We start from the raw sequence: 64,953 nt of genomic DNA, 5'->3' as shown, positions 1-64,953 counted from the left end.
ACAGCGATCCCGGGCGCTGCCATTGGACGGCCCACCGTCCCCCCCCCCTCCTCCCTCCACTCCCCCGAAAGCCCGGCCCACTTTGAACCCGAGGCCCCTGTACAAAAAGGCGTGAGAAGGCGCAGTACGTGGACCCACTCCGAGGTGCGTTCGCACGGGGACGTGTTCCGTGCCGGTCGTCCCACTTCTCCGGTCACCTCTGCAGAGGTCGGGGAGGTCTCGGCGAGGCAAGACAGAGCAGGAGGGTTGAAACCGAGTGCGAGGAGCTCCATCCCCTCGAGGCTGATGGGAAACTAGTTGGGGGCACGGAGGGGCTGAGCACTGGGGCAGACTGCCATAAGTGATTGCAGCTGCTGCTGAGGCCTTGAAGTTGGCTACAATAACATCCAGCCAAGTCAGGCAGATGACGAGGTGCTGGGGGAGCCTGTTGGTTTTAATCCTGCTGTAGGTGCCGATTCTTGCCGGAGACTCGGTGGGTAAACAACAACAACAGAGGTGCAAAACGACGGTTCAAACAACTGGCAGAGCGACAGATACAAGAGCGTTTTTGTTTTATCATATCCCGTAGTGTAATAACGCACGAGTTCAGTTCATAGTGAGATTAGAGAACTAATTTGAAGTCATGACCTTTTTATGGAGAAATGTGTGCAAAAATTTGATTTTTTTTTTTTTTAAATTTTTTATTTATTTTTTATTTTTTTAATTTTTTAGGTTTGTTCTGTCACACGTGCGTTAACTTAAGTTCATGTAATTATAAATCCTAGCTTCGTCTCTCATGGTATAAACTGCGTAGATGATGCATCTCACAACTGTGCAGAGCTCCTGGTTCTTCTTCTCCAGCTGAATATTCTGCGGTTCCAAACTGAACGGAGGCGTTTCCGTCGCCGTAGCTGCGGCGCCAGCGGAGAGGTTGGTGGTGAACGACGCTTCATTTTTCTCCCCAGGACTAACTTCTCCATGCAGTGTGGGACAGGACTAATGACAGTCATGTTAATGATGTTGACACTCCCACCAGCGCCAGCCAGCGTACAGTAATGAGGGGAAGTAAATAGCAGGTAGCTGACAACGCGGCTGCTTCCGCTGCCACACAACTAATGATCCCTTTCACAGCCTCTGATCATACTTTGTAAAGATGACAGCGCACAGTTTAGGAGGGTAAATCCCGCCTTTCTCATACCTTCACTCTACCTGTCAGTGGAGAGCACCTCTGTTAAAACATGACACGCCATCATGCTGTCTTCATATGTTTCCTGATCCCAAGCAGCTATGCAGCGAGAGGCCTGATCTTTGATTGGGGATTAGCCCGACTTATCCTGTAAAGCTCGGTGTCGAAATCCTGACATTAACATTACAGGGTTACAGATAGTGTTACTACTGCACCACCCATGGCTAAAGATACAGCTCTGTGGTCTTTTGGAAAACACACAGATGTAATCACGAACGGCTTAAAATCTTATTATTATTTTTTTTATCTATCCCAAATTTCACACCAGCTGACAATTTGTATGCATATTATGTTAAAACATGTAACATCTGCTGCCCAGCTTGTCATTGAATTCAATAGCCTCATACATCTGGATCTGGATCAGAAACAACCATCCAGATCATGTACCGTAATGCATCAGTGTGCTGAGCGGAATAATTAAACAAAGTCCCTCAAAGTAATCTGATTCTGTGGCACCAAATAAAAAATAAAAAAAAGAGGAGAGAGAACAAAAGAAAAATGAGTGCTCTAAATCCTTCGGTTTACCTGCTGCGCGGTTTCTCATATGTGGGCGTACGAGTCTGCGTGACCCCGCTCTGAACTCCAAAGTGAAAAATTCATTCACCTCAGGAGCGTCTGTACGGCGCACGAAGATTGATGTGTGTGGCAGAACGCATGAGTAATGATGTCAACAGTCATCTCGGCAGTGGCGGCCATTATTATCATCACGAGCATGAAATGACACGAGGCCTAATCTGATCCCTAAACAAACTATCACGGGCAAACCTGGAGCTCTCCGCCATGCTCCGGGCCCGCGTGAAAAATAATTTACATACTGAAACCAGTGGGAGTGTGCCATCTTCAGTATTAATGGCTTCCCCAAACGAAAAGGATCTCCACGTTACGGCAGCATATCTTGCAAACGGGACATGGTAGATGTTCTGCCTAGCAGCATGTGATATCTCATGTGATGAGCATTCAACCCCATTTGCCATTGGTCGTGCCTGAAGCCACGCAGCATAGAAAAATGCATGAATCTCCCCCTGCAGCCGAAGCCCTGCGAGCCTCCCTGTGACACTCACTAAAAACACACATCATTGATCACTGTGCAAAAACACAATAGGCCTTTTTTTTTTTTCTAAGTCTGTACGTACGATTTTAGTAATCTGACAACATGTAATGTAAATCATTTAATCAGATAAATTTTTTTTGGATTTATATAAGATGTTTAAAACCTGAGGTTTTTTTTTTAATTTTTATGTACGATCCGGTATTCAATCACTGTCAGACCTGAAATATTTTGTGACCCTCACGCTCACATCATGACCAGGTTTTGTTTGTTTGGTTTTGAGTGTGTGTTTGTGTCTGACTGAGACAGACAGACTTTCAGTGTGTGTGTGTGTGTGTGTGTGTGTGTGTGTGTGTGTGTGTGTGTGTGTGTGTGTGTGTGTGTGTGTGTGTGTGTGTGTGTGTGTGTGTGTGTGTGTGTGTGTGTGTGTGTGTGTGTGTGAGATGGAGGGGTGGAGGGGTGGAGTCTCCATCAACACCGTGTCTGTGGAGGCACAAGGACTCTCTGACCCTCCCGTGAACCTTTAGGGGGGTTTGCAGAGGCCACCGGGAGAGGTCAGAGGTCACCATTCATGCTCATCACAAACAATGTGCTGCTTTGCCAACAGCACAGAGAGAAGACAGTCGCCACAGGCTGCTCACATGAGCCTCAATGCAATTACGCAAAACATGAGGACTCATGCAACTGCTGCATTTTTTTTTCTTTTGCCTTAAAAAGGAACTAATTGACAGTATGTTGAGGATGCGTCATACAAGAGAAGAGATTATATTTACATTATAATATATATATTATTTACATGCTATTTGGTCAAATCAATGTGCACATTAAATTAATTTGAACTTTATTGCACATATTAAGGACCACTACAATGAAATGCAGTTTAGTTCCTAACCACATAGCAAAAACAAATGCACAGAATGAGCAATAAACATGTTACAGTGAGAAATCATGTACAAACTAAACAAAGCACGATATAAATAAATTCCTCCGTAATATTTAGAGTATGAGTTCGGGTTTTGTAAACGGTGCATGTAGTTTCTAAATGCCATTTTCTTGATTTCTGATTTTATCTTACTATATTCATATCATTCTCAAAACAGGTCTTTAGAGTGTTTCCTGCACTGCTGGGATGTGGGATTATTCCCGATGGGGATCTATAATATCTTATCTTAAAAGTGACAGCTGCATGGAGCGGACAATCAGATTTGTTTAATGCTTGGTGAAATGCTTCTGAACATGTTTAGCATCCAAGAAAGCCTCTTCCCTTTTTTTTTTTTTTTTTATCCTGAATATATCAGCTTGTCTATAAATGTTTCCGTGAAACAGACTGCGTATCTTGTATGTGGTCAGGAATCTCAAATGTCAGCACACAGTAGGTGTTCTTCATCTCTTATATGCTGGAGCATAGCTTGCATCCTTGAACAAAGAATTATCAAAGCACCTATAAATCACTGCATGGTCGTGTAAATGTTAAAGAGTGATCCAAACATAGGACGTGCTGCTGGGTGGTAAATTGTTATGTCAGCACAGAGCTTTGCTGAGAGAGGAGTGCAGAAATGTCCATTTTGCCCTTGTGGCAACACCTGCTCTGCAGTCTCCGGCTTGGAGATGTTAAAGACGTGAAGCGGCTAACGAACACGGAGAAGGAGCGTCGGGCTCGTTGCCGTGGTGACGAACGAAGAGACAGAAGGACACCGAAGGGACGCGTCTGTAGCAGAACGATAGCGGTGACTCGCTCAGCTTTGCGTGGCCCAGTTGTATGTCCCCCCCGTGTCCCCCCATGTCCCCCCCCTCCGCCCCCCAGGCCCCAAGAAATGCTGCGCAGCAGGAAAGCAACGCACCGAACAGACAGGCCCAGCGGTGCACCCCGCTCCCCAGCAACACAACACACCATCACAGCACTACAGCAACGCAACACAACACACCCCACCATCACAACAACAACACAACATCACACCCCAACATAACAACAATACAACAGCACAACATCACACCCCAACATAACAACAACACAACAACAACAACCCCTCCCCCCCACCATCACAACACTACAAGATACTCTGCCCTCACAGCACCACATCCCATCATCACAGCACCACAAAAACACAACAACACATCCTACCATCACCACAACAACATACACTACCATCACAACAACATACACTACCATTACAACAACAACATACACTACCATTACAACAACATACACTACCATTACAACAACATACACTACCATTACAACAACAACATACACTACCATCACAACAACATACACTACCATTGCAACAACAACAACATACACTACCATTACAACAACATACACTACCATTACAACAACATACCATTACAACAACATACACTACCATTACAACAACATACACTACCATTACAACAACATACACTACCATTACAACAACATACACTACCATTACAACAACAACATACACTACCATTACAACAACATACACTACCATTACAAAACAACATACACTACCATTACAGCACCACAACAACACCTGCACCATCGCAGCCGTATTGACACCTGCACATATAAACATGTGCACATGCATAGGAAAACTTCCCAGCTGTCTGCTGCAGTACAGACCCTCAAATTCATATTGTTTTTTGTTTGAACTCGGCTGCATTCCTCCCAAAAAAACGTGAACATATGTTCGATGCTTCAACTTATTTGAAGGTGTTTTCACTCAGCATTTAAACAGATCTCCCATCATGTTTATTAAAAGCAGCTCAGGCTTGTATTCCTCCCCTAAACCACTAGGGGGGTAAAGCTCCCCACACTAGATGGCTGCTGATATATGCAGCAGGTCTAACTGCAAGTAACCCTGATTCCCCGGACCAGACCTCCCTCTGCTCTGTTATCCACTGGTCTAAATGAACCAGTCCACCTCCGCTTGATTATCATGATGTGAGGCTCTCCTAATTGGATTCTCCGCAGAGTAAGTACTTGTTATTGTAATGCGTTATCTATTTTCTAGATTTCTTCGGCAGCATCTGGGAGATGTTGTCATTCCAATGATAAACACCATTTTCACTTGAGCCTTTATTACCAGACACAATGTGCAAGAAATGGAGATAAATGAGCACGAATCCCCGAGCTCTGATATGCGACTATAAGCTTTCACCTCCTGTACACCCCAACACTCTGCCAGCGGCCTCGCCTCCACATGGGAGATGCACCGGCTAACAAATGACCAGCAGGATTACACATTTTGAGCAAGAGGGCGGGGGGGTGGGAGGAGGCGGAAGGAGGCGGAAGGAGGGGGGGGGGGTTGTTTTGTAACCACACGATGAGGAAATGCTCTTCAAGAAAAATACATTTGCCGTTTGACTGCTTGGCCTACCTAATCCTTATCTAAAGCGTGGAGAGATTGCTCAGTGAAACTACCTCTGTCCATGAGCAGCATATTTCTTTCCTCGTATATTATAATATGGTTGTACACTCACTGTTTTGGCTCCCTGACATGTGTATGAGAGGGGATATTCATCTTGAAGTCCAGTAATATGATAAACTGATGCTCTCCCAGCTTTTTGGGAGCTACATTTTTTGAGCGGACATTGATGCAGTACAGGAGATACGAGGAAACAGTGAAGCCCATAAAAGGGACCCCGTGAGACCTTCAGCGTGAATGACGGTATTTGAATAAGCTTCACGTCTGTTTTTGTAGGCTTGAATGTCAGAATAACATTCGCTAATGTCCTGGTGCGACTCCTGACCCAGTGGCCTCCTGACTGAAAGACTGAAAAACTCCCATGTAGACGGCACGCTGTAAGGAACCACCCTCCCGCATGCAAAAGGACTGCCCACTGCCACAATGAAAATGATCTTTTTACATCGCTAGTCATATCGGAATCTAATAAGAGCAGCAATTTTTGGCCCACCTTAACCTGGTGGTGAACTCTATAGTTAATACGCAGCGGTTATTATTTTATCATCAATCAACAGCGAGGCAGGCACGGTGCTCTCTCACCTTACAGTGCTGCCTTGCAATCTAATTGTGCCCGAGCTTCATCAGTTTCCAGAACAATCAATTCCTCTTCTCGCTGGATGCAGGCAGCCGTGCCCTGGACCACTACGCAACCTTTAATACCAGCTCCATCGTCCAGGCCTCCTAACCAGAGAGCCAGGAGGCAGCTTTGCTGGCCTGGCCCGGCCCTGGCTCCAAACCTGTGTTCCATCATCTTTTTTTTTGCGGTATCCGTCCTGACAGCTCGAGTCTCTTCATGAAATCTTTGAAAATCAAGCTGTGGCAAGAATGTGATGAGACCCTTGAGGAAGTGGCTGAACTTTTGAACTGGCGTGCGGGGACAGTCGGGGGCAACGTAGACAATATTAAGTGGCTCGCTGCCTCGGAGCTGTCACTAATGGGGTAAACATTGACATACGAGCGCAGTCTCAAGCAACCATTCATCCTAGCAACTTTGCTAACCTTGAGAGGATGCAACATCCTCCTGTCTGTGACGATTCAAAACAAATAGAGAATAGATTATTTTCCATAAACACACTTCCAAGAGGAATCAGGCTTGACTAAGATGCATGAGCCCCGAAGCTACATATTGTGCTCCTCTTACAAAGCTGTACTGTAAATGTGTAATGTAAAAGTGTATTATGATACTATATTTATTACAGTACAATAAGTGCCCACCTGTCTAATAAGAAACTCATTTGTATTTCAATAACAAACCCTTCCCTCCTGTTTTTTATGGATGTGCTTGTCAAGAAAAAGGTTTATATTCATTTATTTTGCTAATTCATGCAAGAATCTCGCTATAATGACACAACATGTAATGAAGTAATCCTGTGATGTGCAACAGAACCCTACGACGGTGCCTTTGGGTTTTCAGCTCACACAGCGCAGTAAACTTATTTGCTATACATGTGTCATTTCTGAAGATGAAGACATATGGCTCTTTTAAATCTCCTAACAATACCAATCAATAATCATGAATGTCTCAGTATTGTCATATTTCATAGATCAGCTCCATTGTTTCGAGATGACAGTAATCATTCTCTGCAGAGTCGCAGCATGAATGCAAAGCAAGTAATCCTAATCTTGATCACAGTCGTGTGAATTTAGCACACTGACATCCATTATTTTGTGCGGTCTAATCGTCCTGTAATCCTGTATCAAAGGGAGGGACTGTCAAGGCTGGTTGTGAATGTCGACCATAAATTAAACCTTTACTACATGTGACGGGAGACTCACACTGAGATCAAGACATCTCAGATTTACACGCACGATGGAAACATTTTAGAGCTGCTCTGCTAAACTGTTTAATACCGTATGTTTAGCCGAAAACCAATCCACCATCCAATAAGTGGGGTTTTTTCTATTCAGGGACTAACTTGTCTGCATGTCTAGGAGTTACTATTTAGCAGTAGATTTATGTTTAAGAGCACAGCAGGATAACCTGCTTGGCAAACTGTGCTGGTTCCACGCCAGAGCTATCTGTAACACACACTTTTTAATCAGAGGACTTGGCTGAGTAGGAAAACACGTCGGTGATATTGTCACAAACCTTGTGGGGTTTTTTTTTTGTACTAAATGAAGGAATTGCTCATTTGGACGCAACCCGTCCGCCTGTTCTGCGCGAGAGCCACGGCTTCCTCTCAAATACAGTCAGTGATGATGGACAATAATGAAGTGAATAGGACTCGTCTCAGACACACGGCACCTCACGGACACATTCACGCACCAACAATAACAGAGAAGCTCTTCCTCGTGCTGTTACACAAAGCACAATTGAGAGTGATGTGTGCTGCAGTCAGGCAAAGGTTGAAGTACGTGGGAAAAAAGCACGGGCGTATTACCGCCGAGAGGCATGCAGCAGGAAGACTATCTGTCACTGGACTTTTCGCAGGGCTAAAAGAGGAGCTAAAAATGACAATGTAATAGCCGGGATGACATTTTGTTTAAAAACGTGATGACAGAATGATCCCATGTCTCTGTAACTGTAGCTGCTGCCGGGCCAGGAGTCGGCCATTATTCTCTACTTAGCCACTGTCTGTCTCGGTGGTCACTGCGAAGCGCTGCTTGTAATGGGGCTATGATGGGTTTGTATGACTTATGATACGATCTCAAATGTCGGCCGATGTCATGCAAATATTTATGTCAAGTAGGAGCACTTGAGTCCACGAGCACATGCTCTGATAGATGTGAATTCCCTGCCGGCGCTGGAATGACAGAAGGTTTGTGAGGCAGCGGCCTGCTTCCTCTTCCCCTCCTCCAGGCCCGGCCACCAGCACCAGTGCCAGGGCTCTGCCCTCTCTTCCTCTGAGAGATCCTGTGATTGAGAGAGCCCAACATGGTGTTTACTTTGGCCAACCCTCAGAGAGAAGCAGGCAGAGGGAGAGGAGCATCAGGACACAGAAAAAGACAGATAAAACGTTTACTCAAGTACAGTTTGGAGTACTTTTAGTATTTTCTATTTCATGCTACTTTCTATGTCCTCCCCACCACATCGTAGAGGGAAATACTTTCTCCTCCACTATAATTATATGACAGCTTTTGGTACTTTTAAGATTAAGATTTGACACAATGGATAATATAAGAAGCTTTTAAAATATAGAAGGATGTTTGAGATTAAACCAGTGGTTTCCAGCCTTTTTGGCTTCTAACATTTTATAAAAAATAAAAAAAAATCAACCTGTTGTCAGGGTCACAGTTTTGATGTCTATGAGTTGTTAACAGCTCCAAACAAATAGTGATTATCACTATTCTCACATGGTGTCATTTCAATAAATGTTCAAGATCTGATATCTCACCAAAAGTCAAAGATTAGAGAAAAAGTCCATAACCTGAAAACACATTTATGGATCAGAACTTCTTTCCTCTCCCAGTAATCGTTGGATATTTTTGCGGTCCGTGGATATAAAGCGTCCCCTGCAGCAGCTAAAACACTAACATGCTGCTGACACACTGATGCTTCACTATTAAGTATCTAATAATGTAATTTCTAATAATCTATCAGTCAGTTGGACCAAAACAGTACTTTTACTTTAACTACATTTGCTGCTACTTCGGTACTTTTATTTGAGGACGTTTACTTTTACCTGAGTATTGTTACATAGCTGTATTAATACTTAGTAAAGGATCTAAATACATCTTCTACCACTGTTACAGACAGAAGAACAGGCGGACAGCTCCAATGTCGACATGTCATTTCTCAACAGGCAGGAGAAAAAAAACAAATCGCCGTCTCCGCTCTGCTTATTTATGGCTTGATGTTGCATTCAAACAGCAGTCAAGTGACCAAAAACACTTCCAGTCCTAATATGATGCAATAAAACACATTGTTGGTTTGAGGAATGGTACGAGTAAGCTTTATTTATTCACCGTCGTAAGCGGCGTTTAAAGGGAGTAATTTGAAGCGTAAGAGCTGATAAATACTCGTTGCGTCCCCCCATTGTGAGGGAGCGGTCCGAGCGGTGAACTCTCTCTTTCATCCTCTTGCATTGCCTGTGGCTTCCTCCAGCGTCAACATTCTTCCACTTATCTTTATAGCCATTAGCGCTGTCAGCCTCCCTGCGTCTCTGCTCAGGCTCACTGCGAAGCCCCCTCGCTGAAATACCGTGAATATCAGTTGACAAGCGCGATGCCTTAAAACGCGAGTCGCCAACAAATTGAGTCGGTTGCGTTTGTTGGAGGAGTAAACGGTAAAAAACATGATCTGGAGAGAGGCGTGTGAAGGCTTCGGGTTACACACACACACACACACACACACACACACACACACACACACACACACACACACACACACACACACACACACACACACACACACAAACAAACAACACACTATGAGCTGGAGTGTAAAGTAAAGTGGCCTCTCAGTGTCTCTTGGTGATGGTGGTGATAACTGCCTCTGTGTGCTCTGCAGGGTGATATTACAGCTCTAACATACCAGAGTTCAGGTGCACATATAATAAAGCCAGTACAGTTTGATATCATCTTCAAGCATATCCACCATGAATACTTTAATATGCTGATTTTACTGTATGTATTGGTGCTTTTTTTTAATTATTATTATTTTTAATCTCTTGTTTGCTTGTAGTAAATATTGGCATATTACAAGGATCTTTTTTTAGTTGCATCCTTTTGTGGATTTATTTTCACAGACTTAACAAAACTCAGCAGGAGCGCTGAGTTGGCAAGTTTTTAGGTACACCGAGTTCAAGCTAAAAAAAAAAATACCAGACTTGCAATAAAGCCTAGTTCTCTGAAAATTACAATGTTCACTTATTGTTAAGTGTTTTAGAATTAACTTTGTGGTAATGCCGAAAGCTAATTTGTCGTATTGTTGATTGCATTATAGGTGTTTCTAAAATATTGTCCACCCCATTTACATTAATGAAGGCAGACTAAATATTAAAGTTCTTGTGTCTACATTCATCAATGTGTATATTGTGGTCAAAATGATAATAAAGTTGAACCTATATTAGACTGAATTAGATGTACTTAATAAATTGGCAGCTGAGAGTGTAAATACGAAGTATGGTGGAACACATATTCTGAAGAAAAGCGCTGCCACAAAAAGACATAATTTAGACAGACTACATTTAACAATTTGCAGTAAACAATACCACAACAAAACATTAAATTATTATTAGATGCCAAACATTCTTCCAACTGAATAGAACAGAACAGAAAGCGCTGATAAATGTTTAAAAATAATCTTAGTATTGTAATTCATTGCAGCTATGCTTGATCAATAAGGAGGGCAGTTTGCAGCCCTCAGTGGAGTATTGAAGTACCACTTGGTTCCTATAGGGGGAGTCTGACATCATCACTGTGTGTCAGGAGGACACACACACACACACACACACACACACACACACACACACACACACACACACACACACACACACACACACACACACACTCACAGGACCACACACTGACAGTGTGCAATCCTGTCACCAGCTTGTAATTACAGACTTTAACCAGTTAAATTCAGCCTTCAGAGTTATAAAAAGGAAAGTTAAACCTGCTCCTCAGTTTCTGCCGGCGTGACGTCTTTCACACCTTCCACTAATCTGGGTGGAAAGTGGCCCCTGCATTTTACACCCAGTTGTGAAGCTTAACAGTCATTTATTTCCAATTAGTAACGATGGGGGAAACGTGTCTTAAACACAACTCTCCCTGAACCAAACCGCCCTCAGCTATTGTTGATGGTCTAATCCCTCCGTGAAACAGAGTTTAGGACGCAGAACATGAGGATTTAGCTAATCCCCTATCACAGACCTCCGTAATCCTCTTGAAAATCTTTGTATACACACCAGGTCAAATACTGTAGTTACAGAAGAGGTCAACTGGATTAACCTCAGAGAAACTGATCTGATCGGCTCTCCAAAAAGAAAAATATGTGGAGCACGTTCGAAGATTACTCTTGAATGCACTGCAGTCAAAAGTGATACAGATTTCGCAATTGAATATTACACACATATTCTGTCTCTCATAATATTACACTTGTTTTATGTACAGATTAATTCTACACAGATGAAATGGCTTTGCTCCCAAGTTTGATTTTCCTTTTAATACAAACAAAAAATGTGATTCTGCATTTAAAAGAAACAGTGCAAACAGTGATGCAGTTTATGAAGGAATAATCTGCATAATTACATTTTAATGTTTCTTCTTTTTTGGTTTGGTTAATACACAATCGGCTATCATCGAGTAATCATATTATTTTACTATCAGTTTTTGTAATTCATATCTTACACGAGGGTAAAGTCCCTGTGAATTCCTCTGCGGGTGGAAAATGTATACGCTCCATATGCTCTCTGGCTACTGATGTCAAAGCAGAGTGATTAGGTGGAAGTGGAGTTTATGTAAGCAATGGTGAGCGCAAATCGGCCCCAGATCTCCCCGCAAGATGCTCGCGCTCACTGAGCTCGCAGCGCTTTACACAGAGCATTGAGATATGTGATATTAAGTAGGAGGCCATAAAACCATGTCTGGACCCATGTGGTCGACTACAAGTAATAGGGAACAGCCAAATATATATTCAAGTTTTCAATGAAAGCTTGTTGAAAGTGTAATGATGTTAAAGTGCTGTCAAGGGAGTCCCAGCCTGATGTTTTATTGGCTGTTTATTTTATTGGAAGACTAGCCATGAATCTAGGTAGCCTTCAGTGATATTGCCACAGTGTGGTTGAGCCCCTCAGTCTGCATGAGAGATTTTATTAGCCAAACATTTGTTTCTCCATAATAAAAGCACCCAGGACTTTGTCTTTCCAGTCCAGTGGTGAAAATAGCAAACAGATGTGTGTTACGTCTTTACCCTCCTCTACACATCACTGGCACTGTCTTTTTATGATGTTCTGCCTAAAATGCTACGTTTTATAATAAGAAACACTGGCCACTGTATGTGGCTGCATTTGTGGCGAAGCCGTTCATGATGAAAGAGAGTTTTAGGCAACAAACACTCACTGTATTACTGGGTGTAATTAATTTGTATGGAATAACTGCAGTGAAGCCCACACAACCTGAGTAAATATCATAGCCAACATGAATTTCTGCTTGCATGGAAAGCTGTGTGATTGTTTACGAGCGTTTCAAAACCCCGGGGATAAAATAATAATTTGTCCCACAATGCTCAGTTCCATAAATGTGGATGGGATGCTGGGCAATTTCTGTTTCATTTTCTCAGCTCACTAACTGTTGGCTACACTGCAATATGTGATAACTACACCAGTAATATTTGGTCCATGAGACTAAATCCATTACAATAAGCATTTGCATAATACAGCGGTGTCATTGAACAAATGAGGAATATGTAATGACCCAATCTGTGTGGGACAGAATGAACACTGCAAGTAAATATGTAATGATTTCCACATGGCTGCACATCTGACGAGATGAACAAAAGCTCTCACTGTGCCTCATGAATGACCCTGATCGTACAGTTGCCGGCCTGGTCAGCACTAAACGTATCAATGACCTCATTAGAGCTGCAGGAAGCGCCGTAAGCATCAGGTGTACATCTTAAGAGACTGTTCCTTGGCAAGTCAATGCAGGACACATAATCAGCACAATAAATACTTGCAGGCTGTTTGAGCAAACTGACAGGCCGGTGAGTGATGTGGTTGCAAGAGAGTGGGCTGAATGGATGGCACAGATCAGCCCGATGAGGTCAGAAAGCAAGGCTCTCGCTGCATTTGGCCCAACTGATCTCCAATTAAACAGGGCTTTGACATCACACAACAGAGCAGAGCATGTGAGCCACCCCTGCATCTTCAGCCAAGACATGTCACACACACCCTCTTAGCTTTCACCACAAGCTCATGAAGGGAAGAAAAAAAAAAAGGAACACATACACAGGGCTGTTTCAGCAGAAATTGTTGCACCTAATTTTGTCTTTGTATACAGACTAAGTCTGTGGAAGCAGTGTGGGGGTTCATCTCAGGAGTGAGCTGCTCTGATGTTGGGTGCATGGTATAGTTTCTGCAGGTCCCTGCTTCTCGACAGCCCCCGTGGGGGGGCGGGGAGGACCGGCGAAAACCTTTAAAGGTTTACTTGGCTATCACATTACTTGCTTCAAAATACAGAGCCCCCCCCAGTCAATACATCTATGACTATTATCTATCAATTAATACATCTGTCTCCATTGTCGGGGTCCGCTGCCCTGCTAGCGGCCTGACCAGGCAGTGAACTCTTGCATTCCTAAAAAACACGGTCATCCAGTCTCTGCAATTTGTCATGTTAGAAGTTGACAGTAAAAGGTCATCCACTCCCATCGCTGGAGGCAAGAAAAAGCACCAGGATGAAAGTACACGTTCAGACGATGGGCTGGGCTCTCCCTATTTGTATAAGACTGGGAAGACACACACACAGCTTTATCTAATCTAGGTCACCTATCTGTCTTATAGTTCTCAGACTATCAGAAAGCATAAGCACTCGCTGGCCCATTAAAAGGCACTCCAGCACCTAATGCTCCACCTATTACGAGCCATAATGTTTGCGTAGCATCATGGTTGTAGCAGCACTGATGTGTAGTGGATAAATCTCCTTGACACTACAGGTCCCACAAGCATGTTTACCCCTGTATGTTTTCATATTTACATTTAGGATCTGCAGATGATCAACAAGACTCCCTCCAAGACATAAAATACATCCGTTCTGGGTGTAGTTTACATTGAAGAAGGTACCATGTCATGCACGCTAATGTAGACGTCATAACATAACGGTAAGCTAACGGCACTTTGCACCGGCTGTATATTTTAATGTTGCAGTAGTTGCACCTTCAGTTTCAAAGCCGACAAGCTATCCATTAAATCGGGCCACCTCTGACTCTACTCCAAAGAGAGGGCAGGTCTGCCAACAGCTCATCCATCATGCACAATATCAATTGATTTCCAAACATAAACAGAGCATCTATGATATAAAGGACAGCTGGATCAGAAGGGGCACAGAGGAGGAAATGCACTTATAGACATCGTGGCTGAATGGACCAGCTCCTGTCTGCTGCCCTCTCTCCCAAAGACTGGCATGATTTAGTCGGACCCCTCGCTTCCTGCAATTATTTTACTTCCGAAGGACAACACTGCAAGAGCCAAAGCACCGTGACACTGTGAGGTTTACTCTAATGACTCCTCCAGGTCATCTGTAGCTGAGTCTGGACAACTATTAAATCTGGTGGTGGAAAAAAAACAACTCGGTACATTTCCTCAAAAAGGAATATCTTTACCTGAGTATTTTTCATTTCATGTTACTTTCATACTTCTACTCCACTACCTTTTAATGGCACTACATTTGTATTGAAAGCTGTAGTTGCTCATTAGTTTTCATATTAGGATTTTAATTAGAAAAGAAAAATGCAATCAAGCCTATAAAATAAAGATCCTTGTCAAAGACACACGGGGGGCGTGACGAATAAAAAAGTCTAAAAATGTTAAATTCTTGCCAGTTAATAATTAGCATCAAAACTATTCATATTGGCAGTAATGCAAATTTGTGACAGTTGCTAAATAAAAGTTGAAATAGATTCACGTCAGCTTCCTTCAATGCAATGAGCAGATAGTGGCTGGAGAAACAAACGATCAACAGGTCTGCTTGTTGTCATTCGGAGTTGTGACATGACGTCTCTTCTGCTTCCACCCGACATGATGGGTTGATGCATTTATTTACGGTGCAAAAGCTTTTTCGAAGTGTAATATTTGCTTTCGGTGTGAAAGTACTCGTGAAAAAAACAACAGTTTGAAAAAATATGCTGACATGTGAATTGATTGCCCAAAAAACATCTTAAAACATCTTTGCATGAGACAGAGACTGAGACCACAGATTGTTAATTTAATTGTAATATCATTAATATAATAATATAACTCCCTGAAAGGGGTCCATCTGCTTAATGAGAACTTGAACTTTATATGCTTTAAGTATATTTTACTGTTAATACTAGAACTTTACTTGTAATGAAGTATTTTTAGCGTGTTATAACTACTATTACTTAAATAAAAGATCACCACTGATTTACCCTGTTGCATTAATTATAATGCACTTATAAAACAGCATACCAGTGCAAAACAAAGTACGCTGCTAACAGCATGGAGGTTAAAAAGGGCATTTCAGACACGACGAAAGACATATAGCAGAACATTATGTATGTATGAGAGGCCCGGTTTGTGCCGCTGGTAGCATTCAGGAAATGTGGCTGAACATGCTGATTAGATGAGAGTCTTCGAATCACACTGTGGGAAAAATAAAAGGAAGATGAGGAGAAATAAACGGGTTTTAAACATAGTGTTTGGGCAGCTTTGGATATCACATTTTATTCCTAATACTCATATATTTAAGTCACAACAACACCAAATAAAACAAACCGAATTTATACCTCCTGGTGAACAACCTGTGTATACAGCCTGCATTTTAACTGATCACAATCTGAGTATTACTTTAACAGCCTGCATTTGTTTCATCGTGTATTTTGGGCATCGCTTCCTCACGCTGCAGCTCGACATCCCCTGCTCACACCTGCTCCATGTCAATTATGAAATATGTTCATGTTTTATTAATTATTCATTTATAACCTTCCTGAACATGATATGGAGCAATTCTGTTAAGCTACATTGAAATATTATCAATTATCGCGTTTTAATTTTTACCCAAGTGGCTCCCCTATCTCCACTTACATTACCCTCCTCTGCTCTTCCACGCAGCATTAGAGAGGCGTCATTAGCGAGGACCAGTGGGAAGGCTGCCGCAATGGAGCAAATGGAAGTCATAAAGCAGCACTACTCATCGCATGGACATTACACGTTGACCCTCCCAATCCCTCAGCCACTGCAATTGGCCGACAGTCTGCACCAATGACACGGTAAACCACAGGCTTTTCAAACTCAATTTAGTGCAGCATTAATTATTCCTCTAAGTATTCTATGGCCCCGTTAATATTGAAATTCATAAATGTATAAGGTTAGGGGCGAGCATGTTGTGGTACACTTACCAATGTGATGATACAATTCCCATTTGATGGTAGCTACCTAATTAAGACTAGCGAGCTGTGTACTGCAAGACTCATACATCTTTGTTATACCAGACAAATGCCCCCCTTGGTTCACGACCGGAGCAAGTTCAGAGTTTTTTGATGACTGAAACTTCTATTAACTTTCATTTAAAATTCAATCGCTATTGTATGAGGAACTACTATACCTCCATATCCATCTGTATCTCGATATACCGGACAAAAATGAATTACCCGTGGTGCTAAATTGAATTTGTTGCAGCACAGCCTCAAATCCTCAGAATGTTTGGTGCCGTAAATAGATTAAAATCTCCCTGTGATGGAAAAATATTCAATACAACTAGTGGCTTGCTCTCTGCAGGGAGATACTGCACTGCTGATGCACTTTGTTCTGTCATCTCATCAAGGTGAGAAGAGTTCAGATTTTGTGCCTCAGGGCCCCGTTGTCTGTTTGAACCCTTGGCCTTTGGTCCAGGGTTCAGAGGTGCAGACTGTGCTCCATCTCTGACATCGAGAGCACAGCTCTGGATGCAAACAAGCTGGTCGGCATTAACCAAACGCCAGACTTGCACAAAAACTACAATAATAAAGTGGCTACAGGTTTACAGTCACATTACAAATTATATCCAAAATGATAGTATTGTTTAAAGCATTGTTGACATGGTGATGAGCCTGCTTTTTAAGAGACTGCCCAGTCAGCATGTGGTTACAGCTGTCTGTTTTTACACGGCCCGTTGGACTTGAGGACACAGAAGCCAAAACAGCCTGCGATAACTCGGACTTGAGTTCAATCAGCTACAGATCGCGTTTGTTTAGAGCTAAACATCTTAGCTAACATTTATGATCAAGCCTGGCTTTAGGCACAAGGTGAGTTGTTGAGTCTCTACCATTGTTGAAAGCAAACCTACACCCTTGTTAAACTTTCATCAACAAGATAACCACCTGTCCTGACAGCTTTTCTTTTCTTTTTTTTTTAATGGTCTGAGGCTGAAATCTGAACGACTTGACTCAATTTGTTAAATCAGAGTAAAGGTCCTGGGTAGACAGTCGTAACCTTTATTACACTCAGCTTGAGTGTTGTAGGACTTATGTACCTATTTAGGTCAGACACTGGCTGTGGAAACAAGTCGTACAACTAAGAGCAGCTACATGCTTGTAATATGTGATTGTAGGGTAGATGCTTACAGAGTAATACAGTTTTGATATATGTTCAATTTCTATTTTTCGCTGAGTATATTTAGTTTTTGTTGTCTGAATCAGTCAGAATCAAATCTAATGGTATCTAACCACATCCACATACTTGGTCCAGAACTGAAATATCTCATCAACTGTTGCATTGCCATGATATTTAGCTTTTCTTCTAGTGCCACTACAGTGTGATGATCGCCTTTTTGGTTTTGAGTGAAACATTTTGTCAACCACAGGATGAATCACAGATATCAATGGGTCCCCAGAGGATTAACTTCAATTACTCTGGTGGTCCTTTGTCTTTTGGAAGTAGCCTGGCTCCGACCAACTAGCTCACAGCTTCGATCTTCATTCGGATTATAGTCTGGAAACCCTGTTTGCATTAAGGAGGCCTTGATGAAAACATAGTTTTCAGTATGTAGGAACACCTATAAGCATTCAAGTTCTGCTCCTGCACTGAATCTTTTTACTTTCAGTATGTGGAGGAGGAAACATTTTAAATACAGAGCAAAACAAGTGTGCAATCCCTCGTCCTTCCATACAGCATGTGGGGAATCTATCCTGCAATAGTGGTGTGGGGATTGTGACATTCAGTGCTGATAGAGGACATCATTTCACAGGAGACCTCACAGAGCAGCTCGACCAGGAAGAGAGTAGCCAGATGGAACTGGGCTGAATTGTCAACATTTCCCTGTTGACTAGCCAGCTAAGCAAGTTCCACACAGATTTTACATCCAGGAGGCAAGAAACAGCACACGCTCTCACTCTTCCCCCCCAAAAAAGCCACTAAAACCAAAACTAAAGTGAGTACACAGAGCCTCCTGAGTGCCTCGTCTGAGGGGGGAACAAAGGTGACGACTGGCTGTAATAAAGCCGTATGCCCGCTGTTAAGAAATGAAATGTAAAGCCATCACTGCGATCCATCTTCATTAAACAATTTCTCCTCTCCCTTGCGTTTCGAGGGTATCAGTTTCGAGGGGTCAGGTGCTATTTCTCCTCCTCTTGGGTGTCGGCATGTGTTTAAATATACTGTAGAGCGCAGCACCGGTGCAGCCAAGCAGAGGAATGGGAGGCCATTGGTCCCGTGCCGATTGGCTGCCATTCAAGGTTACTGTTGGAGGGTTTCCCATCACCCCCCTCCAAGTGATACATTGCAATCTGACAAATGCAAACTGTGACATTTAGGAAAGCACTGGGAGAATAACTACTGTTGTGTTGTTAATATGGGCCCCTCACTGCCAAACTAGATTGCTGGGCAGGCAGCTTTACAAGCCTGATGTCCTTTTATGCAGCCAGATCATTTTGGTAATTATACTGCATGCACTTTTCCATGGTTCCAGTCCAGCGTCCTCAAATATTTTTGATAGTTTTATGATGGAGAACTACCAGTTAAGGACATGTAAGCCAATGTGTTAAACATGTACTGGGCAGTTGGCTAAGAGAGAGATGAAATAAAGATGTTACACTGTGCAAACAAAGACTGTAAATCCACATCAAAGCGCATCAAAAACTGCATTCAGCATCTGTGAACGCAACAGATTATTTGCTCTGGATGCAGAGTTTATTTTTCTGCTTCCAATTCAGGGATCTTGTGGTGAGTGTGAAAACCAGATTAATTAAGAGCATCTAAGCAGAGCATAAAGATGAAACTACTCTCTTATAGGTAAACAAAAGTGTGCGTGCAAAGATCAGATGTTGTTTTGACAGTTAAATTACATGATTTATGCTCATTTTTTTCTAATCTAAGTGAGGGGTGGCCTTACTATTTTTTGCTGATTCATAGTGAAAACATACCAGGACACATCAAATGAATTGCTTTTTTCTCCAAGTCGTGTTTGTCTAAATAAGAACTCTGCGATCAATCTTCAGTGTTTCAGTGAAGTTTATTGTCATGACGAGCTCCCCGTTGTCTGAGTAATCGCTAGGCATGTTCAGATAGCTCATTACCTCATCACTCCAGGCAAAATCTGTTATAATTTAAGTGAGCAGGTGCACATCTCGCTGCCGTGTGCCACCAAAATAAACATGGGAGATAAGACCTGTAAATTATCTGGAATCTCATATTCTGTATGCAGAGATTTGTCAAAACACAGAAAACACGGCAGCACAGTCAGATCGTATTATGAAGAAGAAATAACAGGAAGCGAGAGGGAACTGGGGGACTGATGGGGGAAATTATTCTCATTTTGTTCCCAAATGCAATGAGCTGTTCCCCATGTACGGTTGCGAGGCATGCATTAATTACGCTGCTCACAGGAACCGCTCCACCGCCGTTGTCACCGAATTACCGCCTTTCGCTACAGATCGGCTTTCTCTTCTTTAATGTGCCATTTAATGCAGTTTCTCCTAATCCACTTCATAGACAGAGGTGAATGGAAATGGTGCTGTGTGTGTTTTATGCAAATTGCGAGACGAGGTGATTAATTTATAATGGGTTCCAGTGCAATTGAAGGCAGCGGGAACTGATCAAGGGCAAGGACATTATAGAATGGTACAGGCTGCATAGGGGTGGCTCTGCTTGTTCTGCACCGTACCACAGCATGACAGTATCTCATTACATCTAGACAAAACACCTCCCCCATTGATAATGAGCATTTTTCATGAGGAGGGACTATTTTCCTCTCCCGTTGTATTTTCTTGTTCTCGGCTGCACATCATTCTTCATCTGGCTAAATCACGTATTGATCCAGCTCTATATCTCATATCCATGCACTATAATGCGTTGCGTACTGTGCATAGTATGATGGTATGTGCCCGAGCCTCTCGGAGGAGATCTACTTGTTTACTGCGGGATGCTACAATCTGAACTGCAATGCATCACCATCGCACAATTTAATACCAATAGTCTTTTACAAGGGGCTAACTAAAATGTGTTTCATACTGACGTTGGCAAGCTTTGGGAAAATAAACCAAACACTCATGCACATAAACTAACATGGTTTTCTCTCGGTCTCCTATTCGCTCACACGCATGCAGGCAGCACTTTAAATGGAATTGCATAGACTGCTGAGTATAATTTCTTCGCCTGGGGAAAAGAGACAGGAAAACTCTGTTTATATGTTTGATGCCATTCATTGCTGATTGTGGACTGCTGAGCAGGCCTGTACGGATCCAACCGTCTCTGTTGTCATTTTTTATGATGGGGTATAATGTGTTTTTTTAGCCCCACTGTCAGAAACATGCTGGCATTATCCATCTAATCTTTCAAATCATAATTCCACAGTTGTTGAAATACACAGAATCTGAAGCTGCGACCAGTTGCACAGAGAGCTGATCATATGATAAAATATATGTTGGTATTAAAAGCCCTACAGAGTCTGTTCATCATTGAATGCACAGGGGATGTCTTATTTATAGTAGCATTAGATTATGTAGCATGAATATCATGCAGAGAGAAACCGAAAAAACTGGAATTGCTGAACTGGGACTTTCACACAGTCTCTTATTCATGTCATTATGTTTATGCTTTATTTGTATGTATATATGCTAAATGAATAAATTACTTATTAATATTTATACTTGAAATGTTCTCTAATAATGTTTTGGGCGACGGTCACTAAAGACTCATAAATTTACAGCTGCCTGTATTACTTTTTTCCTTACATTTGGGGTTTTTGGAGGTTTTTCATTTTTCTATAAATTATGAAAAATTATGTAAAACTGACAAAATGATAAGATATCCTTAAGCCGTGCGTGTGGGGTACAGACGGCTTAAATGGTGCTGAAATATTTAAGAATGATTTTTCTGGGGGGGAAAAAATATTTTTAATAACTTAAAGCACCGTGGAGGAAAAGAAAAATCTGTGTCCTCCTCAGAGCCATAAAATATCACTTGAGGTCCGATCACTTTCTGTCCCTGCTGTTTCTATGAGTTAATGAAATTGAATATTTAAAAAAAAAATAGATGTGGCATTTTGTAAGTGCACCTTCAAAAAGCATAACTGGATAAAGAAAAGACGAAGCATATGTCAGTCAGCTAGCAAGACTTCACCATCGAGGAATGACTATTATTATTTAAATACTGATTTTTGCATTAAAGAATGAATCTGGATGCGATTCATTCCATCCTTCTCTCTTCATGCAGCTTGGAGGATGCGTCATATACTTTTTACTGAGGAGAGCAGGAGCCCTGAACAGCCCGAGAGGCTTAGCAGAGAGACACAAAGCAGCAGTGGCACCGTTCATACCTTCAGGTGACAGAGTGCTGATGATTATAGCAAGGACAATGCCCTGCATGTGTCAAACAATTGGCAAATAATTTATGTCATCTTTTCCACTGTTATTTCCGTGGAGGGCACTAACTGTGTTGCCAATATCAAACCTCCTGCAAAGGAGAGGAGGAGGAAAAAAAAAAAAAAAGGGGTGGGGAGGTGCTACAAAAGACTGATGGAGGGAGAGAGGAAGAGGGAGCGAGAGGAGTGGATTGGGGGAGGGGGAATAAGTGCCAGGCTCAGCTTTTTCCTGACTGAAGATGCACAGCCATCTGTGAGGAGACAAACACACGTATGGCCATCATTTGTCCAACATCTTACGTGATGTGAAGGCTTTTCACTCGCCATGCCAACCTGTGTGGCAGATGATGTATGTGTTTCTTCAGTCCCGTGATTACTAGCGTGGAGCTGCAGAGCAATGCTCTTCACCTCATCAGTTCCACAGGCTGCGCTCCAAGGTGGGTGAGGGATTCTCTGCAAGATGGCTTCTGACACACAGCACAACCAAGGCGTACCAGCATGAATATTATACAGTGCATTTCACCACAGCCACCCACTGTGAACAGATCAATCGAGGTGCATGAGGTGAATCAGAATTTTAATAGAGTGCCTAGCTGCAGTAATTAAAAAGAATGATTATATTTTCCCTAAATATATGAAAAAGTGGATGGTGCATTGGGGTGGTGTTGGCTGCTTTGGTCTTATATGTAGGGTACACTGCTTATTTATTTCTCATATGTGCAGTGATGGTAACTTTTACAGGACAACAGAATTGCAAACAATATAATGACGTATACATGTATTATTTCCTTTCCTGGTTATTGTTTTTTTTGTTTTGTTTTTCCAGGGAGGTTAATGTTCCTTTTTAGATTTAATATTGTACAGAAAAACAGCACATTGTTTATCTACCATACAAAGCAGTTGACCTGTATGTACATAACACTTTTGCCTAGTCGTCTCCCAGCCATTAATCACTGCCAGGATTTAAGCGAGTATTATTAAGTTTCACTTAATTTGGAAAATTAAGCCCATTGCTCCTTTTGGTCTATAATTATCTTTCATGGCCGGTGGGTGATGCATAACGGGTTTGTATATGACTAATACAGCACAGCCAAAAAAAAAAAGGTAAATATAAAGAATGGGGGAGGATGGCGGCGAAGAAGCCGAGACAACAACATGGTGTCATCAGGCAAGCTGAGAGACAAGCGGGTAATAATTGTTGTGGGAGCCGTGGGAGCAATCGGCTCGCTGAGGGAAAGGTAACAAACCAGCTAAACAATAGAGATGAATCACAGTGGAGGAGCTCCTGCTGCAGTCTACCTTCCACTGAGGCCCTATTAGACTTGGCTCACAAGCTTTATGTTTCAGCCACAGACTTAAGGTGACGGCTGTGAAACCTCAACCGAGACAGATATTTCACAACAGATCCCAACAACGACTCTGATAATTGGATGACCTTCGTTGGAGATTTTTTTTTTTTTTAACCCATTAAGACCGAATTAAACATTTGCATCCGTTTACCTTTCAGTGGTTAGCTGAATAGTGAATTTCTGAGTGGTGAAGTCACCATTGGTGAATGCCATGAGTTCCTGTATCGTTTAAAATTAAAAGCCCTTCTTTCAAAATAAAAGCCCTCTGGTGTTTCATTTGACCTAATCTTGTTTTATCAGTACTACAATTCATCTTTGTTTGTTTTTAAAATGATCATTTACATTAGGGCAAATACACTTATCTCCAATTAAAGCTAAAGGTTTAAGCTCTGAAATAGTTTGTATTTCACGTTTGTATCTGCTACAGATGCGGAGAAAGAAATAATATTTCAGAAAATCCTCAGGTTTTAGGTGGTTGTTTTCAAACAATGCCTCTGATTTTACAATGTTTTTTAGAAGTTGCATTAACTCCTAATGGGTTAAATGTTAAATTGTGTAATTAATTTACTCATAAAATCACCCCAATAGATGAAATAAGCTCCTGTGATAAGACAAAGGGCAGCAACTTTATCCTCTAACAGAACAAGACGCTTGCTAAGTTGCACCGCGGGACAGGAAGCATGTCGTTGCTTTAAAGTTCACTACAGAATCCAGTTGGAGCTCCACGGGCTGTCTGTCCACAAAAATATATCCATTGTTTGGTGGCTTCATCCAGAAAGAGAGCAATGTTTTTGTAGGCTGACCTGGGCAACTATGCTATGTCAACTGGTGTCAGGCTACAAGTGCAATATACCAGCCTGCCCGCAGGCTAAACCCCAGACGAGGCCCCTTGTGTCCTAAACAATACGACCAAAGATAAGGTTCCATGTCTCTTCCTTGACAAATATCTCTGGTTAAAAAGGCCAGGCGTCCATGGTGACTAGACCCGGAAACCGGTCAGCCAACTTTTGTTCAGTATGTCAAACAGATCGCAGCTGAAGTGGGAGAGCGTGCATGAACATGGGTGTGCAAAAAAAAAAAAAAAAAAAAGGCCACTCGAAGCCGTGTCATCGTTAGGCAGTTCTACCAGTGGGAGTCCATCATCTAAAAATTATAATCCTCTAATGTGCAACGGCGCTAACAATTTGTTCTTTTGTTCCTTCAGGACGAAAGTCAAGGGCTCTCCTCTAATGGGACCACCGCAGTACAGAGGAAGCTTTGTGTCTTATCAACAAAAAGGAAGTAGTAACTACGCCGGGGCCTTTTAAGCCCACATTAAAGATGATGCAGCAGCTTTCATGTTGCAGTTAAGGAGAACTGGAACAAGTGACGAGCCTTACCTTTAACCCCTCGCTTGATTTTTCAGAGCCTGTGGTGATTTGTCTAAAGTTTTGGAGCCTCAGAAACGATGATCGATCATTCATTGTCCAGAGCAACAGACCATGATGAAATCTTTTACCTGAATTTTGGAATTGGGCAGATTTTCACGGGAAGTCTAATTACTTTCCCAGGAACAAAGCAACTTCTGATTTCATTTAAATTTTTTTGCCTTTCGGAAACAAACCAGGCCATCCAGTTCAGTGGTTCTCAAAATGGGACGCAGAAAAACTCATTAGGTTTCCCCTCACCTCCCTCAGCTGTGGTTGAGTTGGAGCAGGTTAAGTGTCACTCAGAAATTAGCGTTCTCCTGGTGGAGCAGTGGACGCCACATCAGCTGCTACCATTTTTGTAACTACATTAAACAAACCCTCTGAAGGCCTCAATGATGCATGCAATCTTAATTTTTATTACGGCAATTTATTATACACTCCCCGAGCTTATGACAGCCCCGACTGTCATTAACAGATTAATTATAATTTCCCCCTGCGCTCAGAGTTAAAGAAAACGTGAACGCATACAGGCGCCCTTTGAAAAACAATGTGAGCTGGGTAACTGTGTTTCATCATGCCAGTACCTTTACCCTTCACCCTTCATGATAGTAAATGAAATGAAAGCAGAGGTCTACTCTTGAGGTCCTCTCTGCAGCCACGGCATAAAAAAAAAAAGCCCACAACTGATGCACTTCAAAGAGGGAGAGTCTCCTCCCAGTTCATCATGTGCCAACAAACTCAAATAAGACATGAAAGCTGCATTTTGGATCCACTTTCTTTCTAAAAATGTGACAGTAGCAGAGAGTGTAAATGTCATGTCCAGAATTAGTTTCTATCAACTGCTGCCTTTCAATGACAGACAGCCCTGATTAAATATTTACCACCAAGGCCTCATCATGCCAGACATTTTAGCTTGAGCTATTGTTCTCTCAAGACTGAAAACTGAAACAGGATGTCCTGAGCTGATCTCAGAGATTGGTATCGGGGCAATTAATTAATCGGTAACATCTATCCTGTGTGTTATGTGAACTATTGCACAGGTGTCATAAATGGAGAGCCTCATTTGTGGCAGGATGCAGAAGTGTATTCTGGCATAAGTGCAACTAAAATGTGTGCAGTGTGGAAATATTAAAAAAAAAAAAAAAAAAAAAAAAAAAACGAAAGCAGCACAACAATTTAATAATGTCTGCAATCTTTCTGTAAGACTACCCAATCACAGAAAGTCACATTATGCTACAGAGAAGGCGAGCGATTACACAATCCCTCTGCTATGATGTCACTACTACACTGCCAAAGCACATTCCTAAACAGTCGCAGCTATTCTCAGCAGAGGACTCTGGAGGAACCACCTCTTTCAGCTTGCCTACAATACACTGTGGACATACTGACATAATTAATTGTGATTACATGAATTAAGACATAACCTGGCAACGTGTTAAGTCGGCAACACGTTCCAATTTTGGCTGAAAATGTTGAACCTTTTCATTCATTAAAATGTGACCCATGACACACATGTACAGCTCTATTTAACTCCAGTAAGCGCTTTACCTTTACGTATTATAATTTGCGGTTGATATTTGTAAAGGTAACTACAAATGCCTGATGTCCACCTAGTATGCATGAAACACCCGAGAAAACACTCCACATTTTTATAGCATGCTATAAATTACAACAGTCTGGATATGTTAATTTTGACTCAAAAACTAAACGAGCTGAACTTCTGTACTGATGACATCCAAGAATGGACAAAGGGATGACATTATGTATACATGTTTCAAACATAAAAGGTGCTGTGAACCGACTACATCAGCTAACAGCTACTCACTGAAGGTCTGTCCTCTGCAAATTATATCAAGAGCCCAGAGATAGTGAGGTCAGTGAATTCGGTGTTAAAGGCTGCGAGACAAGAACATTAAAAAGCTACTTGAGAAGAAGGTAATAGCCCAATATTAGACAAAGGTGAGGATTAAACTCATTAGATCACCCTTAATAATCTGTAATGACCCTCACCTATAATTTGCACCTCATAAAGGTTCATCATGTCAGACTTCATCGTCTTGCGTTACAGCAGTGAATTTAAAAACACAGTCAGTGGCTAAGAAGAGTGTTGGTCCATAAACATTTGCATAATCAGTCATTGCTATATGATAGTCATAGAAAATATTGTGGGATAGCATTGTGCAGCAGGACTTTTCCCATAGTTTGACTAAACAGTTAACTACTGCTGGTAATCAGTACATATAAATATAAAAATATATTTAATTGGTTAAGTTGTGCCCACCGATTGCATTTCCAAAGCTTGTTTTAATTGCATGGTACAACATGACAGACATCTGTCCGCTCTAGCAAACTAACATGGCGTATTCCAGTATAAAACAAACGGCGGTAACATGAACCAGTATTATCACAAGATTCTCTATTTTACTGTTTGCGATTTGTCTCTGAAATATTACAAGTGCATCAACTTGATGGATTTCACATCCAAAGCCATGAATCTGCCACCTGCATCGACTGTCACCAAGTCCCACACTAACAGTACAAGAAAAAAAAAAAAAAGGCAGACGATCAGTGTTAGTTGAAAATAATCCCGGACCACATCACTGAAGAGTAATAAAAAAAAAAAAAAAAGTAAAACACGCACTCTAAACGCCAACACAGATGTTTTCTTTGGAGAATATTGAACATTTCTTTATCAATTCATGCAGTTTCTGACATAAAAAATATTTCCTCTGTTATTATATCCCCATAAACTGTCACTGCTTCTGCCTCATTTGTGATCTCACGGTGGAAACCTATCTGTTATAAAAAAATAAATAAAAAATAAAAAAATAAAATAAAAAACCGCCGGTAACCATAGCAACAGCACCCGCAACTGAGATAACTCCTGGAGGTGGGTGTTCGGGACAAACGGGAAACGAAACGAGTGGAGACCCTTCAGGAGTTCGGTGTATTAAAAAGAAACACATGCAACGCCACGAGCAAACACGAGGTCGAGCCGATCCGAAAGCCGGCATGGCTCCTCTCTGTAACACTGTGGAGACTCCAGGAGGAAGGACAGACACTGGAGGGGAATAATGGGGAAAGTATAGTTGGTACCACAGCAATGTGGAAACCTGTTTCAACTCAGGGTATGGAGGTGGGGGAGGTGGGGTGGTGGGTGGGGTGGGGTGGGGGGATTTGCAATATGTGTGTGTGATTTGAGGGGGGCTGGAGGAGGGGGGGGGGTCTGGAGGAGGGGAGGGGGCATCCTCTCTGGCCATATGAAAACAATCCACATAGCCTGCATGATATATTCTGTACAATGTAAATCGGTTGGTTATGCATGTTTTTCTCACATTCATCATCACCATACAAAAGGAACAGTAATTATATAGGAAAACACACACACAAGATGTGTGTTACAAGATGTGTGTTACAAGATGTGTGTTACAAGATGTGTTACAAGATGTGTGTTACAAGATGTGTGTTACAAGATGTGTGTTACAAGATGTGTGTTACAAGATGTGTGTTACAAGATGTGTTACAAGATGTGTGTTACAAGATGTGTTACAAGATGTGTGTTACAAGATGTGTGTTACAAGATGTGTTACAAGATGTGTGTTACAAGATGTGTGTTACAAGATGTGTTACAAGATGTGTGTTACAAGATGTGTGTTACAAGATGTGTTACAAGATGTGTGTTACAAGATGTGTGTTACAAGATGTGTGTTACAAGATGTGTTACAAGATGTGTGTTACAAGATGTGTGTTACATGATGTGTTACAAGATGTGTGTTACAAGATGTGTGTTACAAGATGTGTGTTACAAGATGTGTTACAAAATGTGTGTTACAAGATGTGTGTTACAAGATGTGTGTTACAAGATGTGTGTTACAAGATGTGTTACAAGATGTGTGTTACAAGATGTGTTACAAGATGTGTGTTACAAGATGTGTTACAAGATGTGTGTTACAAGATGTGTTACAAAATGTGTGTTACAAGATGTGTGTTACAAGATGTGTGTTACAAGATGTGTGTTACAAAATGTGTGTTACAAGATGTGTGTTACAAAATGTGTGTTACAAGATGTGTGTTACAAAATGTGTTACAAGATGTGTGTTACAAAATGTGTTACAAGATGTGTGTTACAAGATGTGTGTTACAAGATGTGTTACAAGATGTGTGTTACAAGATGTGTGTTACAAGATGTGTTACAAGATGTGTGTTACAAGATGTGTGTTACAAAATGTGTGTTACAAGATGTGTGTTACAAGATGTGTGTTACAAAATGTGTGTTACAAGATGTGTGTTACAAGATGTGTGTTACAAAATGTGTGTTACAAGATGTGTTACAAGATGTGTGTTACAAGATGTGTGTTACAAGATGTGTTACAAGATGTGTGTTACACACACACACACACACACACACACACACACACACTTGTACAACAGCAGCTCAGTTATGAAAGCCAGATTTACACAACAAACATTGATGATAAAACAGCAAAGCGGATAGTAAACAAACACCGAGTAAACAAACATGATATACATGAAAACATAATATTTAACTGTGCATTCAGGCCTCCTGAATGGCGGGATTTTTATTTTTTTTATTTTTTTTAACTTACCTTGTGACATTTCCCACGTGTCAGGGTTGGAGTTAGCCGTTAGCTGTTAGCCGCTAACCTTCCTCCACTCGTCTGGCTTGATTTAAACGTTAGCTCCGTGCTACGGAACAGAACCACAGTGGGCCGAAACACGTGTTCATCGTGGTGCCGCCGGCTGTTGTTCCTTTGATTCGTATCCATTCGGTTTTTACTCCTTTTGATGCCCCTCATGTAAAAAAAAAAAATACCAACTTTGCTTTCGCGACGCCATTTTCTTCCGCTGTTGCGTCTGTTTGGTGACGTCATCAGAGACCTTTGACCCGATGTTTGGAATTTAAGTAAAAAGAAAATAAATAAATAAATATATATATGTATATATATATAAATAAAAAAGGAACCTGAGTTCCACTTATTAAAAATCTAAAAATCATTAGAAAACGAACAAAACCGACAAAATGAAATAAAACGTTTTCTATTTATTGTTATTAATATGATTTATATTAATTTGATTGTTACAACTGGACTTTATGAAAACTCCAGTGGTGATTACTAAAAAAAAGTATTTATATTTTACTAAAAACATAGTCTTGATTAACAGTAGGCTATGTGTGGGTCACTTATCGGTCTGGATAAAGATGGCAAATATTTGTAGGATGATGAATTCTCTTTTTCTTTCTTTCTTCAATCATATTTTTAAATCATATTTTGACTACCTTCTTTTTCATAATTCTTTTATGAGCTCTCAACCATCAAAAAGGAACATCAGCATTTTCATAGAATGAGGCGTCTGTAATAATTACAAAGATGGTCAAACGGTAGTAAAGAAGTTAGAGTGAAACATGAATGCACATAGAAAGCGTTTCAATCTTTTTCCTTTTTTTTTTTTAGTTGTCCATCTCCTTCATCAGACAGACCAGATTCGCTCCTATTCTAATCAATCTGTGCAATCGGGCGATGTAACAGTTTGCATTTTACTCACTGTCCACCCATAAACAGGATCTGGAGCCCATTTTTATGCTTCAATTTTGTTTTCATACATTTTACACATGTGACTATGATTGTGTGATGTGTTCTTAAAGTGCAGATGACTATAACTCAATAGCCTGGATGCATCCTGTGCAGACGCAGATGGCACATCAGAGCATGCTGCTCATGATACACCCTCTGTGTAGACATTTGTGAGCTCTTATTATTTTGGATGGCAGAACATAATTGTTGTTTGTTAAAATCACAAAAGGCTAAACTTTTAATTGTAAGTTTGTGGTTCTTGTTGATTCTCCTTTTTTCCTCAACAGGGATAAAAGATGAAGACGTTGGTTTGTTCCTCTTGAAGCAGCAGTGAAGTAAGTCAGTAACAGACACTATTTACTACATATTTGGCATCCTAGACATTGTCTGTGGTCCTTGGCTGCACAATTGAGGTGGTAAAACTGGCTGTTAGAAGTTGCATACACAGAATTTCTCAAATTGCATAATTCATTACATCCACAGTGCAACATTCCTAAAAACAAATTCATTTTAAAAGCTTAATTAAGTCAGGCCTGAAATATTTCTCCAGCTATTACTTGAGCCACAAACTATTCTAGCGGTTTACCATTTGTTGCAGCAGGCTTAAGTGAACAATATATTGAGCGCCATAAGAGCAATGCTACAAAGTACAATGTTTCATTTATGAGGTACAAGACACAGTAGTACAGGGAGCCGCATTTCATTAAAGTTTAATTAAGACAAATGATCTGTGAGAGCACACTCTCTCTTAGGTGGCTCTCATCATGTGACAAGCAGCTGGTGGCAACTGCTGAGGACAGAGAGAGAGAGGAGACACCCAGAGAAGGAGGAGACGCCGGCGAGCAGCTAATGAACAGCCGGAAACTTGTGAGTTTCTCACCGAGATACGTTCACAGAGTGCTCAAAGTGAAACTGCAAAGACACCGGCGGTTCTAATGTTGTGTGAGTCAACTTCCTGCTGGTAGCTTGTGTGATTTATAATGAGATGGCTGTGATAAGAAAAGGTGAGCAACGTGTCAGTAATGAGATGTCACAATACTCTGCCCCCTTGAAACTAATCAGTGCAGCTAGGCAGCTCCTCAGAAAAGTTATTTTTGAGTTGTGACCTGATGAAAGTTGATCGAGCATTCACTCCACCGTTTTGTGAGAGAAATATCTGGCTCTTCAGATACCGAATGCCCCACTATGTTCGCAAGCAGATCACTTCTTTGGCCTCTCAGTTGTTACTGAGCAGTGAGTTTATTAGAGCTTGTTGTTCACAGCCTATAAAAAGAAAACGCTGATCAGAGCATTAACACAAAGTGAAGTTGCAGACCGTAAAACTGAAGCAAATGCTAAATGCTGAAAGGTGCTAAACACTCTGTCGAGCTTTTGGGAGATTCAAAGTCCAGTGATTACATTTGAATTTGAATCTAATTTGATTTGAACAATTGCTCCATTGTCAATATAAAAATATTTATTGTAGCAGAGATGCAATGAAGACGGTGATGATGTTTTCTGCATCACATTTCGCTCAGTTGGCTTTTCACTGATTTCATACTGTATATAAGAAGTCACACTTGGTTGACTTCTTTGGGAGTTTAAGGCAGGTTAGAATCTGAATACATGGAACGTAATAAAGTTACGCTCAATGAGACAAAATATGATGTGGTCCTGCTCTGTGCACATACTCACTACATGAGCCACATTAGTAGAAAATCGCATTCATCGAACCCTCGACTATACAAGTCTAATGTCAGCACTTCCCAAGAAGAAAATGATGTAATTTATTTTCCTGTCACTCAGACCTGACCAAAGTGCTGTCAGTCACCGCGAGCAAAAGAGCCACGAGCGTGCTGCTCTGCTACATGCCATTAGGAACGGCAACAGTCACACAGTGTTACTGCACCCAGATGTCAGCAACACAGTTTTCACGAGACGGCTCTCCTCGCAGCCTTTTGGACAAACTCCAAGCCTTCAACATGTGGCTGCAGGACAAGAGGTCTGAGGATGTAACACCATGTGGGATCCTCATGATTCGTGTAAGATATTTCAGCTGTAACAACAAAGAGCAGAGAACTACAGATACAGTATAAACTACTACAGTGTATAACTGTAGAAAAATGTGGGATTTGACATAATTTCTAAAAAAAAAAAATGTAAAAGGAAGAGCCCATTTCATATCAACAAATATTTTTCAAAAGGGGAAGATGGTTATTTTATGTATGCAGGCATTGTGCAGAACAGAGGGAGATTGATGTACCTGTGTAGCCCTGTGCAGTCTGTGCTGCCTGTTCATACTGAGGCGAGCTTTCCCCTGGGCAAGCGAGACTATTGGTCGAAGTTCAGATATAACTTCATTTTCTATGTGGATGAAATGCACCTTAAGGGCAGAGGCAGCGGGTGGAGGAGAGGAAGGGGTTTAGCAGAAACTGTGTTTCCCACTCACACGGATGCTTGGTGAGAGTCAGAGGCTAAGGCATAAAAGAAATCCATTGTGGCTGTGGAGCCTGACTACTGACAGAAATTAAATTGTGTCCACTGACTTTTCATATAGCAACCCAAGGTCTATGTCAATAGTGCCGCAGTCTCAGTGCCATTACTGAGGAGGCAAAAACGGCTTTTTGTTTGTGCTCCAAAATGTCAACATAAAATCTTTCTTTAGCTCTCAGATGAACAATTTCTAATAAACTAAAAACACCACAACTAAAATTGTGAAACATAACTTCAGGAAAATCTACATAACTTTGTTTGTATTAATATTGAATTGCCATTAAGGAAGGCACATGTATGGTCATTATTTTTGTTACTTGTAGCTTTAATGTTCATGTTAATACTCTAGATATCAGTGTGAGTCGTCAGCATTACACAGTTATATTATAAACAAGCCGTGACATGTGCCTCTATGATGACAACAAAAGGCAAATGAAATCAACGTTATAAACATAAAGTTCATCATATTATTTATGTTGCTCTCTTTCCATGTTGTTCAGTTGTTTTTCAGCCTCTTGCTTCTTCTGTAAAACACATCCAGTCAGAGCAACATATGACAATTAGCAGCTCTGATAAGATACAAAAATTAACAACGGCTCATTTTTCACTTGGGTGAATTAAAAATGTGAGTTTCCCTGTAACTGTCAGGTATTACAGGGTAAATAGCTAAAAATGTCTAGTCTAGGTTGTATTAAATGACACTTGCTACTCACTCAAATTAGCATAAAACATTTTCTTTCTGAAGACAAGAACTGATTCACATGTGCTTTTCACATCATTGGGAATACAACATGATGAGTTTAATGTGTTAGACAACGTTGTTTCATCTTTACTCTTCGTTAAAATGCGACACAATCAGTCCTGTCATCGTGTGTTCGGCTTCCCTGTGAACAGATATGAGTTGAGTCTAAGGCGGTCAATACCAGTCTCATTTCATATGAAACTCCTTGACCAGATTTATTGAACTGCTATTGTAGATCAACTACAACTACAATCGCAAGGATTGTATTCAAAGTACAATAACAAGTGAAGACACGATTTACAGTTACAGCTGATGTAGAAACTGTTATCTCTAACTCCTCTATGAAAGATTAATCCCTGTAAATGTGTAATGAAGTTGACTCTGACGCCAAGATTTGCTCCTAAAGTAACAATTTTGTTTAAAGATTGCTTACTGGCTAAATGGCTGTTTAGCTTAGCTTAGCACAATGACTATAAACAGAGGGAAACAGCTAGCCTGGTCTGTTTAGAGGGCAACAAAATCCACTAATCAGATCTCCAAGCTCATTGATTAACATATAACATTATATCTTTTTTGTTTAATCCACAGAAAACTGATTGATTCAGGGGCTTTAGACACCTGCTGAATGTTTTTTGTTACCTTTGGAAGAGCCCTTGCTGAAAAAACACATGACTTTCCCATGTTTTTCACATGTGATACATATATGACACCGTTTGTGGACAGTCACGTGTATGTGGTCATAAGGTTTTGCACATGTTAAATTCATGTTGTTTTTAATGTAAGGGAGGTTAACTGTTTGTATTTGCTTTAGTAAAAATATGGAACTGTTTTCTTAGGTGTTTGATTACTGCAAATAATGTCCCTTTATCCTTTATTGCAGATGCACTACATATAATACACTACTTCACACTACTTGTGATCAGAAAAAGAAACTCCAGAACAAAATTAGTTTCAGAATGTAAACTTTAAGACAAAGCTTTTATTTTTTTTTATTTTTTTTTGAGTATGCTGTATTATCATGTTCAAGAACAAATCGTCACAAGAGCAAAAACAAAACTTGATTTTCTTCAGAAGGAATGATGATGATTGAACAATTCATTGAGTTCTGAGCATGATTACAACACATTTTCAGTCCTGTCAAAAAAAAAGAAAAAGTTTAGCTTCAGCGTGTCTTTGAATTTACAGCTGTTTTTTTGTTGTTGTTTTTTTTTTTTTTTCCCTCGCTCTCATCTCCGAAACCCCTATCTGCATGGATGTATATTTTTTGAAATATGTCTGTACAGCCTGTTCTTTAAAATCTTGATTCAACACGACAACGTACTCACAGAATTCCCAGCAAACCCTTATTCTCTACTCGGTTGAATCTTCAGAGACAGATACAGTGCTCAAACGAATATCAGATTGACAGATTGATACATGAGGATGCTGTACGTGTTGATAGTAGCAATCTGTATGAAACACAGGCCAGAGCAGCGAAGAGAAATTACTTATTTTTTTGATGCATGGACCTCGCTTTTGAGCCTAGTTCACAGAAAGTTCAGTTGAGCAGCAGGCTCTGTCATGGTCCCTTTGAATGGATTCACTCTCCACTATCTCTCTGGCAGGCCGAGCGTAATGGATGAGGTGCAAGGTTCCAACACAAAGCACATCTGCATCCACACGATAAAGTGTTTCACAAAGGAGAGGCAGGTTTTCTTTGAACGAGGACCCACTTGGAGTTTCCCACACATGGTCCTCATAAACAGACGAGGTCTACAAGGAACCAAAATCTTACTTACAAAGCTAAATATATGCAATCACAGCTTTAAAATACTGCATCCGGACAGAAATTCTCCCTTTACTACAAACAGATTCTCGTGCATTTTAACAACTGAGCCAAGCATCATGATAATATTTCAACAAAAATATGTAATGGTGGTGTGCCTATTGCTTTTCTGAGGTCTGTCTGCCCTTGGTCCATTATTGAACAGCACATGTCGTTGCTCAGGGTAGACAGTATTGTGTAATTGACTGGCTGGCCCTGAGGCAACTGGAGATGTTAGGCATCTCCGTGGTCACACCTCGGTGCCTCACAGTTGGCAAGGCTGGGCTTGCAACAAATCACACTCCACTGACAGCCATGCTCGTCTTTCGCTGCTTGCATCCTGTGGAACTGCAACAACAGCAGCAAAACGCTCGAAAGCCAAGGACGACACATTTAAATATTACTCAGCATCAAAAACATTTTTTTAGCCCGACTCTCTCTCCGCAAATAAGGACCAGCTAGTTCCGGTGAGAGAGCTGTGAGCACATGGCGGAGGCACTTATTCTGCCTGTAACCTTAGAAATGGCTGGGAAACCTTTGCTCCAGCAAATGGGAAGGTCTGGCGGGGGAAATGTATTGTCTGGGCACTGCAGAGAGAGAACAGATGGGGACGTGCTCCTGTTGTTGGGCCAGCAGGACACTTGAACAGGCAGATTGCACATTTACATTTACACCTCAGAGCTGGAGCCGTTACAAGCCGGTGCTTGTGACAGAGTAATATGCATTGTTGCATCCAGCAAATACTGTACAGCAGATAGCTGTCTGTATATGAATGTTGGTCGGTTTGCTAATTCACTACAGGGCTTTAAATTCAAATTGAAAAGGCTGTATAAGAAATGTGATGACATTAATCATTACTTACGATGTACACAAACTCAAGAATTATCCACATAAAATCAGACAGGGACAGACAAATGCTGGGACTACGGGAGGATAACAGCATCGTTCCTGGGGACACAAATGCATTCAGATTATGCCTGGTGGTCAGAGTGCATCCCAAAATCCTCCAGTTTGATTTTATCCCATCTATCATTATTCTCTTTGGCAAACACAATGCCATTGGTTCCCAGAAGAATTATAGGGCTGCACTGCAGAAGACAAACAATTTACTGGCACTTTGCCTCAGTGAACAGCACTGTCAGCCTGCCAGGAACCATCCATTTTAAACAATACATGTTTTAGTCACTAAGCTGCACATTTCCTGGACACAATAACTCACAGTATTCAGAGAAGCATTTAAGTTATGCCAAATACTTGGCATAATAGAGGCAATTCAAACACTGGGAATGCGTATTCGCATCACACAGATGTCTGATTGCATTTCATGCTTGATGAGTTAAGATAAACAAATATTATATAGATCATGTGAGCAGACAGGATGTGCTGGAAAAATACCACCAGCTTCCCCACCTCTGCTTCTCACTACCTCGCCTTTAAAGAGGGAGAGCAGATAAGATTCCTCTTGGCAGGCTTTTCTGCATTAAGTCCCTCTCCTACCAGAGCGTAAATTAAGTGGGGAGCCAGTGCAGCGTGCCGAAGCAGGAATGTGGGCCTGAGGCAGAGCAGAGCGGAGCAGCGGGATGCTCCAGGGGAGCCGGAGGCCACATTATGCTGCTGCAGGGCCAGAGAGCTGAATGTCTGACAGCCCTGCGCCCTCGGTGGACACTCCAGGACCACTGCCACCGTATTCTCAGGACATTTACATTATTCAAAGATAAATGCATTGTCAATTTTGTGTCTCCGAACACTAGATATGTGTGCCGCTTCACTCCTCCCGCAGCCAAAGGTGGGCTCACCTCCGCCCGCTGCAAGACACACTACAAATGAAATCAAATGTCTTTCTCGATGGTGCAGAATTACTTAACCCTGCAAGCTGCCACTGTGCTCTTGGATTTTAGGTTGTACTGCAGCAGCCTGTAGGTAAGGAGAACAATAGAAGTGAGAATTGTGCCTTTGGCATTTAGGTCCTTTTAAATGTGTTTTCATTTTGTACAGTCTCAAAATAATGATTTTAAAAGGCACTCACTGGAAAACTGTATTTCTAAGAAAGTGAGATAATCTAATGTTTTGATCTCAGATCTAATCGGGCTTCATTTGAGTATGAATTTGATCCTCGACTTCTGACTACATAAAGGTGTTTCACTTCATTAAATGTCACTTCTTCTTGTCTTTATTAGGGCCCGAGCACCGATGGTGCGAAAACCCTGTTGTTATCCAAGCGATTATTATGATTCTCCGTAAACAACTACATTTTTGGCGGCTTTATCATATTCAAAAACGTATGAAAGTTGGTACACGTGTCTCTCCCAGCGAAACATTTTGTATTTTAGTGGAGTCGCGAGTGGGCGTGGCCAAATGGCTCGCTAACGCTACAAACTCTACAAAATCACCACTGTTTGCTGTCCTGGCTCCTAAATGGTGGAATGAGCTCCCCAACGACATCAGGACAGCAGAAACTCTGAACATCTTCCGCCGCAAACTAAAAACACACCTCTTCCGACTTTACCTTGAACAGTAGAACTTTAGTAGCACTTAAAATGGCACTTACTGATAGCACTTTGTAGTTTGGCTTTCTTGAAGAAATTGTATTTTCTTGATTCCTGTTGTTCTGGGTTTTGTACCCTCATGGTTGAAATGCACTTATTGTAAGTTGCTTTGGATAAAAGCATCAGCTAAATGTAATGTAATGTAATGTAATAACGCCCCCTAAACAGATGCCCCGGCAGCTACATTTACCTACATGCATGAAATTCAGTGGACATGTGTAGCACACTGAGATGTACAAAAAAGTCACATTGCACCATTATGTCAACTCAACAGGAAGTCCGCCATTTTGAATTTAGTTGCCATTTTTGGCGATTCACATGTGCTGTACTTTAACGAACTTCTCCTACAGATTTTGTCGGACAGACTTGAAATGTAGTCTGTGCCCTCTTAACATGTTTGGAATTAAAAGTTATTATAAGAATTCATTTTCGTCGATCGGTGTGCCCGTAGCATGGCGGCCAAAAAGTGATCCAAAAGGCATACCATAGCATGTCGTTCAAAATGTGATATAAAAGTCATATTATAGCACATCGTCCAAAAAGTGATCCAAAAATGACTTTAAGGTCACTTTTTGCTGTAGTATGACTTTTTCTTAAGTCATAACAAAGGGGGAATTGAACCCCAACCTTCTTACTGAGAGGCAGCAGTCCCAACCACTGCACCACCAATCTTCCTAGGAGTTTGACAGCATTGTGACAAATCTTTGGCTCACTGCAACCTATAACTCCACCGTCCATAAATATTCATTCAAATGCGACCAACATTGCCGCAGACATTCTTTGGATAGTAGATATACGTGTTTTCAAGGGGGTCTGCAGTGATATTATATCTTCCTGTAATGTGTAGTGTATGCAAAACTTTTTCAATTTCTCCAAACATTTCAACTTCACTAAAAGTTGAATCACAATCAACAGGTTAAGGTGGAATCTGAACCATTAATAGCAACCTTGGTGAAGTAGAATCACTTTCTCCTGCGACTCATCTTCAGGCACCGAAGATAGTCCAGCGGTCTACAACGCCGACCCCGCGCTGGAAACGACCTCATGAAGACACGGGTTCAAGCCCCGCCGAGGTAAAACACATGGTTCACGGTTTACCCGCCGAGGTAAAACACATGGTTCACGGTTTACCCGCTGAGGTAACACAACACACGAGGTTTACCCGCCGAGGTAACACACACGGTTTACCCGCCGAGGTAACACAACACACATGGTTTACCCGCCGAGGTAACACACAAGGTTCACGGTTTACCCGCCGAGGTAACACACGATGTTCACGGTTTACCCGCCGAGGTAACACACAAGGTTCATGGTTTACGGAGGGCGAGACCTCCTAAGGCGAATCCCTCTAAAGGTAAGCCACAGGTTCAGTTTTGTACGTCATACTAATACCAAACTAAAGGTCAACAACAACACAAAATGTCCAAAAGGTAGGTAGGTATATACTTTATTAATCCCCGAGGGGAAATTTTTTCGCCACAGCAGCATACATACAGGAGCAATAATAGAAACAATAGAATAAAATAATAATAGAATAGAATAATATAATAGAAAAACAATAAAATAAAAAATATAAATATAAAATATAAAATGCACAGTACATACAGTATATATACAAAGAGACTCTTTTTTTCACTGTGCACTGGTTAGAGCAGTTGCCTCCTCAATGAGACGTGCAGCATGCGCATATCACAGTTTTAATTAGCAGTTATTATTACATTTGTGGTTATGTTTATCTTGACGTAGGGAACATGTCTGTTGCAGGTCTTGTCTTTTGGCTCGCATGAAGGTATTTTGTTGTTTGTTTTTTAAAATAACTGAGTCACAATAAGTCGCTTGCACACAAAAAACGATGAGGTCATTTTTTTGTAGGAGGACACTCTAAAGAAATCTTATCAAGTTAATATTACTTTCTGTTCTGACAGCCAAATCTGCTTGTTTAAAAAAAAAAAAAATTAACTTATGTCCAAAATGTTTTTACCTAAATCTGATAAGGCCTTTTTACCCCAGCAATGCATAGCACAAGATTTTATTCTGTCAGACTGATTTAGATTTTGCAAAATGAAAACTATATATTTGTGGTTAGGTGGTTTTTAAATAAATTAAACCTTCAGAAGGAACAAATGGGCTTGGAGCTGAGTGGTCCAGACAGGAAAGTTGGCAGGTTTTGAGTGACATATTTTGATCCTGGTTTTGTTCTTTTTATGGAATTTGTTAACAACAACAAAAATAGTAAAAAAAAAAAAAAAAAAAATGCCGTTTTATCCTTTAAATGCACTTGTATACTGATTTAATGACACAGAGTCTGTTTTAATGTTTCAGATGTCATTCCTCTGAAATCAGCATTCTGATATATTCTATATTCTATATATGATATCATCTTGTAAGGATGCCGTACGTCACACTGACAAAGATCTTCCTCACATCCTCCGCAGAGGTAAGACCTCCAACAGAGCAGGATCCAGTTACACGGGACAGGTGGTGGGATGAATGTTGAAACTTCCTTGGATGAATTGTTAACTTTAATACTGAAACTTATGAATATAGTTATTCATTCAACAATCCATCTCTCATATCTAAAAGTCACAGACTATTTTACTGAAATAATGTGTCTGGGATTACAAATGAAAACCACACAGGATCATTCTTTATCCAGCAGACAGATTAAATTCCAAACCCTGTTACTGTAATAGGCACACTTGTAGCTTGCCATGAATTAGAGCTCTAATTATATTAGGTACTATTTTAAACAAAATAACACATTTCTTATGATCCATAGGTGTAATTTATAGCAAAGCCAGGTTCATTTTCTTGGGCAATCAATTTTGTGGTGTAGCAGAAGACTAATATAATTATGTAAAGCGCTGAGAGCTGAGTATCGCAGTCAGCACAGAAGGTTTTTTCGAAGATAAATGAAGATGCAATTTATTCACTCATAATTTCATACAGAAAATGCTGTGAAGGAAATCCATATGAGCATCAGAAAAGGGTAGAGGCACTAATACTTTTGGATACAGACTACCAGAGCATTGCAGTCAAGGCTCGGGTAATGTATGAATTACTTCAAGTTTCCTCACATCACTGCGCTATCTTTCACACAAGGAAGGAGGAGAAGCGCCTTTTGGCCGAGCCCTCTAAATCATACCCAGAGGAGGGAGTCATTTATTATAGTTACAATTATATCAATATCACTAACACACAAGAGCTGCGATAAATCCACGCGCATCAGTTTCCGTGACAACATGCATGATCCATGTGGGGAAGCTCCTCAGCTGCTGTTATTTCTCGGCACTTTGGCTGCAGGTGTCTCTCAGTTAACGTGTTTTAGGACTCAAGAAGACGCATGTTCAACGTGGACACTGTGTTGAAATATAAGACCAGTCCAACAACAAGTCTGACATTTTTCCATGACTGGTTTTCATCTGTTTCATGTTCTTATTGAAAACACGTACCCTACTGTTGTGGTATGCGTCTGCACAACTTTGCTGCGTCAGTCAGCTGCAGAGGCATGTTTCATGCACAAGTAGGAGCTGACAGGGTAAAGAACTATTAAAGATGTTTTACTTCAGATACAGTATGTCTGGTGCAAAATGAGGACAACCCTCACACGGTGGTTTGTCTTGTTTTAGCCTTTTCACCTCATTAAAAATATTTGGCTCTGTGCTGACACTTCTATATTTGTCATTGTATGTGGATTCATTTTTTTTCCATGCAATAAACCTTTCTTAAACAGCTGAAGGACAGATGTAGCCCCCAGCAACCAGTGCACAAATAAGGAGGCTGCATATGATGTGTTGTATCCTATAGTAGTTGTGGAGTTGTTTTCTTTTCAAGGGAGGCTCAGTGACTTTATTAGTTGCCAAACGACACAGATGCACTCCCCGTGGAGAAAGTGCCTACTTCCCGCACCTGTTCACCGACACGCAGTGTGGCCGATCCTTAACGACAGCAGAGGCAATAAAAACAAAGGACTTCTGATGAGGGTGCCCTCTGACATTCACATCCTCTGTCTTTGCAGATGGTCAGGGTGTGTGATGCAGATCACTTTTCCTTCCTCCTGCTGTCTGATAACAAATAATTACAGAACATCCTCTCCAATGAGCCTCTGTATGAAGATAGAAATTAAATCGTTTTTGTCCCTTTAACAAAAAAAGAGATATAAACTTTATACATGTTCAAAATATCATTATGGAACTGCAGGGAATCGTAAACACTGCGGACAATAATGTTGTTCCAGTCCTGTATTTTTGTGAAAAGCTTAAAGAAAAGGGTAAAAAAAATAAAAATAAATAAACATCAGTTTGAGGGAAATAGTCTTTTATTTGGGAAAAAAAAAAATCGACATTTTGTAGACAGAAGAAAAGCTTGTTACAGAATACATGAAACAGTCAGTGAGGTCACTCACATTTTGATTTCGCAACATGAAACATTACAAAATAGTTTGCACAGAAATGTATACACCAATAATAGCATCATGGCATTAGATAAATGGAGTTACACACAAAAAAATATTGATATCATATTTAAATTGTTTCATTGTCCAGATCATAGGATAAATATGAATAAATAGCCTACATAAGGAAATAAAAAATAAATAAAAAAATTTTAAAAAGCAATTCAAACGCTCCCTCGGAGTTAAACTCCAAACTAGATTTAGCCCCTTCTTCGTGAATCAGATGTCTTCATTGGGTTCAATATTTGAAAAGAAAAGTCACCTAGCAGCTGATTTTCTCAAACCACAGGCAGAGCATCTCTTCGTGGTGTTGTGGGTGGAGCAGCAGCTCCTCGTCACTGTCTCCTCGGCAGCATCCAAACTATTGTTCCTGTAGAGAAAATGAATATGGATTCTGTGATAAAACAAAAACACACCTTCTGGCCCTCTTTTGTTCTTTCATGTCCCGCTCTTCAGCTCAGAAATAACTCGGGAGCAGTCCTTCTGCACTTTTTCTCAGATCTTTTTAAGTCCTTTCCCAGTTTACTTCCGTTCATTGCTTTGTTGTCTTGATCCGACGCTTTATAATCCACAGCCAGATTGTTCGGTGCAAACAAAGCAGCGCGCAAAGAAACCAAAATATGTTCTAACTAATCTTACGGTGGTTTCTTCTGCAGCTCCCTCTTGTCCCTCCAACCGGCGCGTACAAAAAAACAAAACAGAAGAAGGAAAAAAACAAAAACCTCTTGAGATGGAGAAGAATGCTGCGCACTTGCACAGACGAGTCATCGCGATATGTTGTGCAGAGCAACTTTCTTCGAGACCTGATTAAACAACAGTCTGGTGCTGGTGCAGTGAACGGCTGTTTGTCCCTCCATCCCATCCTGAGCTACAAAGACACAACAGAAGCAGCTCTGAGTGCGTCTTTTACTCTACCTCACACTTTGAATGAAGCGCTGCGTCTCTCCCGGTGGTCCCTGTCATTAACCTTCTGTCCATCATCCCACAGACTACTTTATCAAAATGATATCCTAAATACTGGCGGTCTCCTGTTAGCATGTCCTGAGTAGAGATAAGTTTAAATGCTGTTAGCGCCTCTTGTTCTCATTAATAGTTGGTCTACAAAAGGACTACTTCCCCATATGTAAATATTACCCTCCACGGAGAGGGCGTGGCCTGCTCGGCTGGTATCCAATCAGGAGCACCAAATGAGCTGCACTGCCTGCTTCAACAAAGCTGCTTGATTTGTATGAATTAGGCCAACTTATATTTCACCTGTTATCATCAGCCAATGCTGATAGATGAAGTATAGGAGTGGCCAAAAACACAGATTTAATTGATGCATAGCCTGAAACTGTTGCTTGATTGCAAACCACCAGCAGGAAGTATTGGCATAGACAACATGCAGAGTCTCTAAAGCGCCATGTTTTTACACCGTTTTCCAACCAGGCTTCTCTGTGAAGGAACATTTCTATTTTACAGAGCAGCTGGGAAGAATCATGCTGCTGCTATTCCCAAATAAGGCGAAACTTTCCTACACTCATGTCTACTTTGCAGAATTAGGAGTATAATGACATTTGATCGATTGAGTGGCATTTTGATTTATTTATTTCATAGCCTGATGGCTCACTTGTCCACATTTTTTGTCATCATCTGCACTTTAAAGAGTTAATCAATGAAAACATGTCCACTATTCTTTTAATATTGTTGAATTCATTTGACTATATATTTTCATATAAATGATTGAACTTGTTTTCATGCATTTTCTATTAGATCAGATATTTTAATGCAAAATACATGAAAATATTTCACTAATATTCTGTTTGTTTGGGGGCAAAACATGTTTCTGTTCAGTGGTAGCGATGCTATTTTATGAGGCCTATTTTCAGAGCTCAATAAATGACTTGTGAGGTGCAGAAAGTGGGAGGGAGGAGGATGAAAGAGGAGCAGCACGGGTTAAAATGGCCGCCATCCATTGACTACTGAGATGATTTGTAGACACAGATGGAATCCAAGATGGATTTTTGTGTGAAATAAGATTTTTTTTTTTTAAATAAAAAAATAAAAATCTACTTCAAAGCTGCTGTTAAAGGGTTCAGGATTTACACTGCGTGTTAAATCTCATCCATTTCCGGTGTGTGGGAAAGTTTTGGGGGTTCACTGTGAACCTGCGAGGATTTCTGTGACTATGAGTTTCATTTGCCTTCATGCGCTCTTAAGTCCGAGGATATATCATCTTGGAAAATGTGACCACAGTATGTTTTCCCCCCCCAACTCTCCCCCTCCATTAAAGATCGGCCTGCTCGGTTAGAAATGTGTTACTTGGATTTGGAATGCAAATGCTTTGTTCACGAGGGGGAGGGATCAGCGAGGAGTCTGAAAGCGACGAGTTTTTGATTAATGAGCTTTGAAATGGCTCTCCAGGAGCAATAAAGGATGAACTGCTCTCCCCCCCCCTATCCCTCTCTCTCTCTCTCTCTCTCTCTCTTTCTCCCTCTCTCACACACATCTTCTGCATCTTTTCCAATGTCAAAGAAGCACCGTGTATTATTTTCTTCTTTTAGTTTAATTGTCACCAATGAGCTCTCCTTTACACCCACCAACAAATGGGCATATTTTTTTTAATTATTTCTTTTTGCTTTTCCAATTTACAGGGGTTTTATTTTGAAGGTCCGCCTCGCTGTGCACCAATCAATTAGACAGCCAGTGATTAGACTCTGGTCTTTACAGGAAAATTGAGCTTATTTTATTGTCCCGGCACACAGGAAGGTAATCATGTGGCCGAGTTTAAAAAATGATAAGTGACATGTGGAAGATGCAATAAACCCATAGACTCACTTCCCTCATACCAATAAAACATCAATAATCTCCAGAGCCTTTTATTCCGCTGAAATGCACTTTGCATTGGTTGCATAGAGCCGTCTGATGAGTTTTAGATATCGTGGTGTCTAATTATTGATCGTGTCTCCCTGTTTGGACTGTACAGTAGAGCTGAGAGTCAATAAGTCTCCTCAGCACTGTTACCTGACAGATATACTGGCAGCAGCAGCTGAATTAAAAAATAATCACCAGCAGCTTTTTTTTTTTTTTTTTTAACAGACTCAACAAAATGCAATAAAAAAATACAAGTTTAAGCACTTTATTTACAAAATGTTAAACACAATAAAATATAACATTTCAATATCATTAGGGTTTCATAAATTTATGGATATCCAACTGAATGGAATAACAATGGAAGACAAATAAAAAATAGCAATGGACTACACAAAATGACATGCTGGTGTGTATAATATTTGATACTTCGATAGTCTACGTTTTGCTTAAGGTTTGACACAAGATTAACCATGGACATATAATAGTGGTGTTTATACACTATATAATGCCCCATTTATCCCAGATTTACAATTAGAAATGCTCTTTTTCCAACAATACACTGCGAGTCATAGCATTTTCCAAACCCTGTTTTGCCAACACTTCCAAGTGCACTGATCTGTCCAATCTTACAACAAAGTCCACACTTATAAATACTCGCATAGAAACGATAAATAATGTGCAATACAAAAGGAATTAAATAATAAATAGGCTATATGCTAGTACGAAAGATTATGCAAAGTAAGAAAACAATAAATAAATAGGATGCCCGTGACGCAAAAATGAGATCCTAACAAACAGACGAAAATGTCCCTAAAAATCCTTCTTTCTAAGGATGAGCTTCTACTTTCGTGATCTACAAGACTTACCTTCAAGTAACGGCATGAAATATTCAGTCAAAAATTGCGCATTGCACTTGAGAATAAACCAAAAAAAAAAAAAAAAAAAAAAGAACTATTGACAACCAGGCCAGTGTGCCTCTGCGCATCCCCAAATATTCAAGAGAAATGGACAAAGCTGTATTATTCAGAAAATAATTACACAATAGCATTAATAGTAATATCAATAATACTGTAATAATACACACGACTCGCTTGGAGTGTAGTTATTAGACTAGTGAGGTAATAAAAAAGAGCGCAACGTAATTTTGGCACGCACACACACACACACACACACACACACACACACACACACACACACACACACACACACACACGCGCACGCACACACGCACGGAAACCACATATTACAAATGCGTCAGTTTAGGCGCTTCCTGAATCCTTCCCTGAGACGCTTGGTGAGAGGTGAGGTCTGTGTATGTGGGATGGGGATCACAGGGTCCATGGTGGTGGTTTCCTGGGATCTGAGCGGCACAGCTGTAGTCCACACTGGTGGATGAGGGGTGGGGGAGATGGCCGAGGTTGAACATGGGGCCCGAGGCTGGCATGGAATCAACAAAATTCCCACCCACATAAACGGGGCTGCCTTGCAAATTGGCGTTGGCAAAGCTGCCGTTGCTCTGCATGCCGTGGTGTTCGTACTCGGAGCCCGGGTACCTCTTCTGTTGCGGGATGCAGCCACCCAAGGGCGCCGTGTACGCGGCCAAACCGTACATGTTTTGCTGGGGTTTGGCGAAGGACGGGGGCGAGGGCGCGTCATAGCTGAGGCTGTTCACGTTTTGGAGCTGGCCAGAGTATCCAATGTGATTTGGGCCACTCAGCGGCGGGCTTCTATCCGGGGAGTGTCCCAGGGGAGAGTGCGGGAGCCCTTTAGACTTCTGGTCCTTTTTGTATTTCATCCTCCTGTTCTGAAACCAGATCTTTATTTGGCGCTCGGTGAGGTTCAACAGATTTGCCATTTCCACTCTCCGAGGACGACACAGGTAGCGGTTAAAGTGGAACTCCTTCTCCAGCTCCACGAGCTGCGCGCTGGTGTAAGCAGTTCTGACCCGTTTGGAGGCTGGTCCTGGTGGGCTCTTCTCATCACTCACCTCGCCACCTGTTAACGAACCACAGCATCATCTTAGCCTTTTGAGTCATATATGAGTACCAATTCACATCAAGTGTGAGCACATCAAGGCCCAGTCACCCCCCTCTCCCCCACCTCCCACACAACATCTCCCCCCAAAACACACACAAACACACTTCACCTTCAGGATCACTACCTGCAGTGGCACAGTTGCTCTTCTGCTTTGAGTTCTGCCGGCTCTCCTTCATCCAGGGGAAGATCTGCTTTGTGAGGGCTGGTGTGCCAGTACCAGAAACACTGCTGCTGCTGGACGGTGACTTCTTCTTCTGGGATGCGGAGCTGTTGGAGCTGGGGGAGGACGCGGACAGCGGCGGCGCCTGCTGCTCCGCGATGCTCGTTGCTTGGCTGCTGCTGTTACTTTGACTGCTGCCTTGCCGCATGCAGTCTCCGTTCAGGTCACTGTCTTTGAGGGCCGGTGGCCGGACTGCAGAGGTCTGAATAGGACACACCGAGCTCTGGTAGTCACTCTCGATGTTAGAAGTAGGGTAGGTCTGGTGTGCGGGGCCATAGTTGTAGGAGTCTGGTTTGGGGTAGGTGTAGCCCCCAAAAAGTCCAGAGTTATCGTAGTATGTTGCTTTCTGCATTTTGTGGGTTTAAAGCCAATAAGCCAGTGCAACTCTATCCAATGGCATGGGTGTTGTTTATTCACGTGATTGGTGTTTCCCACCGTTGCTCCAGTCTGTGACCTATAAAGGGAAACATATCACTCATTATATCTGCAGCATCCTTACATTGCCCCAAATGAATGTGTGAGATACAGGGATCACGATAAAACAAGGAGAATCACTGTGCTTGGCCCAGGCTCAGGTTGCTATAGGTTACAGCAGCTATTAAATTAGAAATGACCAAGTGACTCTCCAACAATCTCCAACAATGCTTCACCTCCCAGCCTCACATAGGAGCCGCTCGTTGGACTCGTTTCTGGCACAAAAATAGTTAAAGTTTAACTCGCACCAAAAGGACCCTCCGGGAGGCTTTAAGAGTCCCTCACAAATAAGCTGAATCAGCATTTGACACACACATACACACAATACCCTTTTCACTGAACACAAGGCCCGACAAAGGCCGTCATGCATTCATTGTTCCCGCGCACACGCATTTTGGATGGCACGTTTACGCACGCAAGAAGCTAAACGCTGAACTCCTCCACTGTTTGTTATTAATGTGGATATCAAAAAAATGTAGGTGGTGGCTGTGCGTGAGCGTGCATGAGAGAGAGAGAGAGAGAGAGAGAGTGCGTGGGAGAAAGAGAGAGAGACTTTGGTTGGGTGGGTGGCCGTTAAATATGATATTTCATTAGCCTTTGTGTCTCCACCTACATGTTGTGCCTGCTGGTTTCTTTCTTCTTCTGTTCCTTTCTTACAAAATGTACCTTAAATTAAGTTGCCTAAAAAATGTGTAGGAAACCAAAATGATAATAAATAATCTAGAAGTTTTGATTGCAGGTATATTTTCTTTATGAATATGACAGAAAAACGCGTGTCAGCATTTGAACTCTGTTGAAACAGAAATATCAAAGGGTCCTGTACTGTATGTTGGTGGCTTCAGGAGGTGCAGTCTGCGTCGTGCATAACAATTGCACCTGTCAGTGTGGACCGCGGCAAAATTTATGACCGCAAATGTTATGGTTGTAAACGGCCTCAGAGAGGAATGAAAAGCAAAACAGTTCTCAAGACTCACGGCCCTCAGAAGTGTAAAACTAAGCGTAGGAGGAAGGCAAGGGAAAGAATTTCATACTCGGCGGCTTCTCCCATGCAGAGGCTCGGTTTAGAAATGATGCCTCCATTCTGGCTGAGTGCGAGTTTGCAGCAGCACAGAGGTGGAAAACCCGGATCTGTTTTTGCTGGTTGAAATAAGACAGGGGGAAGTTGGCGATGGCGCATCTTGTAATGTGGAAATCGTTGGATTTTGTGGTGAAATTCTTCTACATTTTTTATTCTATATTTTGCATGTAGTTTACTTATGTGTCGAATACTAAGACACGTGTGGTGTATTTTTGTTTTTCATAGAAAAAAGTATTATATTTGCTCTCATTGGTTGTGTTTTATTCAGGCTGTACTGTTGCAAAACGAAACAAATGGACGTATTGAAACTAGACTGTGGCCTGCGTAAATAATTACGCGTACAGGCGAAGTTAAGGCCATCCTTCATGTCTGCTTTCATGATTTAAGCCTCCTGTAAAACACTGGGAGCGTAAATATGGAGCCTAATAACAAATCACTCTTTCACCTTGTTAGCAGTTGGCTGTGGTGTCCACTCCTTTCATTAAAGAAATGTTACTCACCGAAATCTGCGCGGATTTGTTTTATATCCCTCACGCATTCATCTCTGCTTCCATCTCGACCTAGAAGAAAAATAAAATGTAATCAAATGACTTAATATTAGAGGAGGTTATTTATTTATTTTTTTTTTCTTTGAATCGCAGGAAAGCATGGGATAATAAATTCAATACATATTATAAAGGAAAATATAAAATAACAGGCTCAATCATCCTCACACATTTCAAAACAAAATATGTAGTTAATAGTAATTACCAAGAAGCTCAGGAACAAAAATGTGTCCTGAATAAAATTAATGAATAAAAAAAAAAAAAATCTAAATTGGAGACTAAAAATTGTCACTGACAGATTGTTTTTTCAAGTTGCTGCTTTCAGTTGCTTGAGAAACAAAAGTCCTACATGTGCACTTTTCCACAAAGAGCCAGGCCAAATATCTAGCAGGCATAAGCTTTTTTAGGTGACCTGTGGGTCATTCAGCTTTAAGTCAAAGTTTAATGAACAACGAGCAGTTTGGCTTCAAGCAGACTCAAGTCTCGACTAAATTCAAAGCAGCGGGGACAGAAACAGGACGAGATGCTCGACCGACGGCTCCAAAGGCCGAGACTAAACCTCCGAATTTTTTGGTATTAATAGCTTGCACTTTTTTCTGTTTGTGTGAAACTCACATCTGATCCACTGCTTGTATTTGAGGGTAATTCAGATTCCTTTTTTTTGTGTGTGTGTGTAAAATGTGGTCGATAATTCGCACCTCGAGTGCTTTTTGAGCCCACTGAGCTGCTAGTAGCAGACATGGTTCTCCTTTTCACACGACAGTGTTTTCCGCCTACGCGTTGTTACGGTAAGTTTGGTTCATACAATGGGTCGGGGCTCAATGTGGAGTGTTATTATCTCACTTAGTCCTTTCTCCTGGTTATCCCTGGAAATGCTGGTAATAATTCAGGTTAAACAGCTTAAAGACGCGTGTGGTTAAGGTTGGAAAAAATATCCACATTCCCTCAAAATAATAATAATAATAATAATAATAATAACAATAATGTCAGATCCTTACTTGCTGTTTTTGTGATCAAATACAAGGTCTGTTTTCGGAGAAAAAAATCCTGCCTGTTTCTGAAATGCAAAATCTATTTTAAAATAGATTTCAAAATGCTTCATTCAGATCTTTGTTTTGTTTCCTGAGACTAAACGCACAAACATATGAAGGCCTTTGCGATTTCTAAAGATGCAGTGCACACAGATTAAAGCCAACAGTTAACTGAATATGAACAAAATGGGGAATAATCATCTTAAACATAAGCTTTTATTGTCGGACTCGGACCTGATGTTTATTCAAGACAACATCCAAAGAAAAAGAGAAAATAGTCACATGATTATTAAGCCAGAAGAAGTTAGTCCTAAAGGTATCCAAACTGTAGAAAAATAGAAGTATTTGCCTTTGTTCTTGTTCACTATTCCGCCCGGTGATCCTTTAAAGCCTCCGATATGAATTCGTGTATAATATAACGTCGCAGGTTAACAAAGCCATATAGTTGAAACCACATAAATCACGGCAAACGCCAGTGTGACGATAAGACAACAAATTAATGTGATTTACGATCCAAGAGTCAAAAAGAAAAAGTTCCTTCTTCTACTTCTTCCTCCGAGCCGCTTTTCATAAACGTGAAATCAGCTGAAAAAGCGCAGGGCAGCCGAGGCTCAATCTGTCGATAACATTTGAATGTTCACAAAAAAATAAATAGGAATGTGCTTTTGGAGCTCTGGGCTCCATATCCGCGCGGCTGCCGGCGACATTAACAAGCATCGCCTCCTTGGATGGAATGAATCATATATATTTCCTTGCATTATATTAACCCGTGAGTAAAGGTTGCTTTCTGCCATGCAGTTGCTTACCTGTGAATCAATTCATCATAAAACCAGTTCCCTCTCAGTCTCAGTTCCTTTCCACGCAGTCTCTAGAATAAATCCTTCACCCTTTGTCTGTAGACAATGCTGTCCTAAACCTGATCTTGCTGTTTTTCAGACATTTCCATATACCAGTGGAGACAGTATTCCCGAAAGAATGGAAGGACTCGCATTCAACTACCAATAAAAAGCGAACAAGGTATCCTTATTCCAGAAAAAAAAAATCGCTGGCAATCAATCACCCGGTGAAATATACAGGAATTCAAAAACGGATAGGCCTGTACACATTTGGAGCTAACGTTAGGTTTTTTTGGGGGGTATTTCGGAAGCTTTATGATGACAAATAAAGGCGCTGCCTTAGATACAAGCATATTTGTTCACGTGATTGTTCTCCTCTTCAAGCAAGCCTTACCTCACCAATCCATTTTGATAAAGGGTGGCGTTTATTTCCTCATCTCAACTGTGTGAATGTGAAAATGTCCCTCTGCCTATTTCTTTTTATCTCCTCATGAACTGCGAGAGCTGCAACTCGCCTGCACTTCAGCATTTAAGCACAAGCAGTTATGCCATTTTATGGGTACTAATGACACATTTACACGTTCTTATAGCCTCCACCGGTGCACTGTGCTTACAGCATCTATGTGCAATCTACGTGCGTAAAATGATCTGTGCATTTTATGGTGCAGAAGCTGCGAAATTTGCAGCACTTTGGAGATTTTCACTTCACTTCCCCACAGATTAAAACGAGCAGAAATGTCACAATAAAACCTCTAAAGTGGGCCTTCACGCACCACATGCAACTAGTTTTGCACAATATTGTAAAATAGAACACTTTCTGACTCTATCCTAGCTGACAAATAGTCTAACTGCAATGATGTGCATTTTTAAAATGATTTATGAAATAAATGACAGGTGGGGTTTTTCTCCCAGCTGGGAATGGATTGCATTGAAATAAAGCACACTATCATCTTGTGTTTGTTGTGTGTGTCTACACACACACTGCTGAACCACAACGAGTCACACAGCCACGTCTTCCACTGCGTTGTTTTCCACATTAATCACAGACTTCATGAAATAATGCCACGGTTTAATAACTAATATAGAAATACACCGAGAGGCCAGTGGACGTGGAAGAGGAAGACTTGGAGCCGCGGAGAGCGTCGGCTGCTTCAGCGGTGGGTTATCTTTACTGAGAAGAAGAAGAAGCAGGACTGGTAGCGTCGCAGCATATGTTCAGAGGGTAATAAAAGTGAAAGATTTACAGTTTTCGGCCGCCCCCCCCCCAACAGCCTCACACCCTTTCAGGAATTACTGAGGTTGATTTACAACAAGGCAGAACTGTCAGCCTGCCCAAACTTCCACGACTTCGAAGAAATCCAAATCAAATCTTCCTCCAACAACATTAAAAACAGCAGAAATGGATTTTCCTCTCCAGAGAAAAGGAAAGACAAATAATTAGTTATTCATCTTATGTGTAAAACTTCAACTATAAATCAAGTATGTTCATTTTAACTTACCAAGACACACATCAATTTATAATTTGGAGTCTGTGTCTTCCAAAAATATTGCCTTCCCTTTATTTTTTTTGGAATTTTCTCACCAAATTGGTAAAAATGTGAATTAGTCTCTGAATAAGGAATGAATGGGCCCAGTGGAGGAGCCGGACTGTGCTGTGTCCGAAAGAGCAGTTATTGAGAGCGAGCCTCCATAAATACATCACACTGATATTACATTTTCACGACTACTCCTATCAATCCCGTTTGAAGATGCATGCGTAAACGGCAAACGCAAAATTTCTCCTATTGCTGCTATATTTAATAAAAGAGAAGACATGCGTACAGCGGCTAGCCACAGTCGACTCCACTGCGCTCAGAGCGCACACATCAAAGGGAGCAATTGATCAAATATCACGACATTTGATATCGTCATTTACCAGCTCGGGCTACATGAAAAATGCTGAAATATTTACCTACCCAAGCATCCATCGGTTCGGCTGTGCTGCTAAAGTACCAGACTACAGTTGCGCCGGGTATCGGATATTATTTTCTTGGGGGATCTCTTCAGTTTTCAAGTCTGATAGAGTCCTTGCGATTAATGACGACGCCGTGTTTCTAGGGGGACGTGCTGCATTAATTATTTAGACAATCACGTGGTCGAGAAGAGAGAGCGGAGTGGTATAGTCTCTGGATTATATCTCTGAATGCAGGCAGCGCACTTTAATATATCTTAGGGGGGTTGTCTGGCTCGCAGAGGCTTCTGCGAAAACAGCTGGAAATCAAATATGGCCGGATGGAGAGCAACGACGTTGTATTCCTGCACTGGGTGCAGTGTCATTGAAAATGGCACTGCCTTTGGCTCCCATTTATTGCTGTTCAGACATGTAGGTCAGTGTGGCTGCACACTGCACGTTGTAGTAGGCTGCCCTGACCTGATAATTGCTGGGGAAACTGTTATGATATAGGCAGGAGCTCCATTTATGGTTTAATGCAAGAAGTTAAAACCACCTCCAAACAAACATTGGCTCCAAAATGTTCAACCAAAAGAAGAAACCACTGGTTAAGTTAAAGGACTAGTAATGTACATTAGGTTGGTTAGTTACACCCCTCCCTCCCCCCTCCTCCCCCTCCCTCCTCCCTCTTTCTCTCATCTTCTTTTCAGCAACTATGTGCAGATGATTTTTGTCAGGATGGTGGATTGGTAGCATCACTGTCTCAGCTGCTCTCTAAATCTATATGACACACGCTTGGATTTGACACATACACAAACATGTATGCGCCTCGTGCACGCCTATAGAGCCCCGTATGAGCTCAGTGGGGATCAGACAGTGGTCACTGGGGATGAACGCTGTGTGACTGCAGCCTGTCTGTCCGTATGTCTGTTTGTGGTGACTTTGTTTAGATCAGAGTTGATTCTGTTGTGTGTGTGTGTGTGTGTGTGTGTGTGTGTGTGTGTGTGTGTGTGTGTGTGTGTGTGTGTGTGTGTGTGTGTGTGTGTGTGTGTGTGTGTGTGTGTGTGTGTGTGTGTGTGGTGGGAGGGAGGGGGGGGGGTCGAGGGTCAGTGTTGCACTGGGTCATCCTCAATAAAGTCATATCGTGAAGCATCTGGAGGGCTTGAAATAAAGGTAGTCTGCATTATATCAGGTAGTGTGGAGAGGCTGTTATTTCTTCATGCTCGAGCACTAAGAAATGTGGCGTGATGAGGTTTTGGAGCAGGACCAACACCTCTGAAAAAAGTTTGTTCTTGTCAGTTGGAGTTTTAAACTTCTCATTACACTGTTTATATGGGCACATTCTCACTGCCAGGCTACATCGTGCTGTGCCCTACTCATTCTTTATCTTGAAATTTTATTTATATACAACCTGTCTTTTGTGTTAGTTGTAATTTCTGACTTTGTATACTGTTGTTGTTGTTTGTTTGTTTTTTACTTTTTGATTCTTATGCACAACCAGACCAAGATAAATGTATTGCATGTTAAAACGTACTTGGCAATAAATCCAATTCTGATTCTGCGGCCAGAAAACTTAATTTGTCTTTTCATTTTACCACAAAGACTCCTGCAGGACTATTCCGTACTCCGTGATTTTCATACAAAGAAATTCGCCTCGAAAATGTCACACAAAGAGCTTTAGAGCATTTTCTGTGGGGATGTTTTTGCGCAGGGCACGCGCTCCGTTTGAGTAGAGATAATGAGGGAAAATGAACACACGGCGGAGTGAAAACTCATTCTTTATCTTTGTTTTGATGATAGCTCTTTCTGGTCTCGCACCAAAAACACACTTCTGCTGTTAAATTTCAAGACAACAGGCTAAATTTGCCCTCGCAGTGCACATTTGGTCCATTTGTGAATGTTTTGTAAAAGGGGGTTATGCTGGAGGTCCAGATGGCTCCACATGCTTGTAACCACTGGGAACAAAAATATAACACTTCCTCACCAATGGGGAGCCTTTTGTAAATGGCGCAAACAAAATGACTCTAAATAACAGCATTTAAGTGACGTTATATTAAAAATTCATACCAAAAAAAGAAACTATAAATACCCCATGGGTCGTGAATTTTTTTTTTTTTTTTTTTCCATAAAATCAAAAGCTTTCTTGAGTGGAGAAAATAAACATCCCAGGAAGCCATTTGCAAATATTTAAATGCATAATCAGTAGAAATCTTTATTGTTTTTCCAATATACTTCTCACATCTCAATGCACAGTACAAGGTAAAAAGCATGTACAAAAATAAAACCAAAAAGATTGCATATTGACATGAGGCGACACATCAGAACCTTTCCGGGGGCTGCGCCTGATATAAATACAGTTAAAAGACGTGGAGAACTGTGGAATTCACTGCTTCTTACTTTGAATGAGCTTTTTAAAGTGTGGACCAGCCCTCCAAACCAAAGCGAATAGCGCCTGGGAGAGAAAATGCTGCCTGTCCGGCGGGTCAGGGGTGTCGGGGTCAGTCCTTGCGGCTGAAATGTGTCCCCTGGATGAACCTGCCACCGCTGCTTTGTCGACCTTCGGTTGAAATACCTTTTCAACTCCCTCATCACGAAGACTTCAGAGAGGAGCCCTCCTCATACTGGGAGAGCTTCTGGGCTTTTTTTGTTTGAGGACAATGACGGTACAAAACAAGAAATATCTGTCTTGAAACGTGACCTGAAAGCCTCAATCGGTTAGCTTGGTGTAAATGAAAAACTAGAAGATTCCCATGTTTACTAAGACTAAAACGTTGGATAAAGCCATGCTAATAATGCACAAAAGATCAAACTTAATTCAGAATAATACAAGTTTAACCAATACTTTTTAATTAAATTGTGCTATACGAAAATGTACACGTTTTTTTTTAAACAAATAAATAATGACGTAAAAATCGTATCAAGAAAAATAAACAATTATACTCCTAAATATTCAGGGTTTGATTATTTCCGATGAGGAACATCCAATATCAATTTGATGCCATGCAGGAACAAATGATCTTTCATACGAGAGCTTCAAATAGCACGAGAAAGCCTCTGGAAATGTACACTGTTTACAAAGGTGTCAGGAGAGATTTATAAGGGCACTCTGAATAGTACGCGCACAGGAATGTCTTAGGTTTGGGAAAAATATTTAGGCTAAGAAAATTTCTAAGCTTTTTTTGTACAAAATAAGTTAAAACATACAAGTCACAAAAAAAAATAACGTGTAACTGAAACATTCAGCGGGAGATTTTGCAACTTACGAAAAGAGGTTGAGGAGTGTTTGGCGTGCTCTATGCAAATACTGCTTCCTTCAAGTATATATATATATATATATATATATTTATATATATATATTGTGCGTTTAATGTGAAATTTCAATTGGAAAGAGGCTGAAATAACCTTAGTTTGTGTGTAAGTTCAACGAACGGCCTCCCTGTTTTTTTAATAAAGATATTTCAATCTTGAACCAGCGTGAATCCACGTGAGAGGAGCAGAGACACTTTGTTTAAATCCATGAAATCGGCCGAGGGTGCTTAATAAATGTCCTCAGAGGGGGTAACATCCACGAAAATAAGGAAAAGGGAGATTGCTTCGATGTTTTTCGGATCTCTTCGAAGAAATTAAAACGCAGAACTTGCAAACCTCTCAGTAAAGACTGATTGATTTTCTGACTTGAGTCAACGCTGCTGGGGTCATTTTTGTTAAATAATAAAAAAAAAAACGGCACAAAAAAAACGACATCAGTCCATGCAAAAGTCAGATGCACCTTTGTCTTTTTTATGTACAGTTAATTACTAAAGATAGTAGACCTTCCTTGTATTATAATGCTGTGATATCAGTCTGGTTGTCCTTCTGAATGCTCTGCAGATGGCTGGAGGCTGGTGCAGATCGGCCCTTGGTGTTGGGCAGCTTGTGATCTTTCTTCCATTTCATCCTTCTGTTTTGAAACCAGATTTTGATCTGCCTTTCGGAGAGACAAAGAGAGTGGGCAATCTCAATCCGCCGTCGCCTGGTCAGGTACCTGTTAAAATGAAACTCCTTTTCAAGCTCCAGAACCTGCTGCCGGGTGTAAGCTGTTCTGGACCGCTTGGGCTCAGGTCCTGTGTAATCCGGGTTCACTGGAGGAGAAAGAAAAAAAACAACAACAACAAAGTCACCAAAATGTGGCCAAAGCAGCATGCAGGCAAAAACAATGCAGGAGAAAGTACAGGCTGTCTACCCGGGGCACTCAAACTTGACCAAAATTCACGCAGTAGTGACATCAGGAAATAAAGTATCATTTTAACTGAATTGAGGTAAATTTGCAGCAGATTTAAAACCATTATCGTCGGTCAATATATGTTTTCAGGAGCTTTCAGGCTCTTACCTAGCGGCCTATTTCCTGAGCTATAAAAATTTATGACTTGTGTAATTGGCGAGGCCTCTCAAAGACTCCTATAAATATTCCCCTGAATGATTTCTAAACTACAGCTCTTAGCTGCTCTGGAAGGAGAGAAGAAGGGGGACATCTTACCGGTAGTTACGTGAACTTTCTTCATCCAGGGGTAAACTACTGCAGGTTGCTTGGCTTGTATCCCATTTTGGCTCTTTGTGTTTTGCTCCTGTCCACAAGTCCGGGGTTCGGCCGCTTGGACCGGGGGCCCCTGCTCAGTCTGTGCGCTAAAATGGCTCGCTTGGCTGGATCTCTCCTGCACATGACCCCGTGGCTGCACTGTGGAGTCCTGCACAGTGTTGCAGCTGAAGGCTTGCTCCGTGTAGTTTGGCCGTGGGTAGATCCCTGGATGCTGAAAGTCTGTGTCCTGCGATGGACTGTAGTATTCCGAGCCCTGATCAGGTATGTAGCTATTTTGTGAATATTCCTCGCACGGAGGAAATTTGGGATCCACATACTTAGAGTTCACCATATACGAACTCATGGCCATTAATTTCTGAAGGTAGAAAATACTAATTTTTCTCGAGTTGTCTTTTTTTCCTCCCTCCATAAAGCCCTCCTACTTGGTGTCAACTGAATAAAGTTAGCGAACCATGTGACCAGATCGGCCAATAGAGTTGATGCTGGTCCAAACACGGAGTAAACATACAACTAAATGCTTTTTTTTTTTTACCCAACTTAAGAGATACCAAAATTAGACCCCGGTGGAAAAAAACAAAAACAAATATTCCCCTGAAACGTCTGGAAAATAAATAAAAAGTGATGCTAAAAAAAAAATCAAAAAAAAATCACATACCTCCTTTACTTCATTATTTTACTTTGTAATGATGAAAAAACCAAAACGAAATAAACCTACAGGACATCCCCTACTGTCCATGTGGATGTTTTATCGCAGCTGATATAAAATGATTTCAGTTTCTAAGGTCTAACTTGAAGGCACGGTGTTCAACAGGGAAACCAACAAAAGATACAAAAAGCCCCTTGGTATAAAAGCAGCGAAGAATGACTGAAGACAATTGATGGAGACTGTCTTTGTCAAGAAGGGGTCATCCAAAAGTTACACGAATCTCATCACTTCATCTGCTACCATCCCTTTGAGGGAAAAAAAAAAAAAAAACGGTCTCAGGGAGCCTATTGGCCAGCAGCAGCAGCCATGGGAATCAATAATGTAGAGACAGAAACGACCCACAGGAGAAGAAAAAAAAAGGATCTCCAGCTGCATGTGGCTTGGTTTCTTTTACTAAATCCATTTTCATTGCAAACAAAAACCGCACGCGCTGATTATGTTTATTTTGAAACATTTTGCATCAGATTTCCTTGAAGCCTCTAGAGTTTCAGCACCCGCTCATGAAGCATGTGGTGTTGTCAGATTCCCTCTCACAACACTGTCACTGGGAACAAGCACATTAGGCATCACGTCGGACACAAGATGGCAATAAATCGAAGTTTTTTCATCGACCATATACTCCCCTAGAATCGAATCTGTGACTCTGGTTTTATCACACAAATTCGGTTCTACAGGGTATATATAGACAACGGGAAGCGACACTGACCACTTTATTAACCCCCCCACCCTCCCACCCCCCTCCCACCCGCCAAAACCACAGCACTTTCTTTGTGCAGCACTAAACTGCATTTACAGAGTGGCTTTAAAGTGTAAAGGGTAAACAAAAAAACATCAAAGAAACCGGGCTACATACGGAAATAATGAGCAAGCAGCAGAAACAGATGGCGTAAAACACATTAAAGGAGTCTTATAGAAGGCTGTAATAATATCTGAGTTTCTTATTTGATTAAGTAACCGATACGAAAATTCCTCTTTAATTCATTTCCCTTTTCCAAGATGTGAAGTTGAGTTGGTTTCTGGCCTCTGTGTTGCTGATTGGAAGCAAACCTGCAGCAGCAGCTTCAGACAGCCTGTCAGTCTCCTGGTTGTCAGTGGAAGATAACTGTAGGCCTACAGGCTACCGCTGCCCATGGCTCTCCTGTCAGCTTAAATGACAGGCGAAAAGAAAAAGAAAGCATCAGCCAGTAATTGAGGTCAATCCTCTGTGCAGTAGGTCTCCTGCCCTACATGACAGCCCAAGTTCATAATAAGCCAAAAACAAAAAAAAAGGTCTATAAACGATATAAGTAGCCTAACTTCTGACTACATATAAACTGATGAACAGCTGGACGTTTCCTGGTTAAATCCAGAGCTGCTGAGCACCAAGATGAGGTTGCAGGCCACCGAGGTCAAACTGAATCATTTACAAACTTATCCAGAAGTTTCATTATTTTCCATCCTGCTGACAGCTGAAAGGGTGCAAACGTTTACCAATCCCTGGCCAGCCATTAACTAAGCAGCATGTCGGCCACTGATGGTGAAGGGAGACTCAAACTACCTTTACAATTTACTTTAGTTTAGATTGGCTTAAAAAGTCTTGGTCCAACAAGCTATATATATATATATATATTTTATTTTTTTTACTGACACAATATCAATATGAGAATAATCAAATCTAATCCAATGAAAAACTCTTTTGGTTGCGTGGTTTTAAATCTGTGAGCCAGTTAGTGTCAGATTGAATTCATTAAATTATATTCTTAACTTTGAATTTTAGTCTTAAAGACAAACTTTAACAGTGTGTTCACATCACTGTTATTGAAAGGCCTGAAAAAGACTGTGGTTGACACGCAGGTCATATTATCAATTTTAATATGAAGAATTAAATGTAGCATAAAGAAACAGTTTACTAATTTATTATTAATAGGATGATGCCCTGATGTTTGGTTTCAGATAATGTTGGTCACAGTTTAATATTCTCAACTTCAAGTTGAAAGTTATAAATCAGGCATTTAAATGATGAGAAGAAAACAAAAAACAGCAGAACAAAAAAATAAAAATCGATCTGAATCTATTTTTAACGAGGAAACACAAATACAGGCCGTCATCTCTGAGCTGTTAAATATTCCTCCACAATCTCGACAAAACCACAAAATATTCGTTATTACTGGAGTCAAAAGAGGAGTTATAGGATCTGTAAAAAGAAAAATCACCCTTGCACTTCTCATTTCAATATTTATCAGCCAGCTTGACCTGCCTTTCACCTGAACCCCGCGCGTCCTTCAGACGGGTCAAAGCCGAGAATCACAACAAAAGAATGATAAAGTCAGCGTTTCCTGGCAGCTTGTCCTCAACGAAAGGCCAACTGGTCGAGCTCGACTCTGTTTATCATCACATTTACAAGCTTTTTTTCCCATCAAGAAGCTTCCACTGAGGGTTTGAAAGCAACAAAGAACACGAGGCCTGTCTCATAATTTTCATGAAGTAATGCAGCGGGGTTTTTTTGTGGTTTTTTTTTTTTTTGGGGGGGGGGGCTGAAAATAATAGAAAGTAACATTTAAATCCTCAGAAACTTTTTATTAAAACACAAAATCATTATTAGACTGGATTTCTAACAATGGCTGATGAAATTCATAATTTAAAGGCCTGCATCAGAAATGGATCAGGCCTAGAAAAATGAAAATAAAAATAAAACATCAATAAAACATCATTTACAACATCAATGCTGTTTTGTGGTGGTTTTAAAATTCCTCTGTGAATAAAAACGAAGCTCGTGTTGTCAAACAAACGAATTGTGGAGTATAAAAAAAATTGTAATTGATGAATGCAACAGAAAACAGCAGATTTGTAATAGACCATAAAATTGTGTTGTTTTAATTAAGCCTTGGAGATAATTGACCACATTCTTCAGACACCTCTAAGAAGATGAGTCCGGTGACAACATGTTGATTTATCCACCTCCAAGCAAATGAGAAAACAAATGATAGAGTAAATAAAAACAAAGCCTTGAATAACACCATAAAAAAAAAAAAAAAAAAAAGGTTTTAAACTCAAACCAAACACAGAGACTGAACACAACCTCCTCGAAGCAGCTCATCGTCCAACTTTGTCCTCAGCTCACACTGATGCCGCTTTTAGAGGCAGGAAACAGTTTCGCCTGTGAGCATTACGCATGTGACATCACACGCCCATACAGCAAGAGCATAATGATAAAAACACAGCTTACCACAGAGACCGCAACACATGGCGCACCGTGCAGCAGGACGCGTCCGCGCTGAGGCAGAAAGTCGCTCCGCTACCAGCTCTCTGTCAAATGAAGCTCTATTCCAGCTCCATCTGGACGCTCTTACTAATACACAATGAGAATTATATTTTGGCTTGTCAAGTCCCAGGCCATAAAACAAAGTTTAATGGCGTCACGTGCTTCCTCGCAGCCATTCACAAGGGCGCGCAGACTCATAAATAATCCCCAAAGTTGCACTTACTCAATAATGCTGATTGCGCTGATGTGCACAGAGGAAAAGTAGAAATGAGGAAGCTGGGAGGACGTAACTGCCTACAAACAGAGGGGCACTGGGACGCATTTAAATATTTTATGTGGAAATCTGCACATTTCAGGCTTTTAAACTTCCTGGAACAAACAACAATGTGTTCAAACAATCATGTCTCTAAATATGAATAATAATATGATCTGTTCTCCATTCTTTTATTGGACAGACGTGACTGCATCACTGCACTGAAGCTGTGACCTCTAAAGTGTTCAAAGAAACACTGAGCACGCATCACTGATTTGTGAACCTGCCACAGGAAGACTGATGTCATTCATTCTTCCAGGCCAATCCCAGAGTGCACTGCATTTTATGCTCCTCCTCTCCTTTTTCTGAGAAAAAAAAACTGCAAAGAGCTGCTCCATGCTGAGGTTTGGGTGGCTGCCACTGTGGGGCAGGTATGATAAATAGGAAGGCATCAAATCAGCGGCTTGTCATATTTTACATGCATGTCCTAATAAAAAGTTATTTCCCTGGACCTAGACCTAGACCTGGACCTGGACCTGGACCTGGACCTGGACCTGGACCTGGGCTGAGGGCCTCTCGGGTGCTTCTCGTGGAGCTGCACACAGAAGTTCCTGCATTTAGTTTGCATGTTTTCAGACCGTTTCTGTGATGTAAAAGGTTTGTATTCGCTGTAAAGCTCCAGAAGCTCCGTCTACACTCCCTGAAAGGCAGATCTCCACTTTGGTCAGCCGCACATCGAGAGGACGATGTGATGTCCTCTTTAAGTTGTCCAGAAGCTGTGAACATGGTGACGTAGTTGCTGTCACTGAAGCTCCAGTTTGTTTAACCTCTTCAACAGAAACATCCACTGTGCTGTCTGCACGCGACCAATCAGTGGCAGTAAACAACTGTTTGCCTGTTTGAAGGGACAATATGAAACACGTGGAACATAAACATCTCTCACAGCACAGATAACACACTCGGATTCATCCTCTGAACAGCTTCACACAATCCACACACAAAAAAAAAAACCGCTTTTAAAAAAATGAACTGGGTCACGTGATTTCCGCCTCAGCCACTCAGAGTGAAGAAGCTGCTGGTGAAGGACTGAAGAGTGTGAGCACAGAGGCTGACTGTTGGGCAACAGCGCCTTCTGCTGGCAGAGTAACGGACCGCCCCCCTTTTTTCACTGTAAAAAAATGTCCATCTTCCAACCGCATCATTTAACCTAATCATTAATAAACTAAAGACAGAGATGTGCAAGAAGGGAGAAGATATTTCTTTTTTTTTTCAAAAGCAAATCGATTGTTTAACTATTTGATGGATTAAGTGTATGTCTCTGAAAACAAGTGGCCTGATGGAAGTTGATTCAACATTTTGTTCAATGAATTCTTGAAATAAATGATAAGATATCTGAATGATGAATCCTCCTGACGTGTAAAATTATCTTTCTTGATTTTCAGACTTTGAGTGTATTTAAAGGGTGAATATGAAAGTGAAAGTATCGAGAAGATGGGCAGGTTTTGTAGTGTAGATGTTGTTACCCGTCACTAATAAGATAAAGTTGAACATTCTGATGATAGTAGTGATAACTGATACGGAAAACCAGCAATGAATGAATCGTTTTATCTTCGTGGTAAAACGAACCAAAACAAACAAAACAAAATTAGGTATAAATAATTCTAGATTTCCCAATACTTAATATGAAGAAACATTCGCTTATCTCTCAATAAGTCACAACAATGATGCTACAGTGTCCACTGAATGAGAAGACCAGCTACATGTCAGGGAGTGAAGGAGAAAACGGAAGATCACATCTTTTCATAGAAAAATATGTGCTAAAATGTGTGCAGGGCCTGCGGTCAGATGGTGTTCTACACGTTTTCACACAACAAACACAAACTAAAATCATTTAAATAATGTGAATTGTCAAGCTGAACAGCACTGGGTGAATCCTGTCGAAATCTCTCAGGCTACATGAGCTTTTCTTGCAGGGTCCATTTTGCCGCATTGCAGTGAGGCTGTAAATACTTTCGCAGCTGCCTGTCAGGCAGCAGTGAAATACTGTCTTTGTTCAGTTGGCCCCATCTCCAGGCAGCTGAAAGCAGCAATGAAAACTCAACTTCTTCGGCCAGGCTTTGCATGTGTTGAATATAGTGAACAACATTTATTCGGTGTCGATTAAACTGCAGAAATGTTGTAGGAAGTCGAGAGCAGGAGGGAGTGTTTATCAGATCAATGCAGATTCTCTAGCAGGTTGAGGAATGTAAAATAAAATAACTTTAGATTCGTTGCCGATTCTGATAAACTGAGAAAAACAAACCAAAATGCAGCTTTAAATGAAACGAAAAGGGGAATATTCAAACACAGGAAGCTGATTTCCAGTACGTGCAGAAATAATCGCATTCATTTACATCTGCATCAAAAATACTCCTCAGACACCATCAAGACCATCAAGGACTTCAAACATGACATATTTGTACAAAACAAGATTTAAAATAAGTATATGAGCAACGAACACAGTAAATATAAAACTATTTGATCCTTTCTTAAACATTTCTCTTTGATTTTTACAGCATAACCAGCAGTAAAAACTTTGGTTTTTTTGTATTTTTGTATTTTTGTTATCATTATCAACCTTGTCTGCGTGT

At 41.1% G+C, this 64,953-nt stretch overlaps 2 protein-coding genes across 2 annotated transcripts; both read right to left on the bottom strand.

Moving 5' to 3' along the window:
* Positions 1-45,717: 45,717 nt before the first annotated feature.
* On the bottom strand, positions 45,718-51,671 carry hoxd3a (homeobox D3a). Its single transcript, XM_069702606.1, has 4 exons — positions 51,588-51,671; positions 49,706-49,765; positions 47,543-48,107; positions 45,718-47,391 (listed from the first exon to the last, which is right to left on the bottom strand). Exons 3-4 carry the CDS (start codon positions 48,003-48,005, stop codon positions 46,640-46,642), a joined length of 1,215 nt encoding a protein of 404 aa, XP_069558707.1. The 5' UTR covers positions 48,006-48,107; positions 49,706-49,765; positions 51,588-51,671; the 3' UTR covers positions 45,718-46,639.
* A 5,588-nt stretch (positions 51,672-57,259) lies between these two features.
* hoxd4a (homeobox D4a) lies at positions 57,260-58,487 on the bottom strand. Its single transcript, XM_069702608.1, has 2 exons — positions 58,064-58,487; positions 57,260-57,668 (listed from the first exon to the last, which is right to left on the bottom strand). Exons 1-2 carry the CDS (start codon positions 58,470-58,472, stop codon positions 57,370-57,372), a joined length of 708 nt encoding a protein of 235 aa, XP_069558709.1. The 5' UTR covers positions 58,473-58,487; the 3' UTR covers positions 57,260-57,369.
* Positions 58,488-64,953: the final 6,466 nt, after the last annotated feature.

The sequence above is a fragment of the Brachyistius frenatus genome, unplaced genomic scaffold, assembly GCF_029030835.1.
Source record: "Brachyistius frenatus isolate BFR_SWC_R1_liver_20210118 unplaced genomic scaffold, ASM2903083v1 Contig_42, whole genome shotgun sequence".
Taxonomy (NCBI): domain Eukaryota; kingdom Metazoa; phylum Chordata; class Actinopteri; family Embiotocidae; genus Brachyistius; species Brachyistius frenatus.
This window is presented reverse-complemented; position numbering and strand designations above follow the sequence as displayed.

Coding starts and splice junctions, on each gene's coding strand:
- hoxd4a (XM_069702608.1), bottom strand. CDS start 58,472: ATGGCCATGAGTTCGTATATGGTGAACTCTAAGTATGTGGATCCCAAA. Junction 57,669..58,063: donor GAAAGTTCACGTAACTACCG/GTAAGATGTCCC, acceptor TTTCTCCTCCAG/TGAACCCGGATTACACAGGA.
- hoxd3a (XM_069702606.1), bottom strand. CDS start 48,005: ATGCAGAAAGCAACATACTACGATAACTCTGGACTTTTTGGGGGCTAC. Junction 47,392..47,542: donor TGCAGGTAGTGATCCTGAAG/GTGAAGTGTGTT, acceptor GTTCGTTAACAG/GTGGCGAGGTGAGTGATGAG.